Below are 72,089 nucleotides of genomic sequence, written 5' to 3' on the forward strand. Positions count from 1 at the left end.
ACTTTTATTTTCAATTTTTTTACTGAACACTTTTAAAAAGCATTGTTGGTTAAGGGCTTGTAAGTAAGAATTTCACTGTAAGGGCTACACCTATTGTATTTGGCGCATTTGACAAATACAATTTTATTTTATTTTAATATTCAAAATGTATGACATGTTACAAATTCTAGCTACGTAGCTAACGTTAGCTAGGAGGTTAGGGTCAATGATTAGGTGTAAGTTTAGGAGTTATGTTAAATGGTTATGAGAAGGGTTAGCTGAAACGGTTATGGCTTGGGGAAGGATTATCTAAAAGAGTTAAGGTTAGGTTTAGGGGAAGAGTTAGCTAACATGCTACGTAGTTGCAAAGTAGCTAATTACCTAAAATGCTAAAGTTGTCCGTGATGATATTCCAACTCGCAACCTTTGGGTTGCCTTAAGTAACCATCTGTCTTATATAACCATACCAAACGTTACATGTCATAATAATACCCGATTTTCGTTTACTATGTTACGTCTAGTCTGAGACCAGGCTGTTCCAACCTGTGAGGGTGTTACCATGGCGAGAGGAAACTAGCCAAACAAATGTCAGTAGTATCTTTTCAAAGCTTGGGGGACACTGGGCTGTGGGTTGTCAGGGGTATTTTGTTATTTCGTTTTCTTTCTTTTCTTTACCCCAATTATATTATTTTATCCCGAGTGAAATGCAGCTTCATCCCTCTAGTTTGCAGCGCAAGGGTATGTTTTGCTTCTTTCAGGTGGTCAAAAGAGAAACAATGTTGCAGTAGTTAGCTATCATGCTAGCATCGGCAGCTAACTTCATAGAGGTATCATGTTGATACATTGTGCGCACAAAAATTACACTTTGTATCTAGTTAGCTACTTACTGTAGGTGTAGCATCACGTGATTCCTACAACAATGTGGTGGTGACCTTGAAAAAAAAGTTTTAACTTGTAAGAAATATTGTCGGAGCTAACTACAAAAAAATGGATCAACTGCCTGCCAAGTGAAGTTGCTGTTGATTTATTGAGTGTCACATTTATTACGCCAACCTCTATTCATGTCTCTCATCAGATGATCAGAAAATCCTGGGGATAGATTACACTAATTTGAAAGCTTTGTGCAGAATCCACGGGCTTAGACTCAGAGACAGGTAGGCCTATGACTCTCTACTCCACCTTTTATGAGTTAAGCTTCTTTCAGTTTCAGTTTATTCATATCAGTCAGTGACAGTGTACATCGGAGACCTGTATTTAATGTGGTGGTTTCTAAAATACCAACAGATGCCTACAATATCAATATTGTAGGCTACCATGGGCACTTTTTAAAAAATTCATCATGATTCAGAATAGCTGTTGCACTCTATAAATCACATCATCACATTTAATCAGTTTGTTGTTTTACTCCTTTGATAAACGTGTTTTTACAGCAACAGATACCAATCAACTGAAGAGGCCCATAACGATTTCATGAACTCCTATCGAAATATATTTCTCCTGCCAAAGAAAATGGTTGCCCGGAACCCTTTCCAGACAGATAGCAAAGTGTAAGTATCTTACAGCTAGACAACAACACCCTATGCAAAACCGATGTCCTCTTCTGGGTAGACTACTTTTATAAATGAATCACGGGCAGCCAGATAGCAGCATACAGTTCTCACGGATCATTATTTTAAATAAAGAGTTAACATAAGAAATTGGTCAATTTAACAGTAGGAGTGGTTTCCCGGACACAGATTAAGCCTAGTCCTGGACTAAAAGACAAGTTCAATGGGAAATCTTCATCGGAAATAGTTTTTAGTCCAAGACTAGGCTTAATCCGTGTCTGTGAAACCGCCCATAGAAGTTTGTGTGGAAGAAAATGGGATGACTGCCTTTCTGTGCACTGTGCTTTTTCTAGATACCAGCAGATGTTCGTAGCTAATTGTTTTCAAAGCCAGACTAGTGTCGCAAGAAATTATTGAGGTTTTCCACATCTTATGAGGCTACATGTTTATGAACCTAAGTAGAGGGGGATGCTTTCAGTAGCATCCAGTTAAAAAAAGAAATAGTTTCTCCATCTAGTAAATAACCAAATGGAGAGAGAGAGGCGAGGGGGTGAAGAGTGCAGATGCACCACTATTTTATACCTTTCCAATGTTTACTGATGCAAGGAGGGCGGTCATTAGATCTCTCCATCTCATCCATTAAACTGATTAAGCTCAGAGTTCGAGCTGCGGACCTTTTCACCAAAGCTCTCACTCACTCCCTAAGCCAGAAAGCTAAGTGCATGTAGATCTTGCTTTGCACTGTAATGAATTCACAGAACGCTTAAGAAATAGACCTCTCCATAGTGGAAGAAGAACAATATAAAAATATATATATTCATAACATTTTACTTTAACTTTGACAAACGTTTAAGCAAGAAAAAAAAGGTAAACAAGTGAAAAGCAGCGTGGGCTGTTTTTACTAAGTGCCCTGGAGTGGAGTGACGCACAATAGTGAAACCTGTCAATCAAACAGGGTTTGACAACACAACAACAAACCCACTCACAGAGAGACAGATGCATTGAGTAATACATAATGTGTTACAGTGGAAAGAAAGGAAGCACTACTTTCAGCTACTGTAGAAATTAGTCTTCTGGTGGGCAGTGACATATGAGTCACAGCTTTAATTGCCGTGAATATAGATCCGCTCTCAGTCGGGGTTAGGCCGCTTGAAAAGGCCTTGCCATGAGAATGCCGGTGCCGGTACTCATTTTGGGTGCCAGTATTCTTTATATTTACACTACCGTTAAAAAGTTTGGGGTCACTTCAAAATGTCCTTGTTTTTGAAAGAAAAGCACATTTCTTGTGCATTAAAATAACATCAAATTGATCAGAAATACAGTGTAGACATTGTTAATGTTGTAAATGACTATTGTAGCTGGAAATGGCTGATTTCTAATGGAATATCTACATAGGCGTACAGAGGCCCATTATCAGCAACCATCACTCCTGTGTTCCAATGGTACGTTGTGTTAGCTAATCCAAGTTTATCATTTTAAAAGACTAATTGATCATTAGAAAATGCTTTTGCAATTATGTTAGCACAGCTGAAAACTTTTAAAGAAGCAATAAAACTGGCCTTCTTTAGACCAGTTGAGTATCTGGAGCATCAGCATTTGTGGGTTCGATTACAGGCTCAAAATGGCCAGAAACAAAGAACTTTCCTTTGAAACCCGTCAGTCTATTCTTGTTCTGAGAAATGAAGGCTATTCCATGTGAGAAATTGCCAAGAAACTGAAGATCACTTCACAGAACAGCGCAAACTGGTTCTAACCAGAATAGAAAGAGGAGTACATTAGAGTGTCTAGTTTGAGAGACAGACACCTCACAAGTCCTCAACTGGCAGCTTCAATAAATAGTACCCACAAAACACCAGTCTCAGCGACTCCGGGATGCTGGCCTTCTAGGCAGAGTTGCCACAAAAAGCCATATCTCAGACTGGCCAATAAAAAGAAAAGATAGGCAAAAGAACACAGACACGGGACAGAGGAAGATTGTTAAAAAGTGTAATGGACAGACTATTCTATATATATATATATATATATTTTTAGGTGTTCCGATCACAAAGAAGAACTTTCGTGAGACGCAGAAAAGATGCTGAAGGAGTGCTTGATGCCATCTGTCAAGTATGGTGGAGGAAATGTGATGGTCTGGGGGTGCTTTGGTTGTAAAGTGGGAGATTTGTACAGGGTAAAATGGATCTTGAAGAAGGAAGGCTATCACTCCATTTTTCAACGCCATGCCATACCCTGTGGACGGCGCTTAATTGGAGCCAATTTCCTCCTACAACAGGACAATGACCCAAAGTACAGCTCCTAACTATGCAAGAACTATTTCGGGAAGAAGCAGTCACCAAAGCAGTAAGGGAGTGGCCAGCACAGTCACCGGATCTCAACCCTATTGAGCTGTTGTGGGAGCAGCTTGACCGTATGGTACGTAAGAAGTGCACATCAAGCCAATCCAAGTTGTGGGAGGTGCTTCAGGAAGCATGGGGTTAAATCTCTTCAGATTACCTCAACAAATTGGCAACTAGAATGCCAAAGATCTGCAAGGCTGTAATTGCTGCAACTGGAGGATTCTTTGACGAAAGCAACGTTTGAAGGACACTTATTTAAATTAAAAATCATTATTTATAACCTTGTCAATGTCTTGACTATATTTCCTATTCATTTTGCAACTCATTTCATGTATGTTTTCAAGGAAAACAAGGACATTTCTAAGTGACCCCAAACTTTTGAACGGTATTGTAGGTGCAGGAGCTGCACAATACTTTTATCTAATACTATAGAAGAGGGCCAGGAGCTCAAGCAGCAAAACATGGTAGGTGCTGGTACTCAGCTCCGGTGAGCTCCTGCCCAAGTCAAGCACTGTTAATAGGATTAGTCTACATAGGACATGCCACTATGATTAACTTAACCTAGTTCAATGAAGTGAGTTTGTCAGTGGGGTCTCTTTCTCTGGTTGACAGAAAGTAAACCTGCTCAATGTGACGTTTTCCCCTGAGAGGACTTAAGTGTCGTCAGTTGAAATGTGTTTCCTCCTACACATTGGTGCTGCTGGCGTCCAGGTTAAGTGGGTGGGTGTTAAGGATCGTGGTTTGGCGGGTCATGTTTCGGAGAACACATCGACCTTCATCGCATGACTCAGGTAGCCTAGTGGTTAGAGCGTAGGACTAGTAACGGACAGGTTGCAAGTTCGAATCCCTGAGCTGACAAGGTAAAAATCTGTCGATCTGACCCTGAACAAGGCAGTTAACCTGGGCCGTCATTGAAAATAAGAATTTGTTCTTAAGCTCTTAACTGTCTTGCCTAGTTAAATAAAGGTAAAATAAGACTCTTAACGAGCCCTTGAGGAGTTGCAGCGATGAGAGAAGATCGCAATTTGGGGAGAAAAGGGGGGTAAAAAATAATTGTTGTCATTGTTCCCACCAGCGCTCCCGGCCCTGAGAAGCAGAAGGCCAGTGAGAGCCAGGAAGTGAACAGGAACCAAGGTCACGGGAGACAGACTCAAGAGACACTCATCAACCAAATGATCAAAGCCCTTAAAAAGTTGTGAGTAGAGAATTGTCTGTCATGGTGATAAAGCCATGTCCTGATCTACCAGCTGGTGGGCGAGATAAATCCTGATCTAATACTGAGGCAAGTTCAATAAAGGCTCGTTTGCAGCGAACATGTTGCCAGAGTGACAATTTCAGTTGGAACAATTTGAATGAGCATTCCAATATGTTCGGTGAAACATCGAACAGTTACCTTTTTGTAAGGATTACTGTGGCTTTTTAGCGACAATATTCAAACATTAAACAACTTAACTATTCCTACTAAATGTAGTAGAAAGTCTACATGGCCACTTTATTATTTTTAGCAGCAGTTTAGACCCGAAACACACTTACGTTCACTGCACATTATCATCCCAGACTGTTGGAATATGTTAGCCAACGTCAGCAAATTATTTCCCTTGTTGAACGCAACTCTAGTTATATTGAAGTAAAGAGTATATACTGTGATCTATGCATATTTAAGTGCAAGAACAGAACTCCTGTCCACGATATATTATTGCATGCGTTCGTTGCATCTTTAAAAAAACGTGGTATTACTTTGAAGTAGTAGATATTACTGTATAATATCCCTGCACATAACTTCTGTAGCTTAAATTAATTCAGGTTTGTACTGTACAGTACAGTATCTATGGTTGAGTCATAGACAAACAATGCTGTGAATATTGCACTTCTCTCCAAAACCAGAAGGGGGCAGTGTATTCCCTTTGTAACTGTCTCATCATCAAATTTTCTGAACATGTGCTGCGCTGCGCTCCTTCTTCACATTTCCCCCCTTGGCTGGCCAACGGATGATGAAGTACTGTTTTCATTAGAATTAGCCAGATGCAGTCGAGGATCATTCTGGCTGCGTCCCAAATGGCACCATATTCCTTTTCCCTATACAGTGCACTTTTTGACTGGGGTCCATATGGCTCTGGTCAAAAGTAGTGCACATTGTAAGGAATAGGGTGCCATTTGGGTCAGAGCCCTGAGTTCTACAACAACAACTTCAGCAGCATGACATATTAAGAATGTCAAATCAATAGCATTTGGTGCCTCTACTACACATGGAACTGTCTCAAAGTAAACGAACCAAATCACTATACCAGCCCCAGACCTCCTTGTAATCATCAAAGCTCCTTGTAGCCTTGATTCATTTGGATGGGACAGACAGTTTATGTATGCCCTTTTGCCTTCATGTTTTGATTTCCCTGCTATCATGGTTAATCACTGTGAGATTATCCCAGACCAACATGTTCAGTAAGTGAGTTTATTTGGCCCTCCCTGGCCATATCGTGACAAAGGCTGTGTCTGAAATGGCACCCTAATCCCAACATGCAGTGCCTTCAGAAAGTATTCACACCCCTTTACTTTTCCCACATTTTGTTGTGTTACAGGCTGAGTTTAAAATGGATTAAATTGAGATTTTGTGTCACTTATCTACACATAATAATGCATAATGTCAAAGTGGAAATGTTTTTAGAAATATTTATAAATAAATAAACAATGAAAAGCTGAAATGTCTTGAGTCTACTCTAAGTAATCAGCCCATTTGTTATGGCAAGCCTAAATAAGTTCAGGAGTAATATTTGCTTAACAAGTCATATAGACTGAGTCCAGGCAATTTACTATGTATAACAATAGTATTTTTTGTACGACTACCTCATCTCTTTACCCCACACATAAGGTCCCTCAGTTGAGCAGTGAATTTCAAACACCTGTTGGTAGATGGGTAAAAATAAAATAAAACGTACCTTGAATATCCCTTTGAGCATGGTGAAGTTATTAATTACACTTTGGATGGTGTGTCAATACACCCAGTCACTATAAAAAATACATTTGTCCTTCCTAACTCAGTCACCATGAGGCCAATGGTGACTTTAAAACAGAGTTTAATGGTTGTGGTAGGAGAAAACTGAGGATGGATCAATAACATTGTAATTACTCCACAATTCTAACCTAATTGACAGAGAAAAAAGGAAGCCTGTACAGAATAAAAATATTCCAAAACATGCATCCTGTTTGCAACAAGGCACTAAAGTAAAACTGCACAAAAAAATTGGCAAAGCAAGTACATTTTTATCCTGAATACAAAATAGTATATTTGGGGCAAATTCAATATAACACATTACTGAGTACCACTCTTCATATTTTCAAGTATTGATGTGGCTGCATCATGTTATGGGTATGCTTGTACTCATGATTTAAAAAAAGAGTGGAGCTAAGCACAGGCAATATCCTAGAGGAAAACCTGGTTATTTTCACCAGACAATGGGAGATGAATTCACCTGTCAGCAGGACAATAACCTAAAACGCAAGTCCAAATCTACACTGGAGATGCTTACCAAGAAAACAGTGAATGTTCCTGAGTGGCCGAATTACAGTTTTGACACTAAATCTGCTTGAAAATATATGGCAAGACCTGAAAATGTTTGGGTGATCAATTTGACAGAGCTTGAAGAATTTTGAAAAGAATAATGGGAAAATGTTGCTCAATCCAAGTGTGAAAAAGCTCTTAGAGACTTCTCCAGAAAAACTCTTTAATCAATGCCAAAAGTATTTCTAACATGTATTAACCCAGGACTAGGGGATGAATACTTATCTAATCAAAATATATTAGTCATCAAAAAGAAAGGAGGACCAAGGCACTCTTCATATAATTAATTCAAATGCCTTTATTAGTAAAGGCATTTTAATTAATTATATGAAGAGTGCCTTGGTCCTCCTTTCTTTTTGATGACTAATTTACCCCTTTTACCAAAGAGCACCTTCTATCTACCAAAATGTACTATTGTGTACCTTAGTAGCGCTTCCCTCCCTCCTCTTTCTACAAGATATATTAGTGTTTTATTTTTAATATATATATACAAAAATTACAAATGTTAGCATTTTTTCTTCCACTTTGACATTACAGAGTATTTTGTATAGATTGTAGACAAAAAATGGCAAATAAATTAATTTTAGTCTCACTTTGTAACACAACAAAATGTGGGAAAAAGTCAAGGCGGTGTGAATACTTTCTGAGGACTCTGTAGTGCAGTACTTTCTTCCTATAGCGAATACGGTGCAATTTTAAATGCCGAGATGGACGTCCCTCTGGTGAGATAAGGTAGCAACATCCTCCTGGCCGACATGTTTCTATTTGGGGTGTCTGTTTCCAGCCTGCCTGTGTAGAATGGATTCATTGACATTCCTAGTGTTTTTTTCCTTTTCTTTCCTTTTCATCGAGGCAGTGGGTTTTTACAAAGTTGCATTATTATGTGGTGTTTTTAGCTTCTCTTTCTCTGGTAGTGTTGGACAGAACAGGACCTGTGCAGAGAGAGAGAGGCCTCAGAGTGCTGTAGTATTTCATTGAGGGGATCATTGGGATATAATGTGTTGTACAGTAGGTGTGTGAAGTACTATTAGAACGAAGCCCCTCAGTGTCATCACCGACTCGATATTCAAACATTACATCAGCGTTGGGGTCAATACCATTTAAATGAGTCAATTCAGAAAGTACACTGAAATTCCAATTCCATTGAATGATTTCAATTAGGAACATTTGAAATTTGAATTTGGTTTTCTTTCTGAATTGACTAATTGAAATGGAATTGACCCCAACTCATGTCTTGTCTATGTTCCTGACACAGTGCTCTGTTATATAAAGACAAAGGATTTGGAGAAAGCATTTTATATTACTGCAGTAAGGCTCCCAGAATTGCTCTGAATCCGAAAAAGCGCCACACAGGTTTGGCAGGGTTTTGTACAAAATCCATGTTACACACCTGCCTCGAAATATCCATTGTCTGAAGCAATCAGAGACAAAACGAACTGCACCAACCTCCCACCAACCTTTGTGCAGTATTAAGCTACAGTATTATTCCTACTTTAAAGCTCTGTCAGTGTGTTGTTTTACCATCGGCTTATCTTCTGATCTGAGGTCAGTGTGTCAGCATCAGCAACAACAGGAGGAAGGTCAAGGTTAATGAAAGGTATCTCTCTCTCCTCTCTGCCACCTGGCCTACACAGATGGAACTACAGATAGCACCATTCTTTCCCTCCCATCCATATGCCTGGTCTGACTGACTATGCAGCCCTGCCTGCACTGTTTTGGCCCTAGGCTCCTGCCCTGCTTTCCTCGCTGCTTCCCTAGTTTTTCACTTCCTCTCTTTAAACTGTTTGCACTAGGCTGGGGTATCTTCATATCTAGGCTGTGGATGCCAACTGCAATCTGTCAGGTTTAAGAATAAGTCCATCTAAAAGATCTGCACTCTGGCATGAGGAAACAAGTGTTGTGGTTGTTTCTATGTTAAAACATTTATCAGTTGTTCAAATCAAATGTCATTTGTCATGTGCTTGGTAAAACAACAGGTGTAGACTAACTGTGAAGTGCTTACTTAAGGGCCCTTCCCAACAACGCAGCATTTTTTTATTTAAATAAGAGGTAATAACACGAGGAATAAATATACAATGAATAGCGATAATGACAAGGGTACGAGGTAAATATGTATCATAGGTCGTGACTAGGCAACAGGATAGATAATAAACAGTATGTGACGAGTCAAGAGTTAGTGCCAAGGGGGGTCAATGCAGATAGTCCGGGTATCTATTTGGTTAACTATTTAACTGTTCAGGGTCCTATTCAGGGTCTTGTTGGTTCCAGACTTGGTGCATCGGTACTGCTTGCCGTGCCGTAGCAGGGAGAACAGTCTATGACTTGGGTGGCTGGAGTCTTTGACAATTTTTAGGGCCTTCCTCTGACACCACTTGGTATAGAGGTCCTGGATGGCAGGGAGCCCGGCCTCAGTAGTGTACTGGGACGTACACACTACGCTCTGTAGCGCCTTCTGGTCGGATGCCAAGCAGTTTTCATACCAAGCGGTGATGCAGACAGTCAAGATGCTCTTAATGGTGCAACTGTAGAACTTTTTGAGGATCTGAGGTCCCAGGCCAAATCTTTTCAGCCCCCAGAAGGGGAAGAGGTGTTGTCGTGCGTTCTTCACAACTGTGCTGGTGTGTGTGGACCATGTTAATTATTTAGTGATGGGGACACCGAGGAACTTGAAGCTCCTCACACGCTCCACTACAGCCCTGTTGATGTGGATGGGGGCCTCCATTTCCTTTTGTCCACCATCAGCTCCATTGTCTTGCTGACGTTGAGGGAACCACACTGCCACGTCACTGACCTCCTTCCTATAAGCTGTCTTATTGTCATCGGTGGTCAGGCCTACCACCGTTGTGTCGTCAGCAAACTTAATAATGGCGTTGGAGATGTGCACAGCCATGCAGTCCTGGGTGAACAGGGAGTACAGGAGGGTACTAAGCACGCACCCCTGAGGGGCCCCTGTGTTGAGGGTCAGGCCTAGTTTTAATCTATTCTAACAAGTGCAGTTATTGTAGTTCTCTGCCAGTGAAATATGTATTCTCAAAATAGAGTCAAGGGAATAATCTGTCTGTAGTCCAGTTACGGTATTACACAAATAGAGCAATAACTAAACAGTCTTGTTGAAATAGCAAAAGAAAATTGGCATCAGTGAAAGGGTGCATGTTGTGCTTCCTATTGATCTTTTGAAAATAGATTCACACTTTTGTTTTGAACATGTCATGAACAGATAAATGGGAGTTAAAGGCACTGAATGTGTATTGCACACACAGTGTGATTTCTACATTCTGTGCTGACACACATACTCGTTATTTTATCCTCGTGGGGACCTAAAATGTCTTTCAATTCAAAATCCTGTTTTGCCTAAAATAGCCTTTGTCCTCATGGGGATGTGGAAAATGTCCCCACGAGGGAGACTTTTCCTTGTTTTCCTAACCTTGTGGGGACACTTGGGGATTTCAGGTCCTCACGAGGATAGAAGAACAAGACCACACACACACACACACACACACACACACACACACACACACACACACACACACACACACGCACGTCTCTTCAAAGTCTGTGTGCTAGCACTGGGAGCAGGAAGTGTGTGTGTGTACCTTGCAACCACCCTGCCCCTTCCCACCCGTGCCTCGATGGACAACCCAGGCCGACGGCCTCAGGGCCGGTGCTTCTGGGTAATGGTCCGAGGGAGAAGGGGGCCTCTGATGCTCTGGCCAGCAGGAAGAAATAGGCTTGTTTTATGAAGGAAACTGGCCCGCACAACCTGCTTTGTCTGCACTTTCACTCTGTTTTTGTTTTATTTCATGTATTTATTTTTCTTTATGAATCAGCGCCCTGCTCTGCTCTGTCCTGTCCCACTCCACTCCTCTATGCTTTCCATTCCGAAAGGATTTCCTCTTTCCAACCGCTCTAGTGTTGGGAGCTTCCTCAGCTACGGGATGCCGCTATGGGTTGGTTTGGGGAAAATGGTGTAACCTACCTACTTTTCTTTTGTCTGTCTGTCTTGTCTGTAGTCCAATCCAACCAGGTTGTGGGCAAAGATTTATTGTACTGTGTGTATGTCTTTATTTACATGTGTGTTGTGACTGGTGTAGGGTTGCAAAACCTACTGGTAATTTACCAAAGTTACAGGAACTTTCGGTAATTAACAGGCAATCTATTGTGTCTTTGGTCATGTATTTGTGTCCATATTGTCCATGAGTTTCTAGTGGATAGACCATATGGTTCAAGAGAGATTTGGCATTATTTTCAAAAAGCTCTACAATTCTCCCAACTATCAACTTTTTTCACAACTGCCACCAGTTTGGCACCAACACTTTTAAAACAAAGAAATTGACACAGTAAAATAAATAAGTGTGTAAAAAAATATAAAGGAGATTTCATGCTGAAACCCTCATATTAAACACAATAGTATTCACTAAGTTGATGGTTTACATTTAGCATAATGTTTTACAGCTTTCCCAGTCTCTTATTTGATTATTTTATATTTTACCTGTGATAAGGCAACACAGAGGCCCAGAGATTATTACAGACGTACCCAAAAGGCCACTAGATGTCATGCGATAATATTTCCCCCAAAACCTGGTAGTTTAACTCTAAACTTCAAAAGGTACTCTCTTTGCAACCCTAGAATGGTGTGTGTGCGTTGTGACTAGATTATTGTACCTTGAAGGATTTATATCAATAGCACAATGACAACACAAACCAGAAATCCAAGAAAATCTTGTAACACTGGAGCCCAGATATAAGCATCTCATTATGAGGTAGTGATGGGAGAGAGACTGCAATATAATCAGACCATTCAGTATACGGTCTGTCTGCACATTTAGGCTTTTTCAATCTATTTCAAAAGATGAGTCAAATACAATAGACACAGAGAGAGGGAGAAGAGCCAGACAGACCTAGAATCTACCTCTATGTGATATACTCTCAGAACACAGCAAATCAATGTTGCTGTATGCCTTCAGCTATTAATTTGCCTGATTCATCCTCCTCCACTGATGGGCTGGGGCTCTGAAACCCATCTATTATCATTATCCATCTATTTGGCAGACACCATTATCCAATATTACCTCTTACAGTAAATCTGTGTGTATGTGTGTGTGTATATATCAAAAAAATATTATATATATATATTTCTTCATCTTTATGGAGTGTAATAACAGGGTCTCTTACTCCAAGCTAAAGTGGATATACAATGCTGTGGGGATCTGTATCAAGGATGCAAACTTGTATGGCTGAATGCTTCAGAGGTATTTATCAGACAATGTGTCTGTGACGACTATTGTGATGTCAATGTCTAAAACCACAGGTAAAACCATCACATGCAGCCCAGGCAAATCAAGTCTTCTCAGGGTTTTACTAGAGAACTAAGATCTACATTACATTTTTGGGGCTCTTATCTAGAGTGACTTCATTTGAAGTATATTCAACTAAAGTAGGCAAAACAACCACCATTTATATATTTTTCAACAGGACAGTGACCCAAAACACACCTCCAGGCTGTGTAAGGGCTATTTGACCAAGAAGGAGAATCCCCCGTCCTCAACCCAATGAGATGGTTTGGGATGAGTTGGACCGCAGAGTGAAGGAAAAGCAGCCAATGCTCAGCAGCCAGTGCTCAGCATATGTGGGAATTCCTTCAAGACTGTTGGAAAACCATTTCTCATGAAGTTGGGTCTTGAAATTGTACGGCTTGACTGACCTTTATCTTAAATTAATGATGGACTGTCATTTCTCTTTGCTTATTTGAGCTGTTCTTACCATAATATGGACTTGGTATTTTACCAGATAGGACTATCTTCTGTATATCACCCCAACTTTGTCACAAACACATTAAAAAGGAAAGAAATTCCACGAATTAAATTTTAACCAAGGACAATTAAAATGCATTCCAGGTGACGACCTCACGAAGCTGGTTGAGAGAATGCCAAGAGTTTGCAAATTTGTCATCAAGAGAAAGAGTGGCTACTTTGAAGAATCTCAAATATGAAATTGTTTTGATTTGTTTAACACTTTTTTTGGTTACTACATGATTCTGTATGTGTTATTTCATAGTATATATGTCTTCACTATTATTTTACAATGTAGAAAGTAGTAAAAATAAAGAAACACCCTGGAATGAGTAGGTGTGTCCAAACTCTTGACTGGTACTATATATACAGTGCATTCTGAAAGTATTCAGACCCCCTTTTCCACATTTTGTTACGTTAGTCTTATTCTAAATTTGTAATAAATACAACAAAAAATCCTCATCAATCTACACACAATAGATCATAATGACAAAGCGAAAACAGGTTTTTAGAAAATTTAGCAAATTTATAGAAAATTTAAAACTGAAATGCCTTACTACATAAGTATTTCCGATCCTTTGCTATGAGACTGGAAATTGAGCTCAAGTGCATCCCTTTTCCATTGAGATATTTCTACAACTTGATTGGAATCCACCTATGGTAAATTCAATTTACCATACACACCTGCCTATATAATGTCCCACAGCGCATGTCATGGCAAAAACCAAGCCATGAGGTTGAAGGAAATGTCCGTAGAGCTCCAAGACAGGATTGTGTTGAGGCACAGATCTGGGTAAAGGTACAACAAAAATGTATGCAGCATTGAAGGTCCCCAAGAACACAGTGGCTTCCATCATTCTTAGATGGAAGTAGTTTGGAACCACCAGCTCTCCCTAGAGCTGGCCTCCCGGCCAAACTGAGTAATCGGGGGAGAAGGGCCTTGGTCAGGGAGGTGATCAAGAACCTGATGGTCACTCTGACAGAGCTCCAGAGTTCCTCTGTTGAGATGGGAGAACCTTCCAGAAGGACAACCATCTTTGCAGCACTCCACCAATCAGGCCTGATGAAACCAAGATGTAACTTTTTGGCCTGAATGCCAAGCATCACGTCTGGAGTAAACCTGGCACGATCCCTACGGTGAAGCATGGTGGTGGCAACAGCATGGTGGTGGCAGCATCATGCTGTGGGAATGTTCTTCAGCGGCAGTCACTGGGAGATTAGTCAGGATCGAGGGAAAGATGAACGGAGCAAAGTACAGAGAGGTCCTTGATGAGAACCTGCTCCAGAACGGTTCCATCAGGACAACAACCCTAAGCACACAGCCAAGATAACGCAGGAGTGGCTTCGGGACAAGTTTCTGAATGTCCTTGAGTGGCCTAGCCAGATCCCAAACTATGTATATGTGATATTTCAGTTATATATCTTGAATACATTTGTAAAAATGTCTTAAAACCTGTTTTTGCTTTGTCATTATGGGGTATTGTGTGTAGATTGATGAGGGGGAAAAAATACATTTTAGATTAAGGTTGTAATGTAACAAAATGTGAACAAGTCAAGGGTCCGAATACTTTCCGAATGCACTGTATATATTGAGAATATCATTGCAAAGAATATTTAAAAGAATGAATGTGGCCCAAAAACTGTAGGCAGCAGGCTTGTGTTTCTGGGTGGGACCGCATGATGTCTATGCCTCATGAGTAAATGGCTTAACCATTATGTCTGTTTAATATCCAGATCCTAATGTGGTTTGTACGCAAAATTAATCAAAGCTGACGACTGCAACATGTTTTATACAGTACAGCCAGTGTGTGTGTACCAAATACTACCCTTTTCCTTATTTATTGCACGTGTTTTGACTATGGCTCTGGTCAAAAGTAGTGCATTATATAGGCAATAGTGTTCCATTTGGGATGCAGAAGTGTCATTTACATTGCAAATACTGAGCAGATGGATTGGATGTAGTCGGAAGGTTTGACGCCAGCAGTCTAACGATGCGTCATCTCATGCAGCAGACCCCATGTCGATGTTTCACTCCATGTGAGATCTAGCATGGCTACAGAACAGTAGTTTGCCATGTGTGGTGTTATGGATGACCAGGCTGTTATATGCAGTAGTCATAAGGATTCACCACATGTGTTTAGAGTAACAGAGTGAGAAGTGGTCATTTATAGCTCAGTTGGTAGAGCATGCCACTTGTAACGCCAGGGTAGTGATTTTGATTCCCGGGACCATCCATATGTAAAATGTGTACACCATAAAAGTGGCATTGAAATGGCATATATTCTATTATTGTATATAGGGGTGTACTCACGGGTGTGCATGTGTGCCAGCATGTGGTGTGCCAAGCCAACACTATGCTTGCCTCTGCATGAATTATTAAGTGATTACCTCTACTGGCCCTGTTCATCACTCTCTGGTATTAGACAGGTGCCTGGACCACACTCCCACCACCACTGGTGATAAAACCATCTCCCTTCTATAACTACAGTGTAGGAAAGACTTGAAATACCCTGTCCCTGTAGATTACTCTCTGCTCTTTTTTCCATCCAATCTGTCTGACAATCCGCCGGCCACGAAAAAAGACTTAGGAACATAAATATCAAACAGGCGTCCATCTTGTTGTGGAAACATCAACACAGGCGAGGGGAGGGGAGTCGTTGGAGAGAAACGGGAAAGTTCCTGTCTGGTCTGTCTGGTGTGTGAGAGTGAGTCACCCTATGGTAAATGTATTTTCCTGACACAGTGGAAGGTCAAAGGAGGTAGAGCGTCATTTCAGATTGCAAGTACGGGAACTCTTCACCAGCTGTCTGTCTATGGAGAGACTAGTCACTACACCATCCAACTATGTGAGAAGAGAAGGGAGTACATTAGGTTGTGGAAAAAAAGTAGGGGGAGAAGTCAAACTGGAGACAGACAGGTCTGGGATGACTGGCCACGTTGAGATGGTTTGTTGGTCCTGTCTCTCTGAGTTTCCATTTAATTCATAATCCTTAAGTCTATTGATGCACCCGTGCGCCAATCAATGTAACATAATAAAGAAATCCCCATCAGAATCAGTCAGTTTAAGCTAGAGATATCTGTTTTTTGTATGGGCTGCATCCGCCTATGTCGGCCTTCCGCATCTGCGCTGGAAGGCGGCTGAGCTACAGGACTTGTCTGAAGTTGGTACCGCTGATGTACGAACTTCTGTCTGTAGCGTCCGACCCGTTTGGGCTACAAACTAATATGAGCTTTCGTATATCTCCCAGATTTAGGACAGACACTTCAAAACTTTATTCCTTATGATTTATGTTTTGACTGTCTTTTTTTAACCATTTATTAATGTATTATTCAATGTGTTTCTATGGGATATATTAGTAAAGGCCAAATTCAGTATTTTATCAAATACACTACATGATCAAAAGTATGTGGACACCTGCTCGTCAAAACATATCATTCCAAAATCATAGTTATTAATATGGAGTTGGTGCCCCTTTGCTACTATAACAACGTCCAATCTTCTGTGAAGGCTTTCCGCTAGATGTTGGAACATTGCTGGGGGGACTTGCTTCCATTCAGCCACAAGAGCATTAGTGAGGTCGGGCAATGATGTTGGGCGATTAGGCCTGGCTCGCAGTTGGCGTTCCAATTCATCCCAAAGGTGCTTGATGCGGTTGAGGTCAGGCCTGTGTGCAGACCAGTCAAGTTCTTCCACACCTATCTTGACAAACCATTTCTGTACGGATCTCGCTTTGTGTACGGGGGCATTGTCATACCGAAACAGGAATGGGCCTTCCCCAAACTGTTGCCACAAAGTTGGAAGCACAGAATTGTCTAGAATTTCATTGTGTGCTGTAGCGTTAAGATTTCCCTTCAGTGGAACTAATTGGGCCTAGCCTGAACCATGAAAAACTGTCCCAGACCATTATTCCTCCTCCACCAGTCTTTAAAGTTGGCACTATGCATTGAAGCAGGTAGTGTTCTCCTGGCATCTGCCAAACCTAGATCCGTCTGTTGGACTGCCAGATGGTCAAGTGTGATTCATCATTCCAGTGATTTATACAGCAGTCAGCAATGGGTGTAACTGAAATAGCCGAATCCATAAATTTGAAAGGGTGTCCACATAGTTTTGAATATAAAGTGTACTTTTTATAACAACAGTGGTCCTAAAATTCTAAATGAAATAGCTCAATGATCCGTGGTATGACCATCTTTAAACAATTTCATATGTCAGCTTAGTAGAACCCTCACCCCCCCCAAAGGCTTAGACTTTTAGAGGTTTTTACTCCAGTCAGCAGATAACACAAACAGCTAGAGGTCTCAGTCCCTCCTGTCCCCAAGCTAAACAGAAGAACTCTCATGTTACGTCTAGTCAGTGTGAGTGTCGATGCTGTAATGTTAAAGTATGATCAAGATTAAGATCAGTTATGGATATTGCTGAAATGTAAACAAAACTGAGCAACAGCCACTCTTGCCTCACCTACTGGGCTCTGCCATGGAACTCTCTAGTGCTTTGTTGAAGCTGTGTTATTGCAGTCCACTCATATCAGCAGGACACGTATCTGATTGGCGATTTCAGTAGAGGGGGGATTAAGCAATATTTTTGGAGAATATACAATCTGTCTTTTTCGGTCTGTCACGTATTGCAAAATATCTCTATTTCTGCATTCGTTGTTGCAAGGTGCCCAGTTTTACTTCTACTCCCTCTCTCCCAGCTGACTGCGGTCCAGAAAACCGTCCCCCAGATTTGATGACACACATATTGGCCTGGGAATCTGATTTAAACTGAGTTATAATAGTTTTCTAATCTGTGTTTTTTTTGTCGTTGTCAAGACTCTTTCTGGCACACAGAGGGACATGACCTCAGATCCAGCTGTCTGCCCTGGCCTCCAGTCAGTTCCATCTCTCTCTCTCTCTGACAGCTGTCTCTCTATGACAGCTGCTGTTGGGTTGGGTTTGGGGGGAAACCCACAAAAAAGGATGACTTCTTCCTCTTCTGAATGCCCCCCTTCTTTCCCCCAGGAGTGTAAACAATAACAGGAGACAGGGTATTTAATCACGTCCAGTGTTAGATGGCTTGGCTGGCTGGCGGGATGCTCTCCAAACTGGGTGATTGTGGACAATTAACCTCTATCTCCACTGCCACGTCTACCCTGCCAAGGCCTAGCTAGCTGGTGTCTGTGGTTCCAGCCATACTTTAGCAGGACTATCAGTGGCTGATGCAATACAGAACATTTCTTAATTATATGATATTACCTTGATGAAAATGGTTCACTTGTGACTATTACGATTTCTGTGTCTGGCTCATTTTAGAGTCTATGTGTTAGAGCTGTAACGCTTCACCAAACCCACGGTTTTGCGCTTTTGGGGTCATATTTCGGTACAGCAGGAAAGTTAAATTCCGACAGTTACTGTAGTTAATGTTTGTTAAGAAAATACAAAGCGTTGGTGTTCCTAATTCCATATATGATCATGAGTCCTATAATACCTGTTGAGAGCACAATCAGGAATCCTAACACTTTGTATTTACGATAACAAATGAAAACACACAATTACTCAACACTAAAATAAAGTGCAATATGCGTATGATATCAATATGTACAGTTGAAGTCGGAAGTTTACATACACCTTAGCCAAATACATTTAAACTCAGTTTTTCACAATTCCTGACAATTAATCCTAGTAAAAATTCCCTGTCTTATGTCAGTTAGGATCACCACTTCATTTTAAGAATGTGAAATGTCAGAATAATAGTAGAGAGTGTGATTTATTTCAGCTTTTATTTATTGCTCGTACACGTATTTCCATTTCTGCACACAAATTCTCTATAGGATTGAGGTCAGGGCTTTGTGATAGCTACTCCAATACCTTGACTTTGTTGTCCTTAAGCCATTTTGCCACAACTTTGGAAGTATGCTTGGGGTCATTGTCCATTTGGAAGACCCAGCAAGTTTGAACCTTTTTGGGATAGGTGGCAGCATTTTCACTTTTGGATGAATAACATGCCCAGAGTGAACTGCCTCCTACTCTGTCCCAGATGCGAATATATGCAGAGTATTATTAGTATTGGATAGAAAACACTCTGAACTTTCTAAAACTGTTTGAATGATGTCTGTGAGTATAACAGAACTCATATGGCAGGCGAAAACCTGAGAAAAATCCAACCAGGAAGTGGGACATCTGAGGTTTGTAGTTTTTCAAAGCTTGGCCAACCGAATACACATTGAGATATGGATAAAGTTGCACTTCCTACGGCTTCCACTAGATGTCAACCGTCTTTAGAAACGTGAATGAGGATTCTACTATAAAGGAGGGGCTCATGAGACCTCTTTGAGTCAGTGGTCCGGCAGAGTGCCTTGGTCTCATGACGCACGCTCCCGACAGAGTTACCTCTCGTTCCAGTGCTTTTCTGAAGACAAAGGAATTCTCCGGTTGGAACATTATTGATGTTTTATGTTTTATGTTTAAAACATCCTAAAGATTGATTCCATACATCGTTTGACATGTTTCGGAACTTTCCGAGTTTTTGTCTGGATGAAGTACCTGCTGCGCTTCATGAAGATGGATTACTGGGCTGAACACGCTAACAACAAGTGGCTATTTGGACATAAATGATGGACTTCATGGAATTTTATGGAACAAGTCAGTCATTTATTGTCAACCTGGGATTCCTGGGAGTGCCTTCTGATGAAGATCATCAAGGTAAGTGAATATTTATGGTGTTGTTTCTAACTTTGTTGACTCCAAAATGGCGGATATTCCTCTGGCTGTTTTGGGTTCTGAGCACCGTTCTCAGATGATGCTTTTTCCGTAAAGTTTTTTTAAATAAATGATACAGCGGTGGGCATTAAGGAGAAGTCTATCTTTAATTCTGTGAATAACACTTGTATCTTTTATCAATGTTTATTATGAGTATTTCTGCAAAATCACTGGATGTATTGGAATCAAAACATTACTGCACGTAAGGCGCCAATGTAAACTTAGATTTTTGGATATAAATATACACATTATCGTACAAAACATACATATATTGTGTAACATTATGTCCTATGAGTGTCATCTGATGAAGATCATCAAGGGTTAGTGATTAATTTGATCTACAGTTCTGCTTTTTGTGACTCCTATCTTTGTCTGGAAAAATGGCTGTGTTTCTTCGACTTGGCTATGACCTAACATAATCATATGTGGTGCTTTCGCTGTAAAGCACTTTTGAAATCGGACTCGGTGGGTAGATTAACAAGATGTTTATATTTCATTTGCTGTATTGGACTTGTTAATGTGTGAAAGTTACATATTTCAAAAAAATATTTTTGAATTTCGCGCACTGCCTTTTCAGCGACATGTTGTCGAGGCGGAACCCCTGCGCTAGAAAGGTTAACTTCCTGACTGATGTCTTGAGATGTTGCTCCAATATATCCACATAATTTTCCTGCTTCATGATGCCATCTATTTTGTGGAGTGCGCATGTACCCTCCTGCAGCAAAGCACCCCCACAACATGATGCTGCCACCCCTGTGCTTCACGGTTGGGATGGTGTTCTTCGGCTTGCAATCCTCCCCCTTTTTCCTCCAAGCATAACGATGGGCATTGTGGCCAAACAGTTCTATCAGACCAGAGGAAATTTCTCCAAAAAGTACGATCTTTGATTACGTCTCCGTAATCTAGCATGGGTAAGATGGTCCTCTGAATCAGGGTTAGTTTGGCAGCTTTGGTGAAAGGGGAGCGATTACGCTCTTGTAATTTCTTTGGCCCTGTCAGAATCAACTTTGATGGGTTGCTTGAATGCAGAGAGGGGACGAAGTTGTGTTGTTTTTTTGCCTTTCGATCCTGCTCCGGTGGTAGGAATACTGGGTCGACGTCTGGTACGTAGGGTATTCTCGTTGAGCAGTGGTGACATGCTCTCTCTGTCCATTTGCCATTGTCATCTACTGGAAAGACAAAATGTAGCCAAACTGAAGATTTAAACGATGGAGAAATCTCCTGGTTTATCGACCCCACCACTCGCCATCGTACAGAACTAGTTCCTGGCTGCGCCTCACAAAAGGGCAGTTTGAAATGCGGCAATTAAGATTTGAATTTCTATTACAACGTGGGCATAGGCTCTAGTTGTTTTAACGGAAATAGCCTGAATTTTTTTTTCACCTCAAATTTACTCGACAAGGGTGTCCAAATCCTCCACCAGCCTATTGTTTTCATTTTTGATATATCTCTGTAGTCATTCGGGTTCACAGTGTGAACCAAAGAGTGGTCTCCGGTATGAATACATGTACCGTTACACCCCTACTATGTGTAAAGGATGTCATGCTGCTTGCTTAGCGAGTACCGCTTCCCCCTGATTTGGCTCATACAGAGACTCAGGACCTTTGCCTCGCAAACACACGTGACCACCCTTGTGAAGTTTTCCAACCCATCAGGATATTGGAAAAGGCAATTTATAATTGCGTAAGGGTCGACACTCACTGAGTGAGTTTCAGAAATCCCCGTCTTCTACATTCACACCCCAAATTCACTCCAAGGCGACCCCAGCGGTTGAGCTGAGAGCAAGTGCAGATCCGGGTCACAGCACCATTGTAAAGGTTAATTGTGCAAGGGGCGACACTTCAGGCTTGAGGAGGGAGTTGGACAGATCCCTATCTGCTACATATGTGTGTGAACATTAATAGAGTATATGTGATCTATATGTGTTCACAAAGGCTCTTTGTTTTCCCCTCAGAATGAATTAGACAGTGGCAGAAAGGTTCAAGGCTCTCTTGTCTTCTCCCCTCCAACCAAAGATTGATTGGCTTCCTTGCTCTGCACAGGCCGCAGGCATCAGCCATCTCTGATAAAGGTCTAAACTGCTGTATAACACAAATCTTATCACTGTGGTCCCCAAGACATTGCCTTTCTACGTCCCCTCTCCTATGGGAAGTGAATGCTCAGTCAAAGACAAGGGTGTCCAATCCCCCCTATAATTTTCTTTCCCATTTTCAGAAGAAGTGCAGTTGAAAAGATTAAAAGAAAAAAAGAAACAGAGACAGAGGCCATTGGAGCTGTGATTTGAGTCTTCCTGATTTAAATTGATTACCTCGAAGGTCCCCCCCCCCCTGTTATCTTCAAAGTGGACTTTGAATTTGAATTAAGTTGGCTAGCCTAGCCAGCATTTTCTTATTTTTTTGCCCCGGCCGGCCATCTGAAGAAAAGTGCCTTGTGGCTCTAACTTCCAGACAGATAGCTCTTATCAAGCTCTTCTCTCCCTGTGATTTATGTCACTGGCTGGGTCCGCTTTAGGGGCAATTTTCCCCCAGCGTCCTTTGGTGATAGGTGAGAGGAAAGGAAGGCATTTGGTGGGGCGATAAGATGGTGATGGAGCGGCCGGAGCAGGCTGTAGGAGGCTGTAGATAAGGCTGATTACAGTTATTTGTGAGAAGAAAAATAGCGTTTGCTGCCTCTCCTCTCCTAAAAGCAAGGGTCCAGTGTTGAAACCGATCTGATAGGACTTTTGTCTTGTCTAAAAGCTCTCGATGGTGATGACACTTTAAAAGCCTGTAAGCCAAGGAGAGTGCAGGCCAGGGTCTCTTCTCTCCTGAGCTTCCTGAACTTTGGTATTAACGTTTGTCCTGATAAGACCTTGTAGACCAGCCATACTCAACTGGCGGACCGCAAGTTGAATGCTCCGTTGGGCTTTCAACTTGCTGCTGTTGATGGTTGTAGTAGCAGAATGCACAAGGTGCAATTTCACCATTTGGAAGTGCATGGGCAGTTTTCCTCTCATGTCATTCACTGACAGACCCTCAATCTATTTATAACCTGTCAGACATGTCCAGTTGATCAATTACTAGCCCATGTTAGCCATATTGCTGGTTAGTTTAATTTACCTATCTAATTCGTGTAGTTAATATGTCTAGATTTACGTGCCCAGGGACTCGACCACCAGGGGTCCCTCATTTGATTTTGGTGAGTCACTAACAATATCCATCCGGACCTTTGCCACTTAGGAAATTTGTGTGACCGTACATTCTCAAAGTAGTTGAGTACCTCTGTTGTAGGCGATTTGTGTTTTTCTATTTTAATTTAGTATAAAGCGTGAGAAATTTGAAATGTGCTGCTTAGTAGGGCTGTGACGATCATGGAATTTTGGATGACAGTAATTGGCCAGTGAAAGGACTGCGGTCACCGTAATAACCGTTCGAATGGCAATGTTTTTGTTTTTTTACACATATTTTCTCCTCTTTTCCACTCCTGATTGCATGTGCTGCAATAGAAATATTGTGACTAGAAACGTCATTCCGATTCAAGTCAATGATGGCATAATGAGCAGACAGGCGGCCATTGCGAGTGTACCCATAGCAAAGCAGGAAGTAAAATATGAGCTAAAAATGTGCTGTGATTTGTTGATTGAACTCAACTGACATTACAAGAAATACATTCCATTGCATGAGCCACATCAGTTAACATAATTTGAATGGAAATTCTACATCATCATGGAAATTATTGCATCACAATATCAGGCAGCCATTGCGAGTGTACCCATGAGTTTACCAGTAAAATTGCCAGGGTTAGAGGTTCCAAACCTGTTCTATTCATTATATTTCTGTGTGCTGCTGCTGAATTTGTTTCAGCAAGGAGCAAAGTTTCATCACATTGTTAAGAGTCCATGTAACTACCAACACGGCAGTAACATCGTTGTTTTATTTGAACAACAATGTGTGCTTTAGATTCGGCTTGATCCAATGCTTGATGCTAATGCTAGATAGATTGAAAAAAAGAGAATGCGAGTCAGGAGTGGAGCAAGCGGATGGACTGTGTCAGCATCCCTCCAGGCCTGAGCTAAACTGAGCTGAGCATCTCTCTCCCTCTCAATCCCCCATGCTGTTCTCTGAGCCACAAACCCTCTGGTGTGTCCTCTACAGGATCTCTTCTCTCAGCTTCTCTAAGCACCACGGTTAGTACAGCGTAGCTAGCAGCCCCCTTCGGCACACACACACACACACACACACACACACACACACACACACACACACACACACACACACACACACACACACACACACACACACACACACACACACACACACACACACACACACACACACACACACACACACACACACACACACACACACACACACACACACACACACACACACACACACACACTGCCTCAGCCCCGCGCCCTGCAAATTAATCTGCCACTCTGTTTACACAACCACCATTTTCTGTCTGCTCAGCTCCTCACTGTGTGTTTGTGAGAGAGAGTGGGAGAAAGAACCTTGTGTGTGTGTTAGAGGCTACAAATCCTTCACGTTTGCAGAAATGACTTATTCACACAAATGAGTCTTTCCCTGTCCTTCCAATGATAAACCTTCATCCAGTTAATTAGAAACTTATGGAAAGGGATTAGCGATAGCAATTACTATTATCATTGGGGAATTTATGATTAATACCAGCGTATGGAAATGTCAACTGGAAGTCTTGGAATTGGTGGTGTAAAAATGTTTACATTACCAAAGTGACCCTCATCGTTCAACCTTTTGATTATACATGTATCTTATAAGCTACTACGTTGTAAATCAAGTTAACTGTTTAATTAATCGATTTTTCCTGAATATGACTGAGGACCATTGCGATTTAAGGGACTGATGTTTTTTTAGAAGGGATTAAGTTGAAAGGGAAAAATGACTGATGTAATGTCTATACTGTAAACATGTAGTAAATGTGGCCCTAGAATTTCCAAGGACATCACTACGAGCTAACAATTAAGATATGTAATCAGATGCTGTGGGATGCTCTAGAAGGACTTATCTGGATAATTATGTGGAAGGAAGGTAGTGGTATACACATTGCAGACACCAAAGCATTCCAACGTCCAACCTCAGATGTGTCTGATGATGCAGCGTCAAGCAAGCAGGAAGTGCATAACTCTCGGTCAAAGGTCATGTTGGGGGCACAGAAAGGGTACCAGGAAGTGAGAAGGCAGGGTGGAGGGGTGCTGTATGTACTCTCAATGGCTGATGTGGAAGAGAGGGTAAGATTTTTACAGATGTTGTCAAATATATTGGAACTCTTGCAATGGAGCAGAATGTTCTGTTTTTTCTTTTCAAAACTGGTTGAATGGCTATTTTTTTTACCCTGTAGGCACCTGCAACTTACCAGATGTTAAATTGCACAGTAAATGAGAATCATTGCCAACAACTAAATTATTTTTAATAATAATAATTTTTAATAATTTAGTCAAGGCCATTGTTTGGCTTTGACATTTCTCAATTTCAGTGTTTTCAATTTCAACTTATTTTAGAAAAAAAGTTAATCTTACAAGGGTGCCAATATATTTGACCACATCTGTATCAAGTCTGTATCAAGTCTCAGACAAGGCTAGTCATCACACAAGTGTAGATCACTGAACCACTTCCACCTACACAGACACTAGGTCATCCCATCTATAGGGATGTTGTAAAGACAGTCAGAGGTTGAATGTAGCGCTGCACCGCTTCGACACGCAAAGCTTAATTTGCTTGCAAGTCTCTCCCCTTTCTCCCAATGACAGAATAGATAGTACCACTACCCCACCCATATTCATTTATATTTCCCCCCTACACAGCTGCTATAGCAATCATTATATGGTAAGGAAATGGAATACAGATGCCCATAGTTCCTTGATATTTCCCATGGGCTTAGTGTATACTGAGTGTACGCTGTACAGTTTGTGCATATGCATTGATTTAGATGTGATGTGTTTAGAATTATTAGCTCGTCCCTGCTGAACCTTGAAATAGCCTGCTGCGATATTAACCAGAGCTCAGCATAAGTCACGCGTTACTATCAAAGAGGATACTCCCTCGGGATGCTGGGTGGGTTACACCACTGACTTTATGGTTCCCGTATAGGGAAAAGTCGTCGCAGTATCATGTACACATTTAAAAGGCGTTTTAAAAGGACAAGAACAATGAATTCCCAGTGACAAATTTAGAACAATTTCTATACAGTTTGAAAACTTAAAGCAGCAATCTGCATGCAGTTTCAAACAATAACAAAGCCATCACCCGCCTCTGTTTTAGTAAAAAGCTGAGGAACGGGGCTGGAAAATTGTAACCACTTTCAAATGCATAGACCGCTATGGATACAAGGACTTGCCATCCATGATTTTTAAATTATAGTTTTAACTATGTTTTGAGGCTATATACAGTGTTCGTTTAGATGTACATTGTTTGCAAACATTGGAATAAAACAAGCTTATATTTTGGGTTCTGATAGAGAACCACAGTTGACGTGAGCTCATGAAGCATGTATAAAAGTTATATTCTTCAAGAATCAAGGGGTATATATCATGTGTCAATCGCAGATTGCCCCATTTTAATGGATGGATAAGTAGATGACCTCTGACCCGTTAGGATAGATATGGCGCGAATTATTGTCTAGTCCCGTTTTACATGCAAGCAGGTGACTGGCTGGCTTGTCACGTTTGTCTTTTTTAAGCACTAAAGGGACCTAATTCAGATCTTAGACATGTTCTATAACTGTCGTGAAGATGAGTGTTTTAAGAACTTAACTGATAATAATAAGAATCTCACATTGTTCTAGTTCAGGTATGGCTAGAGATGAGTGACTGGTGTCAGAAGTCTCCGTCTGAATGTCTCTCACCGTTTTGATACTTTTGTGCATTGGCCGTTCAATAGGTGGTGTGTTTCTCCATAGTTCAGACAGTCTGACTCATAGTATATGTGAACCATGGTAGGGAGACACCACAATAGCACCCATCTTAACATTGCCTTCTGGAGAGTGAGGGTGAAGTCGCTTCCTTCCCGGTCTCCTCTCTCAAAGCGGGCCTGTTCAGTTGTGACTGCCTTGAATCTGAGATGAGTGAACAGTTTCTTTGGGTTTTTTTACCTGCTGCTCTCCTATGCACACTCATGCCGTGTCTCTCTGACCACAAAATATTTAAACATAAAAATAAAAATGATTTAACCTGTATTTAAGTAGACAAGTCAGTTAAGAACAAATTCTTATTTACAATGACTACCTACCAGGGGAATAATGGGTTAAGTGCCTTGTTTGGGGGCAGAATGACAGATTTTTACCTTGTCAGCTCGGGGATTCGATGCAGCAACCTTTCGGTTACAGGCCCAACACTAACCACTAGGCTACCTGCCACCCCATATACAGTGCCTTGCAAAAGTATTCATCCCACTTGCCGTTTTCCCTATTTTGTTGAATTACAATCTGTAATTTAAATGTATTTTTATTTGGATTTCATGTAATGGACATACACAAAATAGTTCAAATTGGTGAAGTGAAATGAAAATGAAATATTCAAAAAGAAAGGAGGACCAAGGCACACTTCATATAATTAATTAAAATGCCTTTATTTGTATGGCATGTTCAATAGAAACAAAGTGTTACAAATCTGACTCATTTCGGCTGCATGGCCTTCGTCAGGGAGTACAAAGAAATAATACCTCTTTTGAACAGCTTTTCCATTTAGCCCTAATAGCCCTAAAAACTTAGTTTCTATTGAACACGCCATACAAATAAAGGAATTTGAATTAATTATATAGAGTGCCTTGGTCCTCCTTTCTTTTAGATGACCAATTCACCCCTTTTACCAAAGAGCACCTTCTGTCTACCAAAATGGACTATTATGTACCTTAGTAGTGCTTCCCTTCCTCTTCTTTCTACTAGAAAAAAATTACTTATTTCAAAAAGTCTTTTTTTTAACGGAAAAGTGGTGCGTGCATATGTATTCACCCTCTTTTGCTGTGAAGCCCCTAAATCTAGATCTGGTGCAACCAATTACCTTCATAAGTCACATAATTTGCTAAATAAAGTCCACCTATGTGCAATTTAAGTGTCACATGATCTGTCACGTGATCTCAGTATATAGAGTCTGCAACACCAAGGGGCACCACCAAGCAAGCGACACCATGAAGATCAAGGAGCTCTCCAAACAGGTCAGGGACAAAGTTGTGGAGAAGAACAGATCAGGGTTAGGTTATAAAAAAATATCTGAAACTTTGAACATCCCACGGAGCTCCATTAAATCCATTATTGAAAAAGGGAAAGAATATGGCAACACAACAAACCTGACCAGAGAGGCCGACCACCAAAACTCATTGACCAGGCAAGGAGGGCATTAATCAGAGAGGCAACAAAGAGACCAAAGATACTCCAATCTCCACTGTGGATCTTTTCAGGGTTATCTGTCCATAGGACCACTTAAAGCTGTACACTCCACAGAGCTGGGCTTTATAGAAGAGTGGCCAGAAAAAAAGCCAAACAGGTTTGGTGTTCACCAAAAGGCACGTGGGAGACTCCCCAAACATTTGGAAGAAGGTCCTCTGGTCAGATGAAACTAAAATGTAGCTTTTTGGCCATCAAGGAAAACGCTATGTCTGGCGCAAACCCAACACCTCTCATCACCCCGAGAACCCCATCCCCACAGTGAAGAATGGTGGTGGCAGCATCATGCTGTGGGGATGTTTTTCATCGGCAGGAACTGGGAAACTGGTCAGAATTGAAGGAATGGTGGATGGTGCTAAATACAGGAAAATGAGGGAAACCTGTTTGTCTTCCAGAGATTTGAGACTGGGACAGAGGTTCACCTTCCAGCAGGACAATGACTCTAAGCATACTGCTAAAGCAACACTCAAGTAGTTTAAGGGGAAACATTTAAATGTCTTGGAATGGCCTAGTCAAAGCCCAGACCTTAATCCAATTCCAATCTGACAAGTCTGTATCCTAATTGCCCGGTCATCATCATCTCTCCAAATTAATAGAGAAATACCCAGCAATCATCATCAATTAATGCGCACGTGTGCACGTCCGTGCTCCCATGCACGCGCAAAAATCCTTTTTTGGGGGAGTTTTGAAAAATGTTGTTTTCTTTGTCTGTCTGTCTGTCTGTCTGTCTGTCTGTCTGTCTGTCTGTCTGTCTGTCTGTCTGTCTGTCTGTCTGTCAGCCCTATAGAGCGGTCCCAGTTGGAGCACCATTCTATCCATAAGATGCTGAAGGTGTTCCCGTGTCTGACAGCCCACCTCTCCAGACATGAGTTACAGCAGATCAGCACCATCGCCATCATAGAGACCTGGGATAGGGCACAGATCAGTGAGTCCCACACACACACACCATATTCTTCTTGCATTGTAAACTTAAACATGCTCTTGCATAACATTGGCAATATATAATTTTGTCTTTGGAAAACTCCCTGCATTTTCCTGAATACTGCGTTGGCACATAAATGCATAAGAACACAGCCTTATTTAGAGCGTTTTCTCACACAAACACAGAGAAATACTCATACAGGTTTTTATAAGGCCTTGATTTTGTTCTCAGGTATTCATTCTAGTCCATTCCCATGGTCTTTAACAGGAGATGCTGTCTGTCAGAGTGCTCACAGTCAATGTTATAGCTACTGTTTGTCTTAAGAAGTACTGGAGGGCTGTGCATGCGGTGATGTTATTGATTGAGACAGCACTATTCCAGCGCTGTAGACCTCAATCATCCCAAATTCACCATCTATTATTCATGCTATTCAACAGTAATCTGAGTACATCACACGTGCTCCTCGGCTGTTCTATCTATCCCATTTCACTGGCGGAGGCTGGTGGGGATAGACAAACAATAAACTCTCATCACGCATGCCTAAGCTGATACACACACACACGGTTATTATACATTATGCATCATGTGCATGCGCACACACGCATACAAACACCCTTCAGCCTCACCCCAAAACACACCCCTTCACCCCAAGAAGTACATCGCTCCCTTCACACCCCTGCCCACAGTGCATCTGACTGTGAACATACAGTACTGAAATGGAGTCTTTTTGCTTCCCTTCTGTGAGGCCTGACTGGTTTCACGAGCAGTTTTATCTGTGTCCGTTTCTTCTCATCATTCATCCCTCATCTGTGCGCGTACACCGTGTGTGCGTGCACCGATTTGGGCAGATTGAAACCCCTCTAGCTACTCACTGAGATAGAACATCTACAAGTGGTGGTGAGATATGCAGCAGAGCACCACAGGGAAATATAGAAGCTGCTTGTATATGAAACTCTGCGAGCTGGTTTGGCTTCTGAAATGACTGTCATCCATAGAGGCAGGCAGCACTATCAACGGAATGCTTAGACTCAATCCCCTCTCCTGTTATGTTTGATTTGGTGGTTGGATATTGCTTTTCTGTTACCTTTCCCAGGAGCTTGAGTCGGGAGGCTGATATTTTTGTAGATTTTGATGAGGGGAGAGAAGTACTCTATATTCTAGAGAGGGAAATGAATACTTTAAATAAATTGATCTCTGTTTATGTACACACTATGTCCACTATATATATATATATATATATATATATATATATATATATATATATATATATATATATATGTGTACATAAGCAGAGATCAATATATATATATATATATATATACAGTACCAGTCAAAAGTTTGGACACACCTACTCATTCCAGGGTTTTTCTTTATTTTTAAGCGCAAACAAGATGGGATGGTTTATCACTGCAGAATGCTGTGGTAGCCATGCTGGTTAAGAGTGGTTAAATGTGCCTTGAATTCTAAATATATTATCTTCTTATTGGTGTTCTTTAGTAGTGGATTCTTTGCAGCATTTTGACCACAAAGGCCTGATTCACACATCAACTGTCCTCTGAACAGTTGATGTTGAGATGTCTGTTACTTGAACTCTGTGAAGCAATTATTTGGACTGCAATTTCTGAGGCTGGTAACTCTAATGTACCAATCCTCTGCAGCAGAGGTAACTCTGGATCTTCCTTTCCTGTGGCGGTCCTCATGAGAGACAGTTTCATCACAGCGCTTGATGGTTTTTGCGACTGCACTTGAAGAAACTTTCAAAGTTCTTGACATTTTCCGGATTGACTGACCTTCATGTCTTAAAGTAATGATGGACTGTTGTTTCTCTTTGCTTATTTGAGCTGTTCTTACCATAATATGGACTTGGTCTTTTACCAAATAGGGCTATCTTCTGTATACCACCCCTACTCAAAACACAACTGATTGGCTCAAACGTATTCAGAAGGAAAGAAATTCCACCAATAAACTTTTAACAAGGCACACCAGTTAATTGAAATGCATTCCAGGTGACTACCTCATGAAGCTGGTTGAGAGAATGCCAAGAGTTTGCAAAGCTGTCACCAAGGCAAAGGGTGGCTACTGTGAAGAATCTGAAATATAAAATATGATGGCATGGTTTAATGTCTGAGACTTGTGATGTGATAAGCTATTTGAAACGTTCTGAAAAGATGAGACCGGTGCATTTGGGATAATTGTTTTGCTGTGAGAGAGTTATTTCTGTCTACTATAGTGTACTGGTCTAAAGTAGTGCACTATATAGAGAATACGGTGCTATTTGGGATGCAGGCAGATTCTGGGATGTTCTTCTGTGATGGACAGAGGCATTTCTTTACTTTTTAAAGTTTGTATTTCATTTGAACACTTTAACATCCCTTTCCTCCTGCAGTATTTGGACACAATGGATTCTACCTCATCCTGAAAGGTTCAGTAGCTCCGTACACTCAAGAAAGATCCAAGGAGGCTGTTGATCCAAAGGGCTCAGTGGTAAGCAACCACACCATGGCATTGCCACAATGTTACTCCGGAGTGTTAAAGATGGTATCTGCTGTAGGGGGAAACGGCGACACTGGCCACCCAAACCACCATTGTTATCGTTTTTGTTGCCGAGCTGAGGAGCATCGTGCAGCATGGTAAAAGCGGAAAGAACCGTGTTCGTCGTTTGCAGTGACTTCTCTGTTGTAATCTCGCAATGGAATGTGGCTGTTTCACCATTAAGGATTCTTTAACCCTTGTGTAGTCTTAACATTCGGTATACTCCCCTTATCCTAAGGGTAAAAAATTACCCACCTTCACTAAACCCCTAAAATAAAGCAGCTTAATTTAATTTTAAACCCCAAATCTATTTTGCATGAAGAAACAACCTGTCATTCATCACAAACTTTGTGAATATCTGGGTTTTCCCTCTTCACAATGCAGAAAGACTGCATTTAATCAGTGGACACCACTCGTTTTTATTACAACACACCTGTCATAATTGTTTTATCACTTATTATTATTATTATTATTGCTAAAGGTACTACATAGGTGTAAACACATGTTTTTTAGCAAGAGATAGCACTTATATAGCCAAAGAAAGTAGCAGAAATGTGAAGCAAGTAGTTTTGAATGCATTTTATTGAAGGGAAATATTAACGGTCTTGAACTTTTTTGGGTACATAGTGATATATTTTTATATACTGTACAATGAGGAATTCAACTACAAAATACTTGTCTCTTCCCATTTTTTTAACCATTGCCCCCACCCACAAGGTGTATATACAACAACAATGAATAAGAATAAAATAAGATAATAGATACAAAACAAAAACGTGAAGAACACAAATCAATCAACTCTAATTAGCACATGTATGCAAGTGTGTGTGCATGGACTTTGCTGATGTATTTCTCACATGTGCAGCACATAGTATTTGTTTTACAGTCCTTCTTTGGGGGGCAGAATTGGAATCTCCTCCTCTTGCCTGCCCCAGCTGCAGCCTCAGGTGGATCAGGACAAGATTCAGCCCCCTAAACAGCTTTCACAAGCGCTGCAGAGGCTGTTGTGTGGGGGAGGCACTCCCTTCTTTGAATGTGTGGGGTTACAAGTGCCTTTTACAGCTGCTCCAGGAACACCCTCCTCTTGTTCTGCTTGTCAGGCATCCATGTAGGGTTGATCGTGTTCCATATCATGAAGGCATTGTATGAGGACACACCAATAATGTTATGGAAGATGACCAGGGGCCAAGCTGAGTTCAATCTCTCATTGTGTGTGTGTGTGTGTGTGTATCTTTGTGGTGTGTAAGTTATTTTATAACTGCCGGGTCAAAAATGACCCTAAGACAATCTTTGTGCCCTGGTGGTGTACAGCTTTCATGGAAATGTGAACAAAGGCGATGTTTCACCTTTTGTAATGTTGGGGTCACTCATCAAATGTCAAGTTGAAAAAATATATTTTAAGATGTTTTTCTATGCTATTAAACATAGTGGCGGGTCATTTTTTACTCTTAAGACAACACAAGGGTTAAGCTTTAAGGTCTTTTCACAGTTTTGGTTAGTTGATTGATTTGTTGGTTGATTGAGTGATTGATTGCGTGTTTCAGATAGGTGTGGGTGGCAGCTTTGGATCGTTTGAACCTCGTGCAGGTACTGAGGCAGGCATCACCATCCAGTGTACATTAACACAGGAACCCTGCGAGATCCTGAAAATCTCCCACTCAGGCTACGCCAAGCTGAAGAAGGTGAAGGAGCTACATTTACTATCCAAAATGAATATGCTACCTACCTGATTTATATGCATACCAGCATATGCGACTGTATTAATCAACCACAAATACAAGTTACTTATACTTCCACATGTTTCAATGTCTTTAGACATGCCCTCAATGTTTTCAACTTTATTTTTACACTAAGACATGTGTCCTTTCTCACTGTCTTGAATCTGTATTGTGCTGTGTTGTGCTGTCTCTTGTTGTAGGAGATCTTGACCCAGAACTATGCTCTGAAGGAATCTCTGATCCAGGGTTGTCACTTCTACCTGCAGTGGCCCAAGCTCTCCATCGATAGGCTTGCCAACCTCATCCAGATGAAGAACTTACCAGCCAAACACGGTACAGTTCAGTAATAACCTCCCCTCAGTCAGCCAATCACTGTAAACCCATTTCTGTCACCCAATCATGGTACAGGAATACCCTCAGTGAGCCAATCACGCTAATACTCGCCTCACAGTCAGCCGATCATGGTAATACTGTACTACTACCTTATTCGAATCATGGTAGTACATGGTAATTCCGTAGTGCATGGGAGTTAGGCTGTGTGTTCCTGTAATGAATCATATTTGTTCTCTTTTCCACACATTCATCTCTGTATGAGTTCAATTAAATCCCTTTGTTGTTTTTTTTATCTGGGAAAATATGATACATCATGTATGAAATAAGTCTTTGTAATGTGTGGCAGTTTTTTTTTATTACATCTTTATTTGTCCGTAATTAGGTACAGACGCTGTATGCTTCATTGAAAACAAGACAGACTTAGACCTAGACGCAGATGGCTGCATATGAAACCGAGGTTACTGTAGTATACCACTAGATCTTAACAACTTCAATACATCATCAAAGCGACATGAACAGCTTATGCATTAACTTCCCCGCCCTAGTTTGTGCCGGCTGCCAAGCAAACAATCACAAGCAAGGCGACAGTAAACATGTCGTCCCCCACGAATGATACAGCGCCCCCCTTCTGCCAATCAGTGTCATTTGTGTAAATGGCGGCTCTCTGTGACGAGATGTATCATTCACCCAAGTTTCGTCAAAAATGGGCCAGTGGCGTCTGAGATATCGTGTACCAACAGTTGATTCCTGTAGCGCCCTCTTGGGCCAGTCAATGTCATTTTGTCAATGTCGGATCACTATGGCAAACGCAACATTCACCAATTTCATCACTCTGAGTCAAACAGATCAAGAGATATAAACAATTGCCCGTTATAGTGCCACCGGGTGGTCAGTATTAATATTCTTGCACATGTTGAGTGATGATAGTGTTTGCAAAATGTGTGCCACATTTTGTTACAATACGAATATCCTTGACCAATTTCTATTTATTAATATGCTAGAGCACGCCTGCTTGAATATGTATTCGTCAATATCGGCAAAATTGTTTAACGTAGTAGTCTGGAAAAAATTGCATTGAGAGACCTTTGTCCATAGATGTCACATATGAAGTTTCGTACAGATTGGTCATTCGGGGCCAGAAAAGTAGCGTTTTGCCAAACATTTTAAATGGAAAAAAATCAATCATTGTGGACCTTATGGGTCCTTGAGGGAAATGTGTTCTTTGTGAGAACAGGGACCTATGTACCACATTTCATGACTAGGTCAAATGGGGTGAGGGGCGTGACCTTTTAAAGTTTGCGTTTTCAATCTCCTGTTATAGCTCCACCATCTGGCCAATCAGTAAATGCCAGATCTCCATGACAAGACGCATCATTCACCCAAGTTTAGTCAAAATCGGGCTCGTGTTGTCTGAGATATTGCGTGACTAACGTACTAACGGACAGAGACAGATGCACAGTCCCCTCCCCAATTTAATTTGGGGGAACAACAAATTAGATCCATCCTCTACTTCTTCCTCTCTCTCTCTCTCTCTCTCTCTCTCTCTCTCTCTCTCTCTCTCTCTCTCTCTCTCTCTCTCTCTCTCTCTCTCTGTCTTTCTCTCTTCTTTCTCTCTAGCCTCTACCTATCCCTATTCCATCTTTAGATGTAGTCGAGGCGACAGGAGAGCATATGGTGAACGTTGAATGGAGACGTTACGCAGTGAGGCTAAAGGCACCGTACAAAATGTTTTATATCAAACACTTAACTCAGAACCTTGTCTTTTCCACTACTTGTAGCGCTTGTCATCATCACTGATCCGCTCCCTCTTCTCTCACCTTCTTGTCTTTTAAGGAGAGAGTAAGCCAGGGCCTTCCTACAGCTCCCTCCAACAGGAGACCATACCGTCTCCATCCCCATTTTCCTCTTCATCCCCTTCATCCCGAATGCAATGATACATTAGCTATATCAGAGGGAAAGTGAAAGACGTAAGAAATGGTGGGTGTGCATACGTGCATCCCCGCTAGTGATTGGATATGTTGGTTGGGGGGTAAGGGTGGGGTATAGGATAGTATCATACTGTCAAACGATAGGATCTCATCGCAGGCTGGAATAAGTCGAGCGAGTGGTGTGTGCTGTGTGTGCCGTTCGTTGAGTGCTATAGGGACGATCTCTAGCTCTATTTGCCCAGTGGGGAAGCTGAAGCTAGCCAGCCGGCTGTATCTGGGTTTATGTATCTTGGATAGATGAACGGTCTGCCTAGAGGGCAGGACTCCTGTCCTGAGGTTTGTACAGATGAATGACTTGTTTACATGCTGCTGCCTATCATCAGAGGCCTAGTCTGCCTCCCAAATGGCACCTTATTACCTATTTAGTGAACTACTACCCATAGGGCTTTGGTCAAAGGTAGTGCACAATATAGGGAATAGGGTGTCATTTGTAATTCAACCCTATAACACAATATCCCCATTTGTCTCTCTGGCCTGTGACATGGCAAGGATACCATAACCATCTGGCTTACCTGCCTGCCATGTTAACCTATACGGACGCCTAAGCCTGTCTCTCAATCCCCAACAGGCTACTTGATCACCTTGATTGGCTCCATGTTGATGCTTCAGTGGCTTTGAGAGGGATAGTGTTTCATGTAAAGGTTTGTGAGAGCAGAATGAAGACTGTTATCTGCTGATGCCACCATAGAGACATTCAACTACTGTCGGAACAGACAATAACTCTGGAGGTTAGGCCGGGCCATGACATTTGGGGCCACCTCAATTTGGGGCCCCTCTGTTAAAGTAATAGCCATTTTAACATTTTGATGCATCCTAAATCTCTCTATGACCCCTTCCGTCACATCTGTTATGCCAGCGCCTGTATACAGTACTATAGGTGAGATGTACAAGTCAGTGGAGAAAGGCAGTGTTACAGAAGGCTATGACCTCACCACTGCAGGGTGACTCTTCATCTCAGAGGGGTGTGTGTCTAACTCTGGTGTTAACACTTCATGTCACCACAGTCACAACTGTCCTACAGTAGCTGCTTCAAGTTTCCACATACGGATCCTTTGTCTATATGAGATGACCTCAGTCACCGTGAATGTGTTGGACAGGCTGGCTGGCCGGCTGACTGATTGGCCGACTGGCTGGCTGGTTGCTTTAACAGTACCAACAGCTCTCCAGGCTGGCTCTGGTCCATCCAGTACCCTTTTTTACATTACTATGCGTTTCACATTGTCGTTTCCAACATGGTTCAAGCAACTAAGGAACTGTAGTTGCGTAACCTGGCTTGGCTCGGTAGTGTAAAAAGGGTACATTCGTTTCCCTTCTGGCTCCAACACAACAGAAACAGCAGTCTGGCTGGAGACCAAGGCGTTTTCCCACGCGAGGCTTTTTCAGAACGTCCGATAGACAAGGCTGTCTGTATGGGAATACTGTGTCCCCATCCCAGACGGTCATGCTTGTCCAAGAGCTCTCCTCTGGAATGTAGTCCTCTAACACACGCGGGCGCGTACAAACACACACACACACACACACTGCACATAGTCTGGCAGACTGTTTTACATTGATTGTTCACGGGGATCAAACATCCAGCCGGTATCTTAATCCAAGCAAGATATGGATTACATTACGCTTTGTGTGTAAAGTGGCTGATGGATATTTTCATAGTGGTGCATGGCATGAATGAAACACATGTTTTCGGGGTATTGTAAAGAGTTGAGTGATTCACCATGCCTTAGTCTTACAGACTCGCATACGTCTTCAGCGAGGTATCCTGTTACACTTAATTGAATATGACCGCTCTGCCTTATGACGTACGTCGAATGCCTCCGAGGCCGACAGGTAGAGTAGTGGTTGATCACAAGCAGATAAGTATGCTTTTCCCCTTCCTGGAATCTGGTGAAGCCAAGACAATTTCAACGTATACTGGTAATAGAAAATAAAACGGTTCATTTAGAAAATAGCCCTTTCCTTCGGTTGTAGGCATTTCCTCTTCTTAATAATTCTCAGCTGTCATCTTTGTGCCCTTCTCACCCCTTCTTCAACCACCTCACCCTCCTCCCCTTCTCCAAACTGTGGCAGGGCTCTACTATCCATCATTGGCTGATTATTGTTTCAGAGAGCTCATTACTGTAGACGAGGGCCTCAAACAGACTAATAACTGACTATTAGGGCCCTATTAGAGTGGCTAATTCAACCCCTATTTGGATTTCCTCCCTCCGTCCCTATATACAGTGAATGAGGTCTACCACAGTGTTTGGACAAAACTCCCTTCCGAATCTTTCTCTGTCTGGCGCATGAATGCACATGCACACACAGAGGAGAGGAGAGAGGGTTTGGCTGTCTCCCATCACACCAGTAAAAACACTGGCATTAACTACCCATTAGTTCTGTGACAATCAAAAGTCTGTCAGGCAGCAACTTAAACGTTAAGGGGAGAGGACGGGGAGGCTAGAGACGATATGGCTTGTCAGTCAAGAGGTACTATCAGCTCCAGGAAAGATAATGGACTGCACGCTTGATGTTTTCATTTCACGGTAGATGCTGTATGCTTGGAGATATAGTAAGCACAACCAATGCACTCTGATGTATGGGGAAATCATACCAAAGACAACCTCACACTAACCCTGCCAGCGAGCAGTTTATCCTAAATACCCTGCACATTGCCCATTTTTCATTTTCTATGTGAAAAAGGATAACAATACAGACATGGCCACTAAATTAACCTGATCGCCAGGGGAAAACAGCCCTCTCACTTAATATGTGACGGCAGTTTGAGTGAACCTTGGCCCCAGCCTGTTCTGGAGGGAACATTGACTATGACTTTGTTAGAAATTACACCCTGTTCCCTATAAAGTGCGCTATTCTTGACCAGAGCCCTATGTGTCCTGGTCAAAAGTAGTGCACTAGGGTATAGTGTGATATTTGGAACGCAGTCTTTGACAGAGAGTTGGAGCAGACAGACACAGTCCAGGGGATCCTACTGGGTAATTTCCCAGGTGAGGCCCTGTTAACTGTTTGATTATTCTGGGGCCTGAGTGAGTGAGAAAGGTCAAAGGGGATCTTGAGGTTCTGAGGTCTTAAATAAAAGCTGCCGAGCGTTTCATTGGAATAGGCCGGGGATGAAATTAGGCCCGAGAATGACACACACACACACACCCACACACACACACACCATGGCTCCCCCAGTGATGTCTACCACTGTATGTGAGGCTGGGCCCTCCCGTACTGTCAGCACACATAACAAATGGGCCCCGTTTGTCCAACTTTCCCCTACATAGAGATAGCGTTTAAAAACACCTGTCAGCACTAATATACCGTGTTTCTCCTAGCCGTTAAAGGCTAGAGGGCCGTGAATCAATATAATGCTCACCTCCCAATGCACACAAACCAAAGATTTGTCACATGACAAAATAATCCTCCAGCCCAGACTTTGGGGCCTCTTGCTAAAACAAGAGGACTTCTTCTGTAATTTACAGTGTAGCCTATTTTTTTTTCACAAAACTTTTGGTATATTTTGTCAGTTGTGATGCATCAGTCAAAGAAGCGGTGGATTGGGTGTTGCTGTAGGGGTTAGTAGGATGTGTGTGTGTTTGTGTGTGTGCGCGCGCAGTAACCCAAGAGTGTTCCAGGCGATGAATAGACACATGGAGTACAGCTTCAAGTAAGGTTAAGAGGGAGGTGTGTGTCTCTTTGTTAACTACAGCTGGTGAGCAATCTCTAATGCTAAGGAAGTCTCAAGGTTTTACTCGCCTGAGTTAGAATACCTCATGATAAGCTGCAGACCTTACGTAGATGTCTGTTTACTTGAGCGAGCTAAGGCCGCACTTAACGAGCTGAAAAGGGCCATAAGCAAACAAATAAAATACACATCCAGAGGTGGCGCTCCTTGTGGCCGGTGATTTTAACACAGGGAAACTGAATTCTGTCTTACTTCATTTTTACCAGCATGTCTCCTGTGCAACCAGAGACGACACAACTCTAGATCACCTCTACTCCACACACAGAGACACCTACACAACTCTAGATCACCTCTACTCCACACACAGAGACACATACACAACTCTAGATCACCTCTACTCCACACACAGAGACACATACACAACTCTAGATCACCTCTACTCCACACACAGAGACACATACACAACTCTAGATCACCTCTACTCCACACACAGAGACACATACACAACTCTAGATCACCTCTACTCCACACACAGAGACACATACACAACTCTAGATCACCTCTACTCCACACACAGAGACACATACACAACTCTAGATCACCTCTACTCCACACACAGAGACACATACACAACTCTAGATCACCTCTACTCCACACACAGAGACACATACACAACTCTAGATCACCTTTACTCCACACACAGAGACACATACACAACTCTAGATCACCTTTACTCCACACAGAGAGACACATACAAAGCTCTAGATTACCTCTACTCCACACACAAAAACACATACAAAGCTCTCCTTCACCCTCTGTTTGGCAAATCTGATCCTCTATCCTCCTGATTCCTGCTTACAAGCAAAAACTTAAACAGGAAGTACCAGTGACACCCTAATTACGGAAGTGGTCTGATGAAGCTAAGCTACAGAATGGTTTCGCTAGCACAGACTGGAAACATGTCCAGGATTCATCCGATAACGTTGAAGAGTTAACCACATTAGTCCCCGGCCTCATTAATAAGTGCATCGTCCCCACAGTTACCGTACGTACATATCCTAACCAGAATCCATGGATTACAGGCAACATCCTCACTGAGCTAAAAGCTAGAGCTTCCGCTTTCAAGGAGCGGGTCACTAATCCGGACACTTACATTTGAAGTCGGAAGTTTACATACACCTTAGCCAAATACATTTAAACTCTGTTTTTTTACAATTCCTGACATTTAATCCTATTACAAATGCCCTGTCTTAGGTCAGTTAGGATCACCACTTTATTTTAAGAATGTGAAATGTCAGAATAATAGTAGAGAGAATGATTTATTTCAGCTTTTATTTATTTCATCACATTCCCAGTGGGTCAGAAGTTTACATACACTCAATTAGTATTTGGTAGCATTGCCTTTAAATTGTTTAACTTGGGTCAAATATTTCAGGTAGCCTCCCACAAGCTTCCCAAAATAAGTTGGGTGAATTTTTGCCCATTCCTCCTGACAGATCTGGTGTAACTGAGTCAGGTTTGTAGGCCTCCTTGCCTGCACACGCTTTTTCAGTTCTGCCCACAAATGTTCTATAGGATTGACGTCAGGGCTTTGTGATGGCCACTCCAATACCTTGACTTTGTTGTCCTTAAGCCATTTTGCCACAACTTTGGAAGTATGCTTGGGGTCATTGTCCATTTGGAAGACCCATTTGCGTCCAAGCTTTAACTTCCTGACTGATGTCTTGAGATGTTGCTTCAATATATCCACATAATTTCCCTCCCTCATGGTGCCATCTATTTTGTGAAGTGCACCAGTCCCTCCTGCAGCAAAGCACCCCCACAACATGATCCTGCCACCCCCCGTGCTTCACGGTTGGGACAGTGTTCTTCTGCTTGCAAGCCTCCCCCTTTTTCCACCATACATAACAATAGCCATTATGGTCAAACATTTCTATTTTTGTTTCATCAGACCAGAGGTAATTTCTCCAAAAAGTACGATATTTGTCTTCGGTTGCAAACCGTAGTCTGGATTTTTTATGGCGGTTTTGGAGCAGTGGCTTCTTCCTTGCTGAGCGGTCTTTCAGGTAATGCCGATATAGGACTCTTTTCACTGTGGATATAGATACTTTAGTACCTGTTTTCTCCAGTATCTTCACAAGGTCTTTTGCTGTTGTTCTGGGATTGATTTGCACTTCTCACACCAAAGTACGTTCATCTCTAGGAGACAGAACGCCTCTCCTTCCTGAGCGGCTGCGTGGTCCCATGGTGTTTATATTTGCATACTATTGTTTGTACAAATGAACGTGGTACGTTTAGGCGTTTGGAAATTGCTCTCAAGAATGAACCAGACTTGTGTGGAAGTATACCATTTTTTCTGAGGTCTTGGCTGATTTCTTTTGATTTTCCCATGATGTCAAGCAAAGAGGCACTGAGTTTGAAGGTAGGCCTTTAAATACATCCACAGGTACACCTCCAATTGGCTCAAATTATGTAAATTAGCCTATCAGAAGCTTCTGTAGCCATGACATAATTTTCTGGAATTTTCCAAGCTGTTTAAAGGCACAGTCAACTTAGTGTAAACTTCTGACCCACTGTTATTGTGATACAGTGAATTATAAGATAAGTAATCGGTCTGAAAATAATTGATGGTAAAATTACTTGTGTCGTGCACAAAGTAGATGTCCTAACCGACTTGCCAAAACTATAGTTTGTGGAGTGGTTAATAACGAGTTTTAATGACTCCAACCTAAGTGTATGTAAACTTCTGACTTCAACTGTATAAGAAATCCCGCTACGAACACCGTCAAGCCATCAAACAGTCAATACAGAACTAAGATCAAATCCTACTAAATTGGTTCTGACACTCATTGGATGTGGCAGGCTTGGAAACTATCATTGATTACAAAGAGAAACCCAGTTGCTTCCCAGTGGCACGAGCCTGACAGACGGGCTAAATGCCTTCTATTCTTGCTTTGAGGCAAGCAACACTGAACCATGCATGAGAGCACTAGCTGTTCCAGACGACTGTGAGATCTCCATAGCCAATGTGGGTAAGACCTTTAAACAGGTTAACATTTACAAGGCCGCAAGGCAGGTTACCAGGACCAGCTGGCAAGTGTCTTCAATTACATTTTCAACCTCTGCCTGGTTGTCTGCAATACCTACATGTTTCTAGCAGACCGCAACAGTCCTTGTGCCCAAGAATGCCAAGGTAACATGTCTACATTTTTTATTTAACCATTATTTTAGGAGATCAGTTGACTGAGAACACATTCTCATTTACAGCAGCAACCTGGGGAATAGTTACAAAGGATAGTTACAAAGGAGAGGAGGGGGATCGCCCCGTAGCACTGCTTTGAAAGGCTGGTCATGGCTTACATCAACACCATCATCCCAGACACCCTGGACCCACCCAAATTCGCATACCGCCCCAACAGATCCACAGATGATGCAATCTCTCTTGCACTCCACACTACCCATTCACACCTGGACAAAAGGAACACCTTTTTGAGAAAGCTGTTCATTGACTACAGCTCAGCGTTCAACATCATAGTGTCTTCCAAGCTCATCACTAAGCTCTGGACCCAGGGACTAAACACCTCCCTCTGCAACTGGATCCTGAATTTACTGACGGGCCTCCCCAGGTAATGAGGGTAAGCAACAACACATCTGCCACAATTACCCTCAACACAGGGGCCCCTCAGGGATGCGTGCTTAGACCCCTCCTGTACTTCCTGTTCACCCAAGACTGCATGGCCACAAACGACTCCAGCAGCATCATTAAGTTTGCTAACGACACAACGGTGGTTGGCCTGATCACCGACGATGATGAGACCGCCTCCCTATAGGTGGTCAGTGACCTGGTGCCAGGACAACAACCTCTACCTCAACATCAGCAAGACAAAGGAGCTGATCGTGGACTACAGGAAATGAAAGGCAGAGCACGCCCCCATCCACAACAACAGGGCTGTAGTTGAGAGGGTTGAGAGCTTCAAATTCCTTGGTGTCCACATCACTAAGGAATTATCACGGTTCACACACACTAACACAGTCGTGAAAAGGTACAACAATACCTCTTCTCCCTCAGGAGGCTGGGAGAGCATCTTGACTGTGTTAGTGTGCACCATTGAGATAATCTTGACTGGCTGCATTACTTCTTGGTATGGCAACTGCTTGGCATCTGACTGCACGGCACCACAGAGGGTAGTGAGTACAGCCCAGTATCTAACTGGGGCCGAGCTCCCTGCAATCCAGGACCTCTATACCAGGCGGTGTCAGAAGAAGGCCCTAAAAGACTGCTCTCTCTGCTACTAATTGCAGTGCGGTAGCAGAGAGAACAGTCTATGATGGTTGGCTGGAGTCTGATTTATTTTTAGGGCCTTCGTCTGATGCACCAAGTCTGGAACCAACAGAACTCTGGACAGCTTATACTCCCAAACCGTAATAATGCTAATTAGTTTGTCTGGGTAGCTAGTTGGTTAACTATTTAACTATCTGCATTGACCCTTTTAGCGCCAACTCTTTTGATTCCTCACATACGCTGCTGCTACTGTTTATTATCTATCCTGTTGCCTAGTCACTTTATCCCTACCTATATGTGTTTATCTACCTTAATTACCTTATACCACTGCACATCAACTCGGTACATACCCCGTGCATATAGCCAAGTTATCATCACTCAGTGTGTATTTATTCCCCATGTTATAATTCTTCAATTTTTCTCTCTGCATTGTTGGGAAGGGCCGTAAGTAAAATTCCACTGTTAGTCTACACCTGTTTTGAAAGCATGTGATGAATAACATTTTGATTTGAGTACAGAACATACTTACAAGGTCGATGTTACACACACCGACCCACACTTCTCACGTACTGTATGCTGGTTCATAACCTCATCCATCCTATGATAAAGGAGCCCACACTCTGACCTGAAGAAGCAGAAGAACATTACTTGATCTGAAATGAGTAGGCATGCAGGTAGAGAACTTATTTCCCTATTTCCTCCTCTTTTTCCTTCTCTCTTCTTTCTGTAGTACTGGCGAAGGAAGGTAAGGTGTGTCCCTTTGTGGCCTACATCCGAGAGGGGGAGTGTAACATCCTCCAGGACATTAACTCGCTGATGAGGACCCCACAGGAGAAGGTGTCGGTCTGCGTGCGTGCACACACACACACATCACACTGTAACAGTAGGCCTTCCTCCAGGCTGCTGCATGTTCCCTGTTTGATTAACAACCACTTCATCTAAATCAAGGAGTGAAAGTGCAGGACTTGATTTGAATATTAATTACATGGTTAAGACTGATTACCATAATTGTGTTACATTTTATACCGGGAAATGGGAATATCAATTCCAGGAACATGTCATTTGTGATAATGATTGGGCCTTGGCTATTTTTCCTTCATTGGTTGTTGGTTTCCAGGGCAGCAGGATAAAGTTTGTTGTCGTGGGGAAGCTCGGACCAATGGAATCGTTCGGTGAGGTGAGCATCCTGCTTGATCAGCCCTCCCCCTGCAGCATCGTCACGGCGACAGAGGTGCAAGTAGGGATCATCCAACCAGATGCTCTGAAAGGTTAGTCACATGCTCTTATATCATATCTGGTAGCCTATACACTCTCTTAAACTGTTTGATGTTTGAAAGGAAATAAAGACTGAGTTCATTACTGTGCGTTAATTTGATTTATGTTCATATTTTGCTTAGGACTTGATTCAGTGACATCGGCACTGATGTTACAAACAGCACAGCCGACTTACGGGAAGTTGAGTCAGGTACTGCAGTCAATTTGTCCAACATATTAACCTTACATTATTCACCCTTTCCCTTCACCCTGATACTATTGTGTTATGGAACAAGTGGAAAAGCACTGGTTCGAATAGTGAATAATATTCTGTTGCATTCACCTAGAATACTGTTGACCGCTTGGTTCTGTATGACTTGTCCCTGTCTTATTCCAGGAAGAGATTAACAAGGAATACATCAGACAAGAGCGGCACAAGGAGTGGGACCACATAAAGGTGTAGTGTATACGTCAGTAAAGCATATTGTTACTGTCTTTCCTTTTCTCACTAATGAGCCTTTAAATTCTACTAAGCCTTTTCACATTACAGAGCTGTACAACACTGGCCTGATTATGCATCCGCCATAGTTTCTGGACCTGTGCAGTGAAGGACAATGTGAATAGAAAATAACAAGCCAGCACAGTACGGGTCGGCTCAGTAGAGTGAAAAGGGTCTCTCTCTGTCTTAGGCTCTTATGGAATACCCAGCACAGTACGTTATAATCCCTGTGCCTTGTCCAAACCCAGAACACAAACACAACGTTTCTTCTGAGAATCAGCAGCCATGCAGCCAGCCCTAACTAATTCCCAGGCCTGAGTGCCAATGTCTGCCTTTGTTCTCAACCAACAGTGTGTGTGTGTGTGTGTGTGTGTGTGTGTGTGTGTGTGTGTGTGTGTGTGTGTGTGTGTGTGTGTGTGTGTGTGTGTGTGTGTGTGTGTGTGTGTGTGTGTGTGTGTGTGTGTGTGTGTGTGTGTGTGTGTGTGTGTGTGTGTGTGTGTGTGTATTTGCGCATGTTCGCTTGTGTATGCGGGTATGCGTGCCAGTTTCCCATAGATGATTACACCACTGTGTAGCTCTGCTCTGTTATTGCCATGGCAAAATCCTTACTTGGAAGGAAATTCATTATGGACGCTGGCTAACTGGTCCAGTGCAGTCCTCTCTGAGGTACCTTTCTACAGCTACAGCTTGTGTATCTCCCACGTAATAAAGACAGACGGACAGGCCGGCCAACCTCCCTTTCTCTGGCTGCTTGTTTCACAGGAATATAACCTTTCAGACCCTTCCCATGTAGCTCTGGGTTGTAGGCCAATAGAAAGGGTCTCTTTGTGCATTTTGTCAGGAACACTATACAGTTTGTCTGTCAGGAGGCTAAAGTGATCATCAGCCCCAGCTGTCTGCCTCTGTCATGGTTTGGTTTGGTTTAGTGTGTGGTCTGGATCTGGGTCTCACTGCCAAGCTTTCTCGGCTGAACAGACAGGAGGTGTTGGAGTTCGGGAGCCCCGGCCCGTTGGGGTGTGGTGGGAACCGACATGCAGTGTCACACGGCCAATGAGAGAGGAGGATCTTGACCGATGAAAGCCTCACAAAGCAAACCGTTACCGTAACAATCAACTGTCATGAACAGTGTTCTGATAGTGACATTAGAGCTCAGTGGGGGCAGGTTGTTGGGTGTTGTCATCCTAGCTAACACATAGAGACTAAAACAGACAGCTGTAGCTAGTTGTTTCAAACAGCATGTTGTTGTACAGTATATGGTCAGCTGTTCTGCACTGGTATGAATTGGCCCGTTGTTCTACAGGGAGGCCTCTGTAGCACCACTGTAGCTTCTCTCTTACATGCAGCCTTTTCCTGATCCCAGATCTGCTTGTGTTGTATTTCCAAGATCATGGGAGTTATCTATACAACCCATCAGGTTAATGCAGCCTCTCTCTGCATGGAGCCAGATACGTCTCCTTCTCATGTTAAGTGCCTTTTTGAACTGTGGTTCATGCCATTTAACATTTAAAAGACATTTAAAGCTCCAGTGTCAGTGCTTGCTTGTATGTCATGCTTGTTTATCGCAATTACACAGTCTGACAAATGGACACTGATGAACCTAAACAGAAACAAAGGATATGTGTCTATTGAAACCTTTCGTTCTTGCTACAGCTGATGGCATTTTCCATCTGCCATCGCTAAATGGTGTTAGATCATTTACGATCTGTAGCAGGAGCACAGAGCTGGAAAAACGACTGTTTACATGTCTCGTCTCTCTTTGATGGAGACGGGCAGTTATTATGCCTGTTTGATTGCTAATCTTACTGTTGAGCTGACGAATGACAACAGTCACAGCGTTTGTTTACTGTCAGGCTTTATTTTTCAGCTCCAGAATAAGGACAGATTTGTTTGTTTAAGCTCTCACATGGAGAACCCAGAGTGGCTATGATTAATAGGACTGCGAGTGTTCACGTTTCTGACGCAACAGCCCTTTTTTAGCCAAACATCGGAACTCCTTTTTGCCTTTTAAATAGATGTAGGAGTTAAGAGTTTCCAAAGTATTGGGACAAGGGTGAATCACCTATAAATGATGTGTTATTCCTATGTAATGCTCAGTAATCTAGGCTGAGTGTGTGTAATTTTGGGCGGTGGAGTTTTACGTCAGACGGTAGGTTCTAAATATGGGTTGGAGAAGAGGTTCTGTGTCTTCCTGGTTTTTTAGTCTCTGGTCACTGTTACGACAGACATCTCCATGAATGTGGGTGTGGTGGGGGGAAAAAACGCAAACAGACAGACAGTGACTATTATTCCTTACTTGTGTAACCTTGTCTGAGACCTAATGACTTGAATTAGCTCCCCGAGTCACAAACAGACAGCGTTTGAAACACTGTACTCCTACGTAACAAAGATAGTGAACAATGCTCACTTGATGAGTAACCTTGCTTGAGACCTGAAGACTTCTATTAGTCCCCGGAGCTAATGCCCAGTTTTTGGCTCAGATCGCTAAACAGTCTTGTGGTACACTACCATGTTTGCAAGTGTCATGTCCTTGAGAATATGGACGGATCACTCAAAAAATAAATGACTTAGAAATTTCACCAGACAACGACAAAATGTTCATCAGCTTTTCCTTTCAGAATGTGCCCGATTTACATTTTGTTATTAAAGGTTTTGAGTCCCTCAAAATATCACTCAATCGACACAAAAGAAAAAATCCTAACAAATACATGATTGTCTAATAGGAAAATAATAATGAGCAAAGCCTTTTGTTCAAGAAATTCTTTACATTCCCCAAAATAACAAGTCCTAACCGTTATGTGATTGTTTCAAACTGAGGAACTGCATGAATTAATTTCTCTGACAGAACCATCTGAATTGAACCAATCAATATCTGACCAGACTGAATACAGAGCACCAGTTTGCAAGAGAGTGTTTGGGCAAGATAAAATTCTGCATCGGAATATTAAAATGGTCCTGATGTTACATCTTAGCCACACTGATATGAAGGATGATGCTGACTGTGTTGAATGCTTCACTTATAACCAGTGCTATATAGTGGGAGAGCATGTGTGTGTGTGTGGCGTGTGTCGAGCAAGAGAAAACGCGTCGGAAAGACAAAATTCATCCACAGACCGAATGCATTCACACGAAGGGTAGGTGAACGGATGATCTCCAATGAAGCATGGAGGAGGAGGTGTGTGTGTGTGGGGGGGGGGTGCTTTCCTGGTGACATTGTCAGAGATTGATTTAAAATTCAATGCACACTTAACCAGCATGGCTATCACAGCATTTTGCAGCGATACGCCATCCCATCTGGTTTGCGCTTAGTGGGACTATCATTTGTTTTTCAACAGGACAATGACTCAACACACCTCCAGGCTGTGTAAGGGCTATTTGACCAAGAAGGAGAGTGATGGAGTGCTGCATCAGATGACCTGGCCACCACAATCACCCGACCTCAACCCAACTGAAATGGTTTGGGATGAGTTGAATCACAGAGTGAAGGAAAAGCAGCCAACAAGTGCTCAGCATATGTGTGAACTCCTTCAAGACTGTTGGAAAAGCATTCCAGGTGAAGCTGGTTGAGAGCATGCAAAGCTGTCATCAATGCAAAGTGTGGCTCCTTTGAAGAATCTCTGATATAAAATATATGTTGATTTGTTTAACACTTGTTTTGGTTACTACATGATTCCATATGTGTTATTTCATAGTTTTGATGTCTTCACTATTATTCTACAATGTAGAAAATGGTAAAAAAGTAAGAAAAACTCTTGAATTGTCACGCCTTGGTCTTAGTATTTTGTGTTTTATTTATTTATTTGGTCAGGCCAGGGTGTGACATGGGTTTATTTTGTGGTGTGTTTTTGTATTGGGGTTTTAGTAGGTATTGGGATTGTGGCTGAGTAGGGTTGTCTAGGAAAGTCTATGGTTGCCTGAGGCGGTTCTTAATCAGAGGCAGGTGATTATCGTTGTCTCTGATTGGGAACCATATTTAGGCAGCCATATTCTTTGAGTGTTTCATGGGTGATTGTTCCTGTCTCTGTGTTAGTTGTCACCAGATAGGCTGTATAGGTTTTCACATTCCGTTTGTTGTTTTTGTATTGTTCGTGTTTCTTCATTATTAAACATGTATCAAAATTACCACGCTGCATTTTGGTCCGACTCTCTTTCGACGGAAGAAAACCGGAACATGAATGAATCGGTGTGTCCAAACTTTTGACTGGTACTGTATAATTGGTTATCTGTTTCCTATAATCAGACCCAGGTAGTGTGGTGTGCCAAAGACCAATGTAATAACGCTCCATTGATTGGTGCTTCTGATCTTTAGCACTGGGCATACAGTGTGATATACTGGCAGGGGCATCATGCACCTAATAAATCTGAGGAGGCACAAAGTATGTGAGGATGGCTGAAGGGTGGTCCGTAGTGGCGCTAGGCTCCCCATCCAGAAGTTGGAGAATTTAGCATTTTTCAAACACGTGAAATAGTATTTTCCTGCTATCTACAGCCATATTCATTATGCTTAATTCTTTGTAAAAAATAAAAAATAAAAGTTTTTCTGTCGATTTTTCTGCATATTGAAGCATACCTCTTGAGCTCTCTCCTTCTGACTGGTGGTTATTTTCTTAAAGAAACAAAATATGCTTCTCTGCTAAAAAATCTGGGTAAAAGGTTCAAAGGAATTTGAGTGTTATTTGTACATGTAGTTATTGATGGTCTACAACCTTGCCAGCAGGCATGTCAGCTAAGATAGACAAGCTAGCTACTCTAACTAGATTGATTGCCTGAAATGGCTTCTTGGTAGCTATTTATAAGGTTGGGAAATTGGGAAACCATCCGGGCTAGCTAATGCCAACTTCCTAAAATTGCTAAAGTCGCTAGTAGTATTACAGAAGGAAAACAAATGTGTAATTACAATTTCTAATATTATAATATTGTTTTTTTACTGGACAATTCTGAGGGAGCACGTACCCCTGTGCCCCTTATGGGCATGCCGCCTCTGTACTGCAATGCAGTGTGACATCCTGTAATGCTCACCATAAGTGTGTATTTTAATGTCATGTTTTGTCTCTTATTTCCTCCACAGAAGAGAGTGTTGTCTGATGCCCTGCTCTACAACGGGATCCAGCAGGGGGACGGGAAGTGGACCTTCAATAGGGGAGGTGGAAGAAGACCTGTGGACAAGAGCAACCCCCATCCAATAAACACAGCACACACACAAGCACCCCAGCGTATACTGCCTGCTTTGACTCCAGATGTTACAACAACAACGCAAGAAAACACAGGAACTGACATTGCCAAACCCTAATTTGCTGTTTAAAAGTATAACTCCAGTCCCATGCTCCAATCCAACTTCTGACACCACACCCTCCAATATCCCTCCACATACACTTTCATTCTCTGCCTGTATCTTTGGACCCAACGTACAGTGACCACTCCAGATGTACACTAATATAGCGTCAAAGAAAATAAACTCTTATTCTCCCCAGCTTTCACTCTCACTCAAAGCCTTTGAAATAAGAGGCAGTTATTGTCAATCAGCTAGCAGCTTTCACTGCAGTGCTTCCTATATCCCTGCCAGGGCCAGAGGAACTCTTGAGGACAGTGACACATCATGTTGTCTCTCACCCACTTAGTATAACGTAACCAGACATGTCCTACGTGTGCAAATACAGAGCCTGACCCAGTCCAAAACAACCCACCATAAACATACACCCCCAACACAGGCCAAAACAACACAGCCGTATTGGATCTTATACTTGTGTGAAACAGTGTTGGGCAAGACAGGCAACAAGTCCGCAATGACATATAGAGCCCAACACAACATCTTGTTGCGCAGATACTGTGAATACTGTAGAGAACGGAAAACAATTCTTTATGAAAGAGACAATGCTGAACCGTATCATAGAGAAACTGAAATGACACTTGACCGTATAATTAGTTTTATGTCTAAATATTTGGGTCGAGACATAGACTTTTTAGATTGCTGGGATCTGTATGGAAACAGAAACACAGACCTTAAAATACATGGTGTTTGTTTAGATTTGACAGACCGCAACTGACCTTGACAGAGACTGTTTGTTCCACATTCCCTAAGGAAAATACCTCTTTATTGCCTCTTTGTATATATTTTTGTTTTCTCCTCAGATGACAGTTCTGTACTGAAATGACCTACTGAAATTGTCCCTCGGTCTGGAGAATGATTTGAGATGAGAATGGGCTTGAAACGAGCTGTGGTAAATGGTATGGTTTTATTGTAGCAAATATTGTAGCATCTCCTCGTCTGCATAAGCCTAATTTGATTAAATGTTTTTGTGAGTGTGTGTTATGGAAATTTTACCTGCATAGAGATACATTTAGCAATTTGTGCTCTATTCATTGGTTAATCTTCACCTTTTATCCCCGCCAAAAGTGTTCCTTCATGTTAGCAGAGATTTCAGAAACTCAAACAAATAGCTAATTCCCAAGATGAGTGAGGCTCTTAACCCTTAACATTGACACAAGTAAGATTAATTATGCTTTCACGTGGTTTTGTCCACACACGCACGGTCATTTCACACAGTCCAAGAGCTGCTTTCAATACAATGTTTGGCAGGTTAGGTTGGTGAGGTGAGATGTTTTCCCTCAAGGTGCAGGGGGAAATGACAAAGCTGTTTCCTTTGTTTGGACAAGGCCCCGTGAGAACGTAGTCCAAGGCTAGAGGAGAGGTGTTGCATGTGTCTCCAAGGCGAGAGGAGAGGTGTCACCTAGGTGTGGTGTGACACAGTCACGGTAGGGGGTGTTACTAGGAAACGAGGTGATGAAGCCTGAGATATCCCATTCACTTCCCATGACCTCAGAACAGGACATGCTATCCCACACAACACTTTACTGGACTCCAGGGCATTTCACCACATGTGTATATAAAAAATGGTAATAGCCACGCATTGTGGAGTTTTCATTAAGCCTCCTCTTATCTGTAAAATAACAGAATACTGGTCAGATAATTGATTGCTCAGATCAGATGATTATTCCAAAAATGACTGGTGCATATCTTGTTCAATTACACTGCATTTATTTACCTGTCCTTGAGAATTTAATTCTCCTGGCATTTATTTCCCCTGGGATTTCATACAACATGTTATAATAAACACAGTGCAGGCCATATGGAACATGGGATAGACCTAAATGGCACCCTATTCCTTATATAGTGCACTACTTTTAAATAGAACCCTTATGGCCCTGTTCAAACGTATTGTACTGGGGAATAGGGTGCCATTTGGGAGACACCCACTGTCTTGGGCCTGTCAAGGTGATCCATCATAGCTGCTGCTGACCTGTTAATTTCTTGTTTATTAAGCAGTAGAGAGGCTGGAGCTCTTCCCAAGGATATACACATCACACATACTGTATGGGAGTTGTCTGCCTGGCCGTGTCAGTGGACCTATTGACATCAACCATTGTTTCTCTACTCTGAGAAAGGAAACCGTAATAGTTAAACACAGCCAATTATCTTGGCACAGAGTTTTGTCTTCTTGATAATGAACTCTAACCCCTGAAGTTGGGGGCATAATCTATCATGGCTCTCTCTGCTGTGTGTCCCCAAGTAGGAAAAAGCACTCAAGTTGTTCTATAGCAAAACGAAACAAATAGCAACTGATTTGTCCCCCATAAAATGCAGGGGGCTTGTTTGGCTGGGAATTCGAAATCCATGTTTCCTGGTTGTTAGATGGCAAATTGTTTGTCAAGCTATAGGATCTTCAAGTATTTTGATAATTTTCCATTCCTGTTTTATATAAAGTAGTGTCAAGACTTGTCATGGTTCCAGATATACCCTAAGTGCATATGGGAGAATGTCAGATATTGTTTAGTTGAAGGCTTATCTTCCGTACTGTATGTGGACATCAATTCTCTTCCACCCACACACACACACACACTTTCATAACACAAGGTTACACTAAGCGAACTGGGTCATGACTCATGTTCAGGCCTGATGTCTGCTATGTAGTGTTGTGTTGTCTGTGTCTCTGTAACCTACATCTTACATCTCAATGGGATCTCTCTTCCATATCTCGTGGTTTCCATTTAGCTCTACTATGTCTCTGTCTGTTGTCAATGCAGTGTCACAGAGGACCAACCCCAGGGGAAATAAGGATGCCCCTCTCATTGTTTCCTACATCAGCAGACAGAGGCTGCGTCCCAAGATGCACCCTATTTCCTATATGGTGCACTACTTTTGACCAGGGTCCATAGGATAGTGCATAGGGAATATGTTGCCATTTGGGACACAGGCTGAGAGGTAGCTAGTTAAACCATATGGGACATGCTCCACATCCCCTCAGAAGCAGGCACCTCAAATTCATTTCCTATCATAAGATTAGATTGGTATCTGTGATGTTATTGTCTTCTGACAGGTGGCGTCACTCCAACACGACGCAAAGTCAATGCGCTATCTGGTGTAAGACAATGTTGTGATGTTGGTTAATGCATGTCTTGAACAGTCTTTTTGATGTGATGCATCTATTTTGTGTACCTCAACGCTGTGGCATTAAAGGCAAAGGCAGGTTTGAGTCAGGTTGATGTACAAAAGAGTACATTTCGTCAGAACAAACTTGATTCAGTTTGAGTTTTTCAGAATAAGTATATTCTTTTGTTCAAAGGGCAGTGCAGTCAAAAACATGATTTCCCTATGTTTTATATACACTGAGTATATCAAACATCAGGAACACCTTCCTAATATTGAGTTGCACCACCAGTCCCCCCTTTTGCCCTCAGAACAGCCATACAGTATAAGTTAATACACAAATAACAGAGTTTTCCCTCCTCTCTGCCAATAACAGCTAGTTTTCAGATTACACATCCCTCAAATCAAATGTATTTATATAGCCCTTCGTACATCAGCTGATATCTCAAAGTGCTGTACAGAAACCCAGCCTAAAACCCCAAACAGCAAACAATGCAGGTGTAGAAGCACGGTGGCTAGGTAAAACTCCCTAGAAAGGCCAAAACCTAGGAAGAAACCTAGAGAGGAACCAGGCTATGTGGGGTGGCCAGTCCTCTTCTGGCTGTGCCGGGTGGAGATTATAACAGAACATGGCCAAGATGTTCAAATGTTCATAAATGACCAGCATGGTCGAATAATAATAAGGCAGAACAGTTGAAACTGGAGCAGCAGCATGGCCAGGTGGACTGGGGACAGCAAGGAGTCATCATGTCAGGTAGTCCTGGGGCATGGTCCTAGGGCTCAGGTCCTCCGAGAGAGAGAAAGAAAGAGAGAATTAGAGAAAACACACTTAAATTCACACAGGACACCGAATAGGACAGGAGAAGTACTCCAGATATAACAAACTGACCCTAGCCCCCCGACACATAAACTACTGCAGCATAAATACTGGGGGCTGAGACAGGAGGGGTCTCTCCCATTAGGCTCCTCCAATTAGACCCCTCTTTCAGACCACTCCCAGACAGTCCTAGCAAAAATCTTGCTTGAGAAATGGCATTTAGCTAACAACTTGTTTTTGTTTCTTTTTGACAATGTTAATTGAAAACAATCAAAATAAGATACATAATTATTGTTACCCATAAATTATTTGATATTGACATTAAAACACCTGCATTAGAGCTTTAATTTGTGAACAGAGATACTCCTGCATATTACACCTATTGTATAAAAGAAGTGTAGACATACAAACAATGGTGGTTAGAACACACACTTAACTGTTGCCTGTACCAGATGGGGGAGGTCAAGTGAGTCTGGGGTGGCATCCTAAATGGCCCCCTATTCCCTATAGCCCATAGGGATCTGGGCTAAAAGTAGTGCACTATGTAGGGAATATGGTGCCAGTTGAGACTCACACTGGGTTCTATTAAATCTGTTTCTAAATCGAGAATGTACGGTTGAGAAAGGAAGAAAGTCCAAAACAAAAAAAGTGGGTAGCCTTTAGGGCATTGGCTCTGTTGGAAAGTGGAACCATATGGTAGGAAGCAGCGTCGCCTGTTCAGTCGTCCAAACCAACAAATACAGCCGTTTGGTGTGGTGACTCCTTCCAGACGGGAGTCAAATGCTTTAGTGTATTTCTGGTTTAGAGCACTTTCAAGGAAAGAGATGGATATGATTTTTGGCTGTGCTTAATGTGTTTTATTTACATTTCAATTTGGTTCTGATGATGTAAAAGATGAATGATTGCATACAAATGCATAGTCTAAGCAGAAATTATTCAAAGGAGCCACTATTGTCTGTTGTCCGTGTAATGCAGTATGGATCGCTCTTAACATTGAATGGAATACTATTAAAACATTTTCCTCACAACTGCTATGGTAATCACTCATTCAACTTGGTGAGAGTCATCTGACATATATTAACAAAGATGGTTGTCATTAGACATCAGAGATTAAGGCTGGAAAATTGGGATAACATTCCCAAATGTTCCAGGTTTTACAGAAATCCCTGTTGGAGAATCCCTGGATTCCCAGTTTATTCCCTCCTTACTCCAGGAATCTTCTAACCAGGATTTCTGGTAACCTGGGAATTTTAGGAGTTACCAGAATTGGGCAGCCCTAATTGCGATGACATCATCAAAGTAAAGAGTTATTTTTAGAAAAAGTGCCTATTAGTTGGTGTAGCCTAATACTGTAATGTTTTGTGGTCACGCTGTGGTATCTTCAGACCACGCTCCAGTTTGATCCTCCTCCGGTAGTGGTGAGTTTGTAGTCTGTATCCATACCCAGGAGACACTGGTTGTGTCTTAAATATAGTGCACTACTTTTGACCAGCTCCCATGGGGCTCTGGACAAAAGTAGTGCACTACATAGAGAATAGGGTGTCATTTTGCAACCACATTGGGTTCCATTCCTCCCAGTCACACTGTCTGAGGTTAAAGCTTCTCTGACGAGTCTGTTGGTTTTGGCACAGTTAATACACCCCTGTAAACTGCACCACTTTGCTGAAAGAGAGTTCTCAACATGTGCACCCCCTTCCTCTGAGTTCACAATAGAATAAGTAAATGGATGTCATATCATTGAAACCTGTTTTCATCTCAATTGTTGATGGATGGTGGAGACCTTCTGGGGGCTTAAGCAAATGAGACGTGTGTGAAATTGAGTCTGAGAAAAGCTTGATCTGCATCATTCCTTCTCCTACAGTACATCTATCTCCATTTGGATCCCAGAGCAGAAAGGTCAGAGAGAGAGGCCCTCTGACGTCAGCTCCAGTAGTTTTAGATTATAGACAGTGATCCAAATGATGGATTGCATGGCATCACATTTGGCATTTAAACTGGCCTAAATATTCCTATATGCCTAAAATAGGCTACTTGCTTCACTATTGTTTTTGGAGTTATGATGATTCATATTCAACAATAATTTAGCGTTGCCGAGTTAGACATTATGCAGGCAGACAGATATGGTCCTACCACTGATTACAGCCCTAAGCACTAATCCTAAAATATAATGAAAAAACAACACTTTTCATTGAATTCTTAGAGGTGGAAGCCATACTAGCCTCAGAGCAGTGGTCAGTGGAATGATTCTGTCTCCCGCTGTGTCCTCTGTCTTATAGAAGGTACCTTATTAATTTATACTACACTGCACAGCTCAGGACATTACTTCATTGTCAAGAAGAAGCATTTCAAGCAGATTACATGTCAGGTAAAAGAAAACCCATTTGTATTGTGGCTTGATTAGGTGGCAAGAAAACTACAATATACCAAATTGCATTCTGTCAGGCGCGTTGTCAAAACCAAACGGGAGCCTATGGTGCCGCTACGTACAGTGACACATCTCACACCTTGCCTCGACAGTTCTTAGGTGTTTCACTCTTTTTTTTTAAAGAATCGATTAAAGAAGCTTATGTCATCCTTTGACACATACACTACTATCCAATCTTGTCTTTTATAAACCAATATCCAATCTTGTCTTTTATAAACCAATATTTACTCTATCTAACTGTTGCCAGCTACAAACTACCATATTAATACTCAGAACAGGGATTCATTTACTCACTGATTTTATGACTGTCTGCATTGTCGTTTCTTATCATTATCTACAATATAAAGGGCGAGCGTGGTTCATTTCTCTGGCCCCCTCTGGCCTGGACACCACATCGGTTATATTGTCATCTCGATGCAGTCTACTGTCATGAAGATGCATCTCTCTCTCTCTCATATATATGTAGTGGTCTGGTTACTCATTATTTATGATGTCATTAGCCATACGGGGAAATTACATTGAAGGATCTTAAGTTAGACCTCAGGGAACTTTAAACACTCCATCAGAGGAGGGGGAGGTGTTTTGATATCTCAGACCTAATTCAGAGTTTTCTTTAAGTGGATTCTGTATCCCAATGTCAACCAGGTACAACTTTACTTATTCACTTCATGATGCCCCGCCCACTTGAGCCAGTTCCTGATTGAACATGATTGCTTTCCTCCTTTCTCCCATTCACAAACAAGCAAAACATTGTTAATATGAATTACGTTTGTCAAAACTATTAATTGTCTATTGATGCACCGGTGCATCAATCTAACTAACATAATAAAATAAAATACATTTTGCATGAGCACCGCATCCGCCTATGTAGTCCTTCCGCATCTGCTGTTGAAAGTGGCAGAGCTGGCCTCCCGGGTGGTGCGGTGGTTAAGGGCGCTGTACTGCAGCACCAGCTGTGTCACCAGAGACTCTGGGTTCGCTCCCAGGCTCTGTCATAACCGGCCGCGACCGGGAGGTCTGTGGGGCGATGCACAATTGGCCAAGCGTCGCCTGGGTTAGGGACGGTTTGGCCGGTTCCTCAGACACATTGGTGCGGCTGGCTACCGGGTTGGATGCGCGCTGTGTTAAGAAGCAGTGCAGCTTGGTTAGGTATCGGAAGACGCATGACTTTCAACCTTAGTTTCTCCCGAGCCCGTACGGGAGTTGTAGCGATGAGACAAGATAGTAGCTACAAACAATTGGATACCACGAAATTTGGGAGAAAAAGGGGTCAAATTCAACAACAACAAAAAACAACAAAAAAAAGTGGCTATTTGTCAAACCAGGAGACTTCATGAAAATCAGTCTTCTCACAAAAACTAATATGACCACTCTATAGAAAGGGGAAGAGTCTCACGGACATGATGGTGTTCTCCGTTTTGCTCTACGACCCACACAAGCCCGACAGGACTCGTCTGACGTCGGTAACGCTGATGTGCCAACTTTGGCCTGTAGCGCCCAACAAACTAATATGACAATATGACCTCACTTTAGAATAGTTGGCACGCCCCCCCCCCACACAAACAGAAATTTTGTCCACACTAGTTTTATCATTGGAATGTGATACAAAATGAGGCAACGGTGTGCATTCTGACCATGTGGACGTCTCCGAGTGGTCAGTTAGGCTGTTTTGGTGTGTTTATCTGTCAAGAAAAAAAAGAAAAACACAAGTATTGTCCTCCCCCACTTCTAAAACTAATGTTGCGCCTCTGCATTTATGAATGGATTATTCAACGTGTTTCTATGGGCTATAGTAGTAAAAGCCAAATTCAATATTTTATTTTAAAAATTGGGATACCTAAAGGGGTCCTAAAATTTAAAATCAAATTTCTAAATGATCCATGGTATGACCTTCTTAAAACAATTGCATATGTCAGCTTAGACTATTAAGAATTAAATAACTTGGATAGAATTTAAAAGAAAGAATTGAAACTTTTGTTTTCACGAAGTATATTATTTTCATGAAGTATAAACACTCGGAATGCCGACCTTTTATAGTATTAGCATTCTCATACAATTTCACTGGGTGGGTTAGCTAGCTAGCATATTAAGCTGTTTGTAATAATTATTTTCAGTAATTTTTCTTAACATTAAATTAACATATCTTTAAAATTCTGTGCACATTATTTCAGAGTTTTTACAAATGTAATTCATATTTAGCAATGTTTTGCTTATTTGTGAATGGGCCGGAAGTAGGAAAATAATCGCAACAAATTGAATGCATTCTTGTTGCCAGGCATCATAAAGGTGAATTATGTGAATATGATTGTTTTATATTTGCCTCAGTTAAGGTGGGAGATGCTAAGTAGGGGAGAATGGGGTAAGTTGAACAAAAGGGGTAAGTTGAGCTGCCCTTGTTTCTAGGAAACCATACACAAAATTAATAATGTGACCAAAATATTTAGGAAGAGGTCAACATTTCATGGAGTCTGTGAACAAAGAAACCACATGGAAAAAGTGGTATTTGTATTTTGTATTTAGTAGGAATCCCCATTAGCCTAGACAGCTGCCCTGAGGAATTCCTGATTCTACCTGGATTATTATTAAAGAACACCCATTGTGTTCTGTTAGACAGGTAACTCTTTATCCACAATTTAGCAGAGGGTGTAAAGCCATAACATATATGTTTTCCCAGCAGCAGACTATGATCGATAATGTAAAAAGCTGCACTGAAGTCAAACTAAACAGCCCCCACAATCTTTTTATCATCATTTTCTCTCAACAGATCATCAGTCATTTGTGTAAGTACTGTGCTTGTTGAATGTCCTTCCCTATAAGTATCCTGAAAGTCTGTTGTCAATTAGTTTACTGTAAAATAGCATTGTATTTGGTCAAACACAATTCTTTCCAAAAGCTTACTAACGGTTGGTAACAGGCTGATTGGTCAGCTACTTGAGCCAGAAAAGGGGGCTTTACTATTCTTAGGTAGCGGATTTACTTTTGCTTCCCTCCAGGCCTGAGGGCATACACTTTTTAGTAGGCTTAAATTGAAGATATGGCAAATAGGAGTGGCAATATCGTCTGCTATTATCCACAGTAAGTTGTCAGACCCCAGTGGCTTGTCATTGTTGATAGACAACAACAAAAAATGTCAACTCTTCCACACTCACTTTACAGAATTCGAAATTACAATATTGGTATTTGATCATTTGATCAGTTATACTTGGATGTGTAGTGTCAGTGTCATGCCTAAGTGTGCTAATCTTGTCAATGAAGAAATCATTAAGGTAATTGACAATATCAGTGTGTTTTGTGATGAATGAGCCATCTGATTGAATGAATGATGGAGCTGAGTTTGCCTTTTTGCCCAACATTTAATTTAAGGTTCCTCAAAGCTTTTTGCTATCATTCTTTATATAATTTATCTTTGTTTCATGGTATAGTTTCTTCTTTTTACTCAGTTTAGTCACAATTTCTCAATTTGCAGTAAGTTTGCCAATCGGTTGTGCAGCCAGACTTATTTGCCATTCCTTTAGCCTCATCCCTCTCAACCATACCATTTTTCAATTCCTCATCAATCCACTGGGATTTAACCGTTTTTACAGTCATTTTCTTAATGGGTGCATTCTTATTAGGAACAGGAATAAGCAATTTCATAAATGTCTCATTACACACCACATACCAACAAATATCACAAAAAAACGTATTGTATGACCTATACACTATATTAGGCCCAGCCTTTGGAACTTTGGTTTTCATAGATATGGCTCATATATATTGTGATCACTACATCGGATGGATCTGGATACTGCTTTCAAGCAAATTTCTCCAGCATTCATAAAGATCTGATTAATACATGTTAATCATTTAATTGCTGTACTGTTTGTAACTACCCTGGTAGGCTGACTGATAACCTGAACCGGGTTGTAGGCAGTGGTTACAGTTTGAAGCTTTTTCTTGAGTGGGTAGCTTAATGAAAGCCAGTCAATATTTAAATCACCTAGAAAATATACCTCACTGTTGATAAGCATTTCACACATTATCCAGATACGGACTGTCAGCACTTGCTGGTCTATAGCAGCTTCCCACAAGAATGGGCTTTAGGTGAAGCAGATGAACCTGTAGCCATATTACTTCAACAGTATCTAACATGAGATCCTCTCTAAGCTTTACAGGAATGTGGTTCTGAATATAAACAGCAACACCTCCGCTATTGGCATTTCTGTTCTTCTGTAAATGTTATAACCATGTATTGCTACCACTGTATCATCAAAGCTATTATCTAAGTACATTTCAGAGATACTATGTGAATGTCATCTGTTACTAGCAAGTTATTAATTCCATGAACCTTGCTTCTTAAGCTACATATGTTAACGTGGGCTATTTTTGCACTTTTCTGGGATGCTTGATTGTTTCATTGCTTTACTGGGAAGCTTGGCAGAAGTAGACATGCTCATGTTATTTATGTTAGTGCAGGGTTAGCTGCACACAGTAGACTTCCTACTAGGGCACAATGCCTCATTGCTAACAGAATAAATCTGGTTCATAGGCACATGAATACTGCATACAATACATGTTGGATCAGCAGCGGCATTCAGGGCAGTTAGAGGGACATAAATTAGGTTACTTACATTGTGTCTACCAACGCCTCTGTTATAATGTATATTTACGACAACTCAGCGACACAATGGTAAGGATTAACTGATCTGGGCTTGGGTCATTGATAAGTTATTGTCTCAATGCAGCCTTATAATGCTATGAATGGATCCAGGAACATCCTCTTTATAAAACGTGCTTTGTCTTCAAAAGGTTTCAAAATTGTCAACAAAAGTTACACACATTGAGCTGCAAAAATCGTGTAGACAATTGTGAAGAGAAAGAATCCTGCTAAAGTGTGCAATGCCATGATTCAGAGAGGCCACAGGGACAGATATGATGGGTCTTTTATTAGTGTCTCGAAGAGAATCAGCTCTTTAACATCCAGTTTCAACTGTTCAGAGCTGCCCTTCATAATTTCAATAAAATCCACATGGACTATGATAGAATCGCTTTCCATGTCCTGGCGTAAAACATTCAGGAGCAGTTTAGTAATGTAATTTACTCAAGCTCCGGGATAGGACATTGTTTTTGCACCAGGAACAGTCACATTTCTTACCATGGAGCTGCCCAAAATCATGGCTGACAAGAAGAACGAGGAAAATCCGCCCACTCCCCACTTCACAAGATCCGGATAATCCTTTAAGGACGGGCGAAAGGCAGGATAACTTGAACCTGTAGCTGCCGGCGTCAAGTGCAGGCCTTTGACAGATGGAGAAGCACAGCTCGATCCAAAACAGGGACAGAAGGTTGCCAACGTCGACTTCGGAATCGTAGGGGAAGGTATTGACACAGCGGCCGCAGATACAGGTACCCGCAAGGACAAAGTTCTCGGAAGATCAGGCTCCTGGGCGTCGAAACTATTTGTTGTTTGTATCAGCTCCAGGCCTCTCGCTGGGAGTATAGCCTACTTTGCGGAAGGCCGCTACCTTCGGCTTCCACGGCTCGTGACATGCAACCATTGTTGAGTTGCATACTCCTCTTGCTGTGCTCCTTCGACTCCACAATCAGATGGGGAGGAGAGGCAGGAGATGGCTCCTCTGGCGAACAAACTCCAGTCAACAACAATCAGTCGGACAAAGACAAACGACAATCCAACAAGAGCGAACGCCCTCCAGCAACTGGCGTGGAAAAGGTAAACATTCAACTCTGCGTTTTCCCCAGTTTCTTACTAAGGCTGGCGACCTGCTTGATCAAGGAAGCAACTTCAATTATATTATCCTCGGCAAGCAAACAATTGCCGCATTGGAACTCTAAGTAATCCAGATTGTCCCGAAACAAAGTGTAGTACAGTGCCTTGCGAAAGTATTCGGCCCCCTTGAACTTTGCGACTTTTTGCCACATTTCAGGCTTCAAACATAAAGATATAAAACTGTATTTTTTTGTGAAGAATCAACAACAAGTGGGACACAATCATGAAGTGGAACAACATTTATTGGATATTTCAAACTTTTTTAACAAATCAAAAACTGAAAAATTGGGCGTGCAAAATTATTCAGCCCCTTTACTTTCAGTGCAGCAAACTCTCTCCAGAAGTTCAGTGAGGATCTCTGAATGATCCAATGTTGACCTAAATGACTAATGATGATAAATACAATCCACCTGTGTGTAATCAATCTCCGTATAAATGCACCTGCACTGTGATAGTCTCAGAGGTCCGTTAAAAGCGCAGAGAGCATCATGAAGAACACGGAACACACCAGGCAGGTCCGAGATACTGTTGTGAAGAAGTTTAAAGCCGGATTTGGATACAAAAGATTTCCCAAGCTTTAAACATCCCAAGGAGCACTGTGCAAGCGATAATATTGAAATGGAAGGAGTATCAGACCACTGCAAATCTACCAAGACCTGGCCGTCCCTCTAAACTTTCAGCTCATACAAGGAGAAGACTGATCAGAGATGCAGCCAAGAGGCCCATGATCACTCTGGATGAACTGCAGAGATCTACAGCTGAGGTGGGAGACTCTGTCCATAGGACAACAATCAGTCGTATATTGCACAAGTCTGGCCTTTATGGAAGTGGCAAGAAGAAAGCCATTTCTTAAAGATATCCATAAAAAGTGTCATTTAAAGTTTGCCACAAACCACCTGGGAGACACACCAAACATGTGGAAGAAGGTGCTCTGGTCAGATGAAACCAAAATTGAACTTTTTGGCAACAATGCAAAACGTTATGTTTGGCGTAAAAGCAACACAGCTCATCACCCTGAACACGCCATCCCCACTGTCAAACATTGTGGTGGCAGCATCATGGTTTGGGCCTGCTTTTCTTCAGCAGGGACAGGGAAGATGGTTAAAATTGATGGGAAGATGGATGGAGCCAAATACAGGACCATTCTGTAAGAAAACCTGATGGAGTCTGCAAAAGACCTGAGACTGGGACGGAGATTTTGTCTTCCAACAAGACAATGATCCAAAACATAATAAAAAATCTACAATGGAATGGTTCAAAAATAAACATATCCAGGTGTTAGAATGGCCAAGTCAAAGTCCAGACCTGAATCCAATCGAGAATCTGTGGAAAGAACTGAAAACTGCTGTTCACAAATGCTCTCCATCCAACCTCACTGAGCTCGAGCTGTTTTGCAAGGAGGAATGGGAAAAAATTTCAGTCTCTCGATGTGCAAAACTGATAGAGACATACCCCAAGCGACTTACAGCTGTAATCGCAGCAAAAGGTGGCGCTACAAAGTATTAACTTAAGGGGGCTGAATAATTTTGCACGCCCAATTTTTCAGTTTTTGATTTGTTACAAAAAACGTTGAAATATCCAATAAATGTCGTTCCACTTCATGATTATGTCCCACTTGTTGTTGATTCTTCACAAAAAAATACAATTTTATATCTTTATGTTTGAAGCCTGAAATGTAGCAAAAGGTTGCAAAGTTCAAGGGGGCCGAATACTTTCGCATGGCACTGTAGATACAGCTCCTACAGCGCGTTCATTAACTTCTCCAGACAAAGAGGGATCCATTGCAAAACTCATCGGGGACTAACTTCGTTAGCTTGATGGCTTGATGGCTAGTGGCTCTGTCAAGCAGGCTTTAACCTGTTTGTTAAGTGGGATTACGGGACAAGAAATAGCGGTCCGAGCTGGTTAAAGCTAACCGTGTCGCGGAATCCATGCAAAAACATGTTCAGTATTTATATTTAATGAAGATTGATTATGTTTTCCTCAAAAGCAACACACCAACTGTTCAGCTGCACACTCTGATGCTGGCACACAACCCAATAGAAACCCTAGTGTAGGGTTGATGCTGGTAAGCAAGTTAGGTCCAAAAAGACGATTTTCACCAAGTCAAATGCATTTATTGTGTTATACGTTTCATGATTCTTGTATAAGTAGATACGTTTAAGATTGTTCTATACATCAGTTGGGGTCTCTATAAGATTCAATATGAGGTCCCTCAACCTAGCATGAAAGTGCATCATTGTAGCTGTGTGGGCTAAGGAGTAAGTTGAGCCAATGGCAAGATGAGCAAATTGAAGTGTTTTCTTCCCAGGCGTAATGCAAGGGATTGGGATATAAAGTAACAACAGGGCCCGGCTTATGTTAAAAGTGTTTGTTAGTGGTTAAGCCTGTGCTAAAAGATGCTTAACATTATTAAAAGACCAAAAGCGATTGTGATTGTGTTGAATTGTGTTTGGGAAATAAAGATAGACATGATTTGAAAAGGGTAGTGGTAATAGTTGTAGGAGGTTTCATTCACAGTGCATTTGGCAGGTATTATGACCCCTTGACTTTTTCCACATTTTGTCAGTTTTTTATATATAAAACTGAAATATCACATTCACATAACTATTCAGTACTCAGTACTTTGTTGAAGCACTTTTGGCCGCAATTACAGCCTTGAGTCTTCTTGTGTATGATGCTACAAGCTTGGCAGACCTGTATTTGGGAAGTTTCTCCCATTCTTCTCTGTAGATCCTCTCAAGCTCTGTCAGGTTGGATAGGGAGCATTATTGCACAGCTATTTTCAGGTTTCTGAAGAGATGTTCAATTAGGTTTAAATCCGGCCTCTGGCTGGACTTAAATGCATATAAATGTGCGAACATTTCTAAAAAACAGTTTTTGCTTTGTCATTATGTGGTATTGTGTGTAGATTAATGAGAGGAAAACACTACTTAATCCTTTTTTGAATAAGGCTGTAAAATAACAAAATATGGAAAAAGTCAAGGGGTCTGAATACTTTCCGAAATGCATTGTATATACCTGTATATACTCTGTGGTTACAGTTGCATACTTCAACACATACACACACTCATGCACATACGTACACACACACACACACACACACACACACACACACACACACACACACACACACACACACACACACACACACACACACACACACACACACACACACACACACACACACACACACACACACACACACACACACACACACACACACAATTACTTTAAGCGCTAATCTCAGTCTTAGGCTATTTAGACAAAGCTTTTTCCTTAACTTTGATGGGAGAACTGCGCTACTGCTCTTATCCATCAAATCTATCCAAATGTCTTTTTACTCCAAACAAATGTTCATCATTCTGTCAGTGTAAAACCTCCCTTCTGCTGATAGTTTAATGCTTAGTCAAACGTGTTAGAGAAGGAAGAACCAGTGAATTATGTGACTGTAATTAGTTGAATAATGAGAGGAGGGAATAAGGGGATTGGAACAGGATACAGCTAGTCAATTTTCTCATTGTATTACAGATGGAAGAAAGGGACATTATCTATCAGGGAGGTGGAGGGGAGTTGGCAGCTTGGCGGAAGGAAGGAGTGGTGTTGGGAGGCCTTGTTGGTAAAACAACATTAAAAACCTGTTACTGTTCCAGATTGTTCTCCCTCTGGGTCACAGCAGCCAGCCAGAACATCCTTCTCCCCTCCACCCTAATTCTTCTCAGAGGTTGCGTCCCAAATGGCACCCTTTTCCCTATTTAGTGCACTAATTTGACCAGAGACCCAGGCCCTAGTCAACAGTAATACACTACATATGGAGTAGGGTGCAATTTGGGATGCATCCAGAACCTCTATAGCTGAGCTCATGTTTGGCCTTAGTAGAGAGCTGCATGGGCGATACCCCTGCAGCTAATAGTAACAGTCCTAACTCCTTACACATCTGTCAAGAAATAAAAATCACCCTCAATGGGATACAAATTGTATTTTATAAGATGTCCTATCATTTTAATGTGATGCCGTAAAAAGTTGTTTTTTTTGTATTTTCAACTTTTTTTATTGCCAGCTATGCTATTTCCTGGCCCACATGGCGCTGCATCTTTTACCATCTCCTTAGCGCTGTGGATTTCTCACTTTTTTTATGCATCAGTAACACATCTTCAGCTAAATTGGGTGGTATATAGCCAGCAGGTTACTAAGTGCTAAATGCAGCCAGGTTTTGTAGCCTTCCTCTAAAAGAAAGGCAGTGAGAGATTTCCCACCAGGTTGTTGGTGCTAAATGCAGCCAGGTTTTGTAGTTTGTAGTTTACCTACTACTTTATGAAAGGGAGAGGGACAGAAAGAGAGCAGAGAGAGTGAAAGGAGAAATGCTTTGTTGTCCCCCTGTTTACTTTCAGCCGCTGGCTAACTTTATCTGTGTGATAAATTCTCCTGCCAGTCTGAAGCAATGGTAGATTGACCAGACAATACTGTGTGATGCACAAGTAGCATGGGAAAGCTTTGTTGGTTCCACAACATTACACCGCTGCTTTTTATAGGACGTCTGTGGAAGAGGTGAACATTAATTCTCAGAGAAGATAAAAAGAGAAATATAACAAAATGGACAGGGTTTGCATCCCAAATGACACCATTTTCTCTTTATAGTACACTACTTTTGACCAGGGCCCATAGGGGCCCATATAGGGAATAGAGTGTCATTCCGGATGCATACAGGGTATTTTTTTATTCCCTGTACTTTCAACATCCATACTAGCATACAATGTGTGACAAATACAGTAGTGCAGTGTAAGTAGAATGGTAGCATGGACATAGAGCCTGTGTTCCCATTGAAATAGAGCCCATGTTCAGTTCACTGCCATATTGCATCTGAACAGTTAATGAGTGTTTTAATGTGTTGTTGGCTCTCCATAAAACTAAGCAGGGATTTATATCTTACAACATACAAAGTCTTGGTCTACGCCTCTGCTATTCAAATGTATTTATTTGTTTGTAAATTAGGTTAGGCAGCAGTCATGAAGACATATAGGCGCTGCAAAAAGGTTGAAATGGCTCCATGGTTAGTCGATACAAACTCTCTTCATCCTATTTTCCAGTTGCCAAATGTCAAAGTGTTCCCCCTCCCCTTTCATTTCCTGTCCCCGTACAGAGGGCAGACAACGAAGAGGAGACGGAGGAAGAAGAGGAGAAGGAGATGAGTGTCCTTCTCTGTCTGTCTCTTTGATACCCAATGTTCCATCATAGTGTTTCGACAGCGTTGGGGTTCATGGTGCGCATCAGGACCCAATGGACTGTTAAATATGCACCAGCTGGTGTTTGTGTGTGTGGGGTGGGCGGTTGTGCTGCGCCGTCTCAGCGCAGACCAGGCAGCTCGACTTCACTGTGATGTCTGCCGCCATGAAAGACAATTTTTGTGGAACCATGTCCATATAATGGGATACATCTGGCCGGGCTTTCTGAGGAGGCTTCAGACGGCCACTAGTGACAGGAGCTGGCGCTCCCACGCCAGTTGGACCAGAGGAGGCGGGGGGGCATGCTCAATTTGAGGTGAAGTTTGTTGTGTTGAGTTGTGTTTTATGGGACAAAGTATCGCTGTATGTGTGTGTATTAGACCTAACTTGGGAATCTTATTCTCAGACCAAATCTAAAGTCATAGCAGTTTGACCATTACCCCTCACCTTTGCCTTGGGTTGTAAAATGGCCATATAATGTAATGGCTTTGACGAAGGCAAGTTCACTGAATAAGATGTCTTGTTTTCATGGTCGCCCCCTTATTCATCTCTCCTCAGAATGATCTATTAATCACCGGGGTCCTTCAGCACCTGCTCATTTTAAGACTATTAGACCAATAAGGGAGGCCCATTCAGGGAGATGCAGGAAGGAACGTTGTAACTCAGCCAACCAGCCAACCGCTCTGCTCTTACGTACCAAATGGCACCCTATTCCTTCTTTAGTGCACTACTTTTGATCAGAGTCATATGGGCCCTGGTCAAAAGTAGTGTACTATATGGGGAATAGGATGCCATTTGCGATGCATATTCAGTGAGGAGAATCAGCTCTTAGTTCTCACCAGCTCCCTTCACTCCCATCTGTAATGAAATGTGGCCTCCAGACCGAGCCTCTCTCCTCTCCTTTGATGTCAGTTTAGGGGAATTGAGGGCTCCTGGAAATATGAACCGGCTCCACAGACAGGACAGACAGTGGGGGAGATTGTCTTTGGGTGGATGGATCTGTCATTGAAGACATTCACAAGGACCCACTGACAGGCTTGACGAATCACTGTGGGTGGTTCAGACTCACTGCTTGCTTGGGATCCAAATCCATCCTCCCCTTTGTGTGTTAACCATGTTGTTATAGCTGATATCTACTGCGTCTCCTTGACCAATGTTATAATGTTTCTATGGTGATACTGTAGGCCTGAAACAACAGTCAACCTTGTGTCCTTCCTCGGCACACGCTGTCACATCAGGGAATTTCCCAAACTTTCCAGTTAGTTGTTGCTTTATCTTTGAGCCCAAGACACCAACAGGTAATCACGTATATGAGCTCTATCTCCACCATTCTGGAGGTCCTCACGGCAGATCATCACATTACTTCTACGAAACACAAGCAGATGGTGGGTGAAATGGAAGATGGACACTACTCAATTGGTTTCTCCCATTTCCTTCACGTTGGAAATTGGTTTGACCTCCTGCTATTTCCTGTTGAGCGTACATTTATTTGTGTAACTTTGTCCCGGATACACGTTGCATGCGCCCAAGACCTACTTCCATAAACAATTACAAACATTCTATTGAGATTAAGGATCTGTTAATGTCCAGCTGACATGTTTGTGTAGACAGTCCCCTGCAATTGAACCTTCCTATTAAATGGTAACAGTCAGCTGTGAGATTGTAAACCTTCATTTCAGTGGTATTAGTCTGTTTCAGTGGTATTAGTCTATTGCAGGTGTAAGCTGATTGTCAGTGCAGGCCATTTGATCCTGTAGGGACCATCCAGTATTGATGTCTGTAGAAGGAGATTCAATACCTTGGCTTTACACATTACAATTAAATGGGCTTGGGTTGTCAGGCTCCGTCTGGATTCCCACTGTCACCATCTACATTGATCAATGGCTCTCATTCTATGTATTGACTTTCAATCACGTTTCCCCAGTTTTCTTGTTCCACACGAACCACACAGACAAATGATGCAGTAAAGGGTAAATAAACGTATCTAGGGCAACAATCTGAGCTGAAACACAATGGGTTGTGGGCTGGCCTAATGGAAAGTTTCACTCGTCATTTTACATGACTGTCCAAGCTTCCGTCGGTCCCTCAATTGTCACACTTTCCACAATGGCGTTGACCTTTAACGCCGGCAGTAACAATACATATCCGCTCTGGTTTCTGTTAATTCAGCAAAACGAAGTCTCTGAGGGACACCGCAAAAAGAAAAACAGAATCATCTCCTTTGGAAAACATTATTGGTGCACTCCACGGCTGTGTACACAAGGTCTGCCTTCTGCCGTGTATACAAACACAGATGAATTTTACTGTCTCTCTGGCTCCCTCTGAGAGGTCAATCGGGACCATTTCCTGTCTCCTGTGACCCACCGTTCACTGAGTTACGAATCGATGACATCTTTTCTTCCACCGTGGTGCTTTTGGAAACTAGAAAGGTTTAAGATGGGAAGAGAGAGAGAGAGAGATGTTGGCTCATGATTTTCATCGTTTAGGCGGGTTAGAACATCAATTGAGCGCATGGTGGAACAAATAATACACAGATGAGAGGAAGGGAGAGGGAGGGATGACATCAGGATGGGATGGGGGAGACCCAGGGAGTTGTGGCGAGGAGAGGAGCCATATGGGGGAGAAGGAGGAGCTGGTCGGCAGGGGAATTCCTCCTCGTTTCTCGTCCCTCCTCCCTTCTTTTCCTACTGAAGTTGATGGAGATTGAGGCATTAAAGGGATTATGATCACGTTGCTCAGGGGGACAATTGATGTTGATGTGGCAGGGCCTAGGAAAACAAAGAAAAACAATCTAAACCTGTCATTCCTCCATTTATCATTGTTTAGACGACAGCTGCAGTACTCTCACCCTGGTCCCCCCAGAGTCTCTCTAAGCTGCAGCTCTACTCTATTGTCTGGGACCATATTTCTACATGATGAAGACAGTTATTTCACCAGAGTAGGCTGGCTATTTGAATGGAATCAGGAGAGGTAAAGGAAAGGTGGGTGTCTCCCAAATGGCAACATATTCTGTCTACTCGACAGTGCACTACTTTGTTTCCAGAGCCCTAAAGTGCAGTAAAAAGGGAATATGGTGCCATTTGGGATGCACACCATGTAAGTGGAATTGGGATAGGGGAAAGGAAAGAGAAGCTTGTGAAATAATTAGTGGAATGAATATAGGTTTACCTATGGAATGTGTGATGGAACAGTATGCTTTTCACATTCAACGTTTGCTTGTTCGGACATTGTTTGTCATCAAACGTTCAGTGTGTGTGTGCGCATGCGCGTGTGCGTTACAAACACTCTGAGGACGTCCCGGGCAAGACATGAGTTGAATGCTGAGTCAGTTCATTACTGTCATTGCCAATAAATCCCCTAACAGCCCCTGGGATCCTGTGAATGTCCACGGAGACGTATTCATCTGCACTGTGTGGCACTCTGCCTGATGAGGCTGCTGTGCAATGGCCCCACTAAGAACTGATGTCCCCATTTGGGTGTGTGTGTGTGTGTGTGTGTGTGTGTGTGTGTGTGTGTGTGTGTGTGTGTGTGTGTGTGTGTGTGTGTGTGTGTGTGTGTGTGTGTGTGTGTGTGTGTGTGTGTGTGTGTGTGTGTGTGTGTGTGTGCACTGTGTGAGCGTATAGTTGATTGAAAGAGGAGAGGTGTACTGAACAGTGTACTTGTATGGCTAACTGCCTTGCATTCCAGGGATCAGGGTATGCTCTTTTGGTATAGCCCACTCAGGGCTTTCATTATCATGACAAATTTATTATGAGAGAAAAAAATATATATTTTCCGGAATGTACTGTAAGAATCGATGACTCTCACATCATATTTGGAGAGCGCATGCTGTTTTATGATCTGCCCATCTTTTGAGTGCCTGTTGTGGGGTAGAAACAAGGAAAGCTATGTGATTTGCA

The 72,089-nt window shown here is 42.1% G+C and overlaps 1 protein-coding gene across 6 annotated transcripts; it reads left to right on the forward strand.

Moving 5' to 3' along the window:
- The first annotated feature begins 547 nt into the window (after positions 1-547).
- On the forward strand, positions 548-55,804 carry cnbd1 (cyclic nucleotide binding domain containing 1). 6 transcript variants are annotated; one of them, XM_035741644.2, is made up of 13 exons: positions 549-717; positions 1,055-1,133; positions 1,410-1,526; positions 4,938-5,057; positions 29,122-29,267; positions 31,651-31,748; positions 33,341-33,478; positions 33,715-33,847; positions 44,515-44,633; positions 44,902-45,052; positions 45,182-45,249; positions 45,436-45,495; positions 50,603-55,804. In XM_035741644.2, exons 1-13 carry the CDS (start codon positions 684-686, stop codon positions 50,822-50,824), a joined length of 1,485 nt encoding a protein of 494 aa, XP_035597537.1. In that variant the 5' UTR covers positions 549-683; the 3' UTR covers positions 50,825-55,804. The 6 variants fall into 6 exon arrangements, with proteins under 6 accessions (XP_052339281.1, XP_035597537.1, XP_035597538.1 ...); XM_035741645.2 differs by having other exon boundaries at positions 44,515-44,627; XM_035741648.2 differs by lacking the exon at positions 50,603-55,804 and adding an exon at positions 48,870-49,664.
- The last annotated feature ends 16,285 nt before the right edge of the window (positions 55,805-72,089 follow it).

This window comes from Oncorhynchus keta, chromosome 28 (genome assembly GCF_023373465.1).
Source record: "Oncorhynchus keta strain PuntledgeMale-10-30-2019 chromosome 28, Oket_V2, whole genome shotgun sequence".
NCBI lineage: Eukaryota > Metazoa > Chordata > Actinopteri > Salmoniformes > Salmonidae > Oncorhynchus > Oncorhynchus keta.

Bases quoted from the DNA above. Each gene is read 5' to 3' on its own strand.
- cnbd1 (XM_035741644.2), top strand. From the start codon at position 684: ATGCAGCTTCATCCCTCTAGTTTGCAGCGCAAGG. The intron at 1,527-4,937 runs GTAAGTATCTTA...TGTTCCCACCAG, and splicing joins TTCCAGACAGATAGCAAAGT to CGCTCCCGGCCCTGAGAAGC. The intron at 31,749-33,340 runs GTAAGCAACCAC...TGCGTGTTTCAG, and splicing joins TTGATCCAAAGGGCTCAGTG to ATAGGTGTGGGTGGCAGCTT.